Source organism: Lemur catta, chromosome X (genome assembly GCF_020740605.2).
Source record: "Lemur catta isolate mLemCat1 chromosome X, mLemCat1.pri, whole genome shotgun sequence".
Classification (NCBI taxonomy): domain Eukaryota; kingdom Metazoa; phylum Chordata; class Mammalia; order Primates; family Lemuridae; genus Lemur; species Lemur catta.
The window spans coordinates 54,722,418-54,775,274 of NC_059155.1; the positions used below are offsets into that span (position 1 = coordinate 54,722,418).

General features: G+C 42.2%; 1 protein-coding gene and 2 non-coding genes across 3 annotated transcripts; 1 reads left to right on the forward strand and 2 right to left on the reverse strand.

Moving 5' to 3' along the window:
• Positions 1 to 13,814: 13,814 nt before the first annotated feature.
• LOC123628019 (40S ribosomal protein S27-like) lies at positions 13,815 to 14,072 on the reverse strand. Its single transcript, XM_045537604.1, has one exon. The coding sequence runs from the start codon at positions 14,064 to 14,066 to the stop codon at positions 13,815 to 13,817; it is 252 nt and encodes an 83-aa protein (XP_045393560.1). The 5' UTR covers positions 14,067 to 14,072.
• Positions 14,073 to 22,819: 8,747 nt separating this feature from the next.
• On the forward strand, positions 22,820 to 22,983 carry LOC123629012. The gene has a single exon (XR_006731882.1). It is a non-coding gene; the product is annotated as a U1 spliceosomal RNA (small nuclear RNA).
• A 22,302-nt stretch (positions 22,984 to 45,285) lies between these two features.
• LOC123628959 lies at positions 45,286 to 45,390 on the reverse strand. The gene has a single exon (XR_006731838.1). It is a non-coding gene; the product is annotated as a U6 spliceosomal RNA (small nuclear RNA).
• Positions 45,391 to 52,857: the final 7,467 nt, after the last annotated feature.

The following is a 52,857-nucleotide window of genomic DNA, read 5'->3' on the forward strand; positions in this document are numbered from 1 at the left end:
CAGTTAGCTACTCTGTAAACATTTGCTGACTGCTTGAATGGATGACCTACTAACTGTTGGTTCAGGCTCCTCACATTCTACAATCCAGGGCCTGTGAGCCTCAGCCTCGTGGGTCCAGAAGCCTGACTTTGAAGTACATACAAAGCTGATCCAGCACAGAGATGAGTGACACAAGCAACCTGTACACTCAATCACTCCACAAAATATATGTCATGTAGTTAATTTATGGAGTGGCTGCCTGGTTGAGTAGAGAACCAGAGCCAAGAGAGATGGAGTCTTGAGTGATATTTGCCTGATGAAACAAAATGAAACATAGAGCACTTCTCAGTGATTGGAAAATTCCTGTCTTTGACCCTGCATCTCTATTAAGGTTGTTGGTTGTAAAGAACAGAAATAAACCCTAGCTAGGGTACTATTAGATGACTGTTAAGTGCTTGTAGAACCCGTGTATGGCAGGAAAGAAGAGAGCTGCAGGAATGAAGAGTGAACAACTTAACGCTCTTCCCTCCATCCTTGTATTCTTTGCTTATGATTCAAAGACAGCATCTGGTTGTCGAACCTTAGGTTATAAGCCCACTCCTCTCAACATACAAGGGAGAGAAGAAGTAAGATGGAACCTATTCAGATTGTCATAGTGGGTTTTTACTGCCCACTGAGACTGCATACAATAAGTATATCAATCAATTAATTGATTAGTTAAGCTGCAAGTAACTTCAAACACTACTCAACTGGCTTAAATAACAAGGAAATGCATTATCTCACACAACAAGAAGTCCCAAGGTAGGAGGACTTCAGGGTTGGTTAATTCAGTACCTTAAGGACCTAGTCCTTTCCACGTCACCATTCTGTGAAACTCAGTGCAGTAACTTTGTTCTTAGAGGCTACCTTGTCTTGCTGGCTGCTGAGTCCCAAGCATCATTTTCAGACAGGGTGCTATAGTTTGGATATTTGACCCTCTAAACCCCATGTTGAAATTTGATCCCCAATGTGGGAAGTGGAGCTTAATGGGAGATATTTGTATCATGAGGGCGGATCCTTCATGAATGGTTTGGTGCCATCCTAGCGGAAGTGAGTGAGTCCTCACTCTATTTAATTTCCCTTGAGAGTTTACCTGAGAGCTGGTTCGTTTAAAATTAGAGTCTGGATACTCTGGTTTCTCTTCAGATGGTATAAAATTAGAGTCTGGCACTTCCGCCTTTTCTCTCTCTCTCTCTCTCTCTCCCCTCCCTCCTCCTTTTCCTCTCTTATCACGTGATCTGTACATGCTGGCTCCCCTTCTTTTTCCTCCAAGAGTGGAAGCTTCCTGAGGCCCTTATCAGAAGCCAAGCAGATGTCTGTGCCATGCTTATACAACCTGCAGAACCATGAGCCAAACAAAATCTCTTTTCGGGCACGGTGGTGCGCCTATACTTTCAGCTGTTCAGGAGGTTGAGGTGGGAGGATCGCTTGAACCCAGGAGTTCAAGGCTACAGTGAGCTATGACAGTGCCACTGCGTTCTAGCCTGGGCAACAGAGCAAGACTCTATTTCTGAAAATAATAACAAAAATTTTTTAAAAACTCTTTTCTTTATAAATTACCCAGCCTCAAGTATTCCTTTATAGCAATGCAAATGAGCTAAGACACAGGACAATATCAACAGACAAACAAAGGCTGCTTGACATTCTATGCTTAAAAAGAGAGAGAGAAAGAGAGAAACCAAGGAATGGTTGCTTCCTTGTGCTTCTTTTTAAGTTCAAGGAAACATTTCCCAGAACACCACGACCTTTTCTGTCTCATGAGTCAGGACAGTGTCACATTCCCCCATAGGAATGAGATCCCTATGATTGGCTTAAACCAACAGTTCTCAAACTTCTTGACCTCAGAACATCTTTACACTCTTAAAAATTACTGAGGACATCAAAGAGCTTTTGTTTATGTGAGAAATAGCTGCCAGTTTTTATAATACTAGAAATTAAGAATGAGAAATTTTAAAAATATGATTGCAAAACAAAACAATAAAATGTACTAAATCCCTAGGTTTCCACGTAGATGCAAGGAAAACTTTGGGATTTAAAAGTAATGATTTATTGGATGATGATAAGTTTACAGAGATTATAGCAGATATAACTGAAGATACTAGTAACAGCACAGTAGAAGTACTAAGACCAAACTGAGTTAATCTCTGAAAATACATATGCTAAACCTTAGAAAATTTTAGAAAACACAAGAATATACAAGCACACATTGTATTAACTGTCCACGTGATGACATCATATGTCATGTAACTTCTAGAAAACTCCTCTGTACACTTGTGAAAGAATGAGAGTGAAAATTCAAGGCAAATAACATCATAAAGGAGTTTTGATTTTGCAGTCAGAAAATGTCTTGGGGATCCCCAGGGATTCTCAGGCCACACTTGGAGAATTACTGGCTTAAATCAATCAGGACTTAGTCCTGAGTCACACATGGGAAGAGTAGGCCCTGGAACCAAAGCAGGGCCCTGACAGCCTGGAAGAAGGGTGCAACTGACAAGGCCCGCTGCAGTGGGGTCAGAGAGAATTCCCCATAGGCAACCAGGCTCCCGTTAGGAAGGGGGAGAAGTGAGTCTGGGCAAACAACAATCAACAAGCAATATCATCGTCAATTCTCTGCTGGACAGGCTTAGCCACGCTCTTCTGATTCTGTGTCTCTCCTTTTCAAGGCTGGGCACACTTGTCTGTGGAACAATTTTCCTTCAGATGCGTTCATGTGCAGGCATTCAGCCCCCTCCCATTACATACTGACTTCATTAGATCAGTGTTTCCCAAATAGCAGCCACTGGAGAACCACTTTAGAATGGCTGCCAAGAGCAAGTGCCACCTTGGCTATTATTTACTTAATCCTCATCTTTAAAATCAACTTGATTTATTTCAAAAGGAACATTTTATTCACTATCTACCCCGCTGATTGAAAGCCTTTTAGGCTTCTCCAAGGAGTCTCAGGAAAAATGATCCACCAGACTATTGATTCTTCATTAGAATTACATTTGTGTGTGGGTTAAATTGGTTTTAAAAGCCTTTTCTGTTTTCATTGTCTTATCAGATGCTGTGGTCGACTGGCAAACCAAGTGTTTAAATGATGTGGTTTCTTTAGAAGAGTTTTCATTCCTAGAAAGTCAAACCAAGTTCTTAGATCATCGTTAATTGCATCTGGGCAAGACAAAAGAGGAAGTCTTAAATTCCTCCTGTGTTTCACTGTTCCCCTCCAAAATGAATGGCAAAAAAAGGAGGCTACACATGTAATGCCCCCCTTTTCCTGCTACTTCTCCCCCTTGGCCCCTCCTGAGGGTTGGCCTTCTTCTGCCTGGGGGTGAGAGGCCCCAGCATCCTCAGAACAGCTGTGGGAGCTCCAGATTCTCAGTGGTTGTTCATCCTTAAACCTGGGAGAGGGGAAGGAAGGTAGAGTGGGGGTGAGGAGGACACAGGGCCAGAGAAAGCCAGTGGAAGCATGGGGCACACAGATACAAGCAGACACAAAGACCAACCAATTGAAGGGAGAGAGAAGAGAGGGAGAGAAACAGAAAAGCAGACATCTGAATCACAGAGAAAGAGAAAGGAGACAACACAGAGGGAAGCCAGGAAGAAGAAAAGCTCAGGGAAAGACAAAGGAAAAGAGAGACAAAAATAAAGGAAGAAAAGAAAGCAAATAAAAGTAAGTGGAGCAGTCTCCTCTAATTTCCCTAGGGGAATAATCACCATGGTCTGAGTAACACTTGACTAAACTTTGTCAGGGCAATCTCATTTCTATTCTGTCTAAGTCTTTGCAGAGCTGTCACCGCCTTAGAAATCTGGTGGGCTCTGGGGAGACATGCAGGTTTTTGAGCAAGGGCAGAACATACTTAAATCTTCAGGATGTTTAAGGTTCAGGAGGTTCAGGAAGACAAGATCAGGCAGCAAGGAGACCAAAGGCAGGGTGCTAGAATGCTCTTTCAGAAGTCCTGGCAAAAGGCATGAGGACTGGACTAGTGGGACAGTTAGGAGAGAAAGAGGTACTACAATATCATGATGCCAGTAGTTACATAGCTAGCTTTCTAAGGGCTTCCTCACATACAAGATTTCATTCCATTTGCTCCAGAAACCTTTTCTTTGCAAGGAATATTACTCACATTGTACAAATGAAGAAACTGTCTCAGAAAGGGGATGTTGTTTGTCTAAGATCCCTCAGTGAGTCCGTGGAGGAACTAGGACTAGGGCTGAGGTTTTCTTTTTCTTTTTTTTTTTGGAGACAGAGTCTCACTCTTTTGCCCGGGCTAGAGTGCCGTGGCGTCAGCCTAGCTCACAGCAACCTCAAACTCCTGTGCTCAAGTGATCCTCCTGCCTCAGCCTCCTGAGTAGCTGGGACTACAGGCATGCGCCACTGTGCCCAGCTAATTTTTTCTATCTATTTTTAGTTGTCCAACTAATTTCTTTCTATTTTTTTTTAGTAGAGACGGGGTCTCGCTCTTGCGCAGGCTGGTCTTGAACTCCTGACCTGGAGCGATCCTTCCGCCTCGGCCTCCTGGAGGGCTAGGATTACAGATGTGAGCCACCGCACCCGGCCAGGCTGAGGTTTTCTGAGTGCCCACTAAGTGGCAAGCCCAGTCTAGCTGCTGGGAACATACATTTGATCCGTACAACAAATTAATATCCTCATTTCACACAATTACACAATTTGTACAGATGCACAACTGCTACTGGACTCCCTTGGGCAGACAGCCTATTGACTGTCATCCTTCCTGGAGCCAAAGCTTCCTGGGGGCTATGAATTCTCTCCATGGGGGCACAGCCCCCCCATTCCCAGAGTAACCACACCAACTTCTCCCTCGGGAAGTTGTTTAGGGCTGGAATGAATCTGAGCCCACATATTTGGTGGACAGTAGAGCTGCTCTTGGAGAAGCAATAACGCTACATTCTTCCCAGGGCTAGGGCTCGGTCTCATGGCTAAGGATTTCCTCAGCATTTCCCTTGTGCATTTGCCTCCCTCCACCCTGCTGCCACACTAATCCAATCCATCATCGTCTCTCATCTGGATTGCCACAACAGCATTTTACCAGTCTTTTTGATCGGGCTGCAGACAGTTCTGTGGTTTGTGCATTGCACAAGGACATCTGGCTAAGGGGCTCAGTAAGGGCTGAAATCTAACCTGTACTCTGGTGCTAAGCCATGAACCCTGGTGTGGGGCTGCATCTGCAGGAAGGGGCCATTTTCTATTTAAACAAAGGCCATTCTTTCCAAGCCAAGTGCCAGGGGGCTATGTCCACTCAGAGGAGGCACCTTTTTCAAAGCCGCACAATAATAAGCAAACAGCACCTAAACAGAAACTCTGTTCCTGTTTCTGCCCTTGCCCCCTATAGTCATTCTTAAGCAGGACAAAGGGGTCCTGTGTAAATCAAAGTCAATCACATCCCTCCTCTGTTAAAAATCCTCCTATGGCTCCCACCTCACTCAGAGTCAAAACTGAAGTCCTTATTTGTGGCCTACAAGGCCCTACTTGATCTGGCTTCCCAGTACCTCTCTGATCTTTACCTCTCATTAGCTCTACCCTAGCCATGGCAGCCTTCTTTCCATTTCTTAAACATAGCAAACCCATCCCATCTCCAGGTCTTTGTACTTGCTTTTTCTTCTGCCTTGAATTCTTTTCTTCCAGATATCCACATCACTGATTCCTTATCCTTCAGGTTTCAGCTCAAGTGTCATCTCTTTAATGAGGTCTTCCCCAACTACCTGACTTAATGCTGTCTTCCCCACTCCACCTCCAAGTCCCACTCTATTATATTTTCCTGTTTTATTTTCTTTGTATGACTTATTACTACATGAACATGTTTAGTATTTGTCTTGCCCACTGGAATGCAAGCTAATGAGAGCCAAGACCGTGTTTGTCTTGTACATTACATCATAGCATCTAAGGACAGTGCCTGACCCAAAGCAGGTGCTAAAAATGTTTTTGTCAAATGAATGAATCTATGACTATTCTCCGATAACCAGAAGTGCAGCTTCAGCTAGGGGGTCCCCTATAGTAGACCCATACCCCCTGGGGAGCAAAGCTGATATTTTGGGAACAGACTTAGGATATCCTAGGTTCCATGAGTCCCACATTAAACCTCAGAGCAGAAGTTCTTTTGATTCTTGATCTAGAGAAGTGAGAAAGAAAAAAGATTTGGCTGCACACAGTGGCTCACGTGAGCCTGTAATCCTAGCACTCTGGCAGGCCGATGCAGGAGGATTGCCTGAGCTCAGGAGTTCGAGACCAGCCTGAGCAAGAGCAAGACCCTATCTCTACTAAAAAATAGAAAAATTAGGCAGGTGTGGTGGCACACATGTGTAGTCTCAGCTACTAGGGAGGCTGAGACAGGAGGATCGCTTGAGCCCAGGAGTTTGAGGTTGCTGTGAGCTAGGCTGACGCCACGGCACTCTAGCCAGGGCAACAGAGTGAGACTCTGTCTCAAAAAAAAAAAAAAAAAAAAAGAAAAGAAAAGGAAAAAGGAAGGCCGGGCGTGGTGGCTCACGCCTGTAATCTTAGCTCTCTGGGAGGCCAAGGTGGGCAGATTGTTTGAGCTCAGGAGTTCAAGACCAGCCTGAGCAAGAGCGCGACTGTCTCTACTGAAAAAATAGAAAGAAATTAGCTGGGCAACTAAAATCTATATCTATATCTATATCTATATATCTATATATCTATATCTATATATTAGCCAGGCATGGTGGCTCGTGCCTGTAGTCCCAGCTACTCAGGAGGCTGAGGCAGGAGGATTGCCTGAGCCCAGGAGTTTGAGGTTGCTGTGAGCTAGGCTGATGCCATGGCACTTGAGCATGGGCAACAGAGAGAGAATCTGTCTCAAAAAAAAAAAATAGAAAAGACAAAAGGAGATTTATGATGTCATTGGAATTGCAGTAAACCATTTCATATTCAAAGTTTTTTCCATCAATGCATCACTCACTCAGGATTTGAAGTCCTCAGAGTAGGCCAAATTTGGGTCAAGTGCCCACACTATATCTACCAGGGAGCAGGTAAAGAAAAGATCTGGCCCCTTCAGCTTTTGTAATGGGAGCCAGTAGTGGGAAGCAGGTGTTGGGAATTCCCCTCTTGCCAAGACTACACACAGCGGAAAGTATGAAATTGGATAGCCCCAAAAACAACAACTGTCATGTTTTTAGGCAATGAAGTGAGAGCCTCAGTCTGAAGCAGTCACTTAACAATTTTCATGACGAAGTGGAAGGGAGGTGGTGAGGTCCTTAAAGGTTTTGGCTGGTGTGGCCATCTTTGCAGGAAATGCAAAGCAAAAGCCACATTAAGTGTCAAAACTAGTCAAGTAATAGTTATATCTTTTTGTGGGAAGCACGAAGCCCACAGAATCCACCTGCCACCAAGTTGAAGATGAATTTCTTCTAGGGAATTTTTCTTTTCTTTAAAATTGTTTAAGATCCTGAATCTCAGGGACCCAGAATTAAATTGATTTGCTCAGTCATTGTGGCAGACAGACTCTAGGATGACCTCCAAAGATTCCCACCTCCTAATGACTGTTCATTTGTGTGATCTCCTCTCCATGAGTGCAGGTAGAACCTATGACTTGCGTCTAACCAATGGAACATGGCAAAGCTGATGGTTTGTTATGGCTTTAATTAGGTTACATTATATGGCAAAGATAATGGGCTATCACTTATAACATAACATTATGTTATATATGACTCCACCTTAGAAGACTGGAGTTAAAGAGACTCTCCCCTGATGGATGAAGAAGGCAGCACCTGTGGTGCGGCTAATGAGACTCTGAAGCAAAGAACCCAGGTAAGCTGTGCCCAGACTCTTAAGCCACAAAAACTGTGAGACAATAAATACGTGTGTTGTTTTAAGCCACTAAATTTATGGTACCTTGTCACACAGCAATAGAATATTAGACAATGATTGTATAATATAATCATATTCCTTAATGGTCTCATCATCAATCTAGACATGGTACCACATGGGAATAATAACAACCTCTCCCTCATAAGGCTGTTATCAGAATACCATTAGTTTAATTTTGTAAAGGGCTTAGAACAATTTGTGGTACATATATGAGTGTTTTTAGGTTGCTTCTTGTTAAAGGGGCGTGGTCCCATCTTCATCCCCATACCACCTGCAGATCTGACAGGTTTCTGGACCATTCCTTACCCTATTTGGCATATCATGAAACATCTTGTATAGTGGTCTGGAGGACAATGATATTTAATTTAGCTGTTCCAGCAAGACCCTTTTAATTATTTTTTTCTTTTTTCATTTTTTTATTGTGGTAAAATAATACAATACAAAATTTACCATTTTAAAGTATTCAGTTCAGTGGTGTTAGGAACAATCATCACCACTATCTAGTTGTAGAACATGTTTATCACCCCATAAGGAAACCTCATGCCCACTAATCAGTCACTCTCCACTCCTCACTTCCTCTCAGCTGCTGAAACCACAAATATGCTTTCTGTCTCTATGAGTTTGCTTTTTCTGGATGGAATCATATAATATGTGGCCTTTCATGTCTGGCCTCTTTCACTTAGTGTAATGTTTTCAGGGTTCAATCATGTTGTAGCATTTATCAGTACTTCATTCTCTTTTAAGGCTGAATAATATTCCATTGTATGTATATACAACATTTTGTTTAATCCATCAGTTTGTGGACATTTGGGATGTTTCTACCCTTTGGCTTTTGTGACTAGTGCTGATATGAATATTCATGTATAAGGTTTTGCTTGAACACCTGTTTTCAATTATTTTGGGTGTGTACCTAGGAATGGAATTCCTGGGTCATATGGTAATTGTATGTTTAACTTTTTAAGGAACCCAGACTGTTTTCTACAGTGCCTGCACTATTTAACATTCCCACCAGCAACGTATGGGGGTTCCAATTTCTCCTCATCCTTGACAACAATTGTTACTTTCTGTTTTGTTTGTTTGTTTAAACTCACTCCTAGTGAGTATGAAGTAATATTTCATTGTGGTTAGGATTTGCATTTTCCTAATGATTAATGATGTTGACAATCTTTTCATTCATTCATTGACCATTTGTATATCTTCTTTGGAGAAATGTCTATTCAAATATTTTGGCCCCCTCCTTTTTGTTTTTGAGACAGCATCTTACTCTGTCACCCAGGCTGGTGTGCAGTGGCACAATCATACCTCACTGTAACCTCAAACTCCTGGGGTCAAGAAATTCTCCCACCTTGGCCTCCCAAAGCACTGGGATTACAGGCACAAGCCACCATGCTCAGTCATTGCCCATGTTTAATTGAGTTATCTTTTTGTTGTTGAGCTTCAGGAGTTTATTGTATATTTTGGATACTAGTCCCTTATCAGATAAATGATTTGAAAATATTTTCTCCCATTCTGTGGGCTGTCTTTTCACTCTCTTGATGGTGTCCTTTGATGTTCAAAAGTTTTAATTCTTTTTTTTTTTTGAGACAGAGTCTCACTCTGTTGCCCAGGCTAGAGTGAGTGCCGTGGCATCAGCCTAGCTCACAGCAACCTCACACTCCTGGGCTCAAGTGATCCTTCTGCCTCAGCCTCCCAAGCAGCTGGGACTACAGGCATGCGCCACCATGCCCGGCTAATTTTTTCTATATATTTTTAGTTGTTCAGATAATTTCTTTCTATTTTTTAGTAGAGACGGCGGTCTCACTCTTGCTCAGGCTGGTCTCGAACTCCTGATCTCGAGCGATCCACCCGCCTCGGCCTCCCTGAGTGCTAGGATTACAGGTGTGAGCCACCGCGCCTGGCCAAAAGTTTTAATTTTGATCAAATCTAATTTATCAATATTTTCTTTAGTTGCTTGTGCTTTTTGTGTTATATCTAAGAAACCATTGCCATATCCAAGGTCCTTAAGATTTACCCCTATATTTTCTTCATAGAGTTTTACAGTTTTAGTTCTTATTTTGGTTCTCATGTTGGTCTTTGATCCACCTTGAGTTAATTTTTGTATATGGTATGAGATAATGGTCTAATTTTTCTTTTTTTCCATGTAGCTATCCAGTTCTCGCAGCAACGTTAGTTGAAAAGACTGTTCTTTCCCCCATTAAATGATCTTTATGTGTTTTTTTTTTTTTGAGATAGGGTCTTGCTCTGTCGCCTGGACTAGAGTGCCATGGCATCAGCCTAGCTGACAGCAACCTCAAACTCCTGGGCTCAAGCAATCCTTCTGCCTCAGCCTCCCAAGTAGCTGGGACTACAGGCGCATGCCACCACGCCCGGCTAATTTTTTGTTTCTATTTTTAGTTGCCCAGCTATTTTTTTTTCTATTTTTGGTAGAAACAGGGTCTCGCTCTTGCTCAGGCTGGTCTTAAACTCCAGACCGCAAGCAATCCTCCTGTCTTGGCCTGCCAGGGTTCTAGGATTACAGGTGTGAGCCACTGTGCCCGGCCTTTGGCACTTTTGTTGAAAATCAATTGACCATAGACGTATGAGTTTATTTCTGAACTCTTTTTTTTTTTTTTTTTTTTGAGACAGTGTCTTGCTCTGTTGCCCGGGCTAGAGTGCCGTGGCGTAGCCCTAGCTCACAGCAACCTCAAACTCCTGGGCTCAAGCAATCCTTCTGCCTCAGCCTCCCGAGTAGCTGGGACTACAGGCATGCGCCACCATGCCTGGCTAATTTTTTCTATATATATTTTTTTAGCTGTCCATATAGTTTATTTCTATTTTTAGTAGAGATGGGGTCTCGCTCTTGCTCAGGCTGGTCTCGAACTCCTGAGTTCACACAATCCTGTTTGGCTAATTTCTTTACATTTTTAGTAGAGACGGGGTCTCGCTCTTGCTCAGGCTGGTCTTGAACTCCTGACCTCGAGCGATTCTCCCGCCTCGGCCTCCCAGAGTGCTAGGATTACAGGAGTGAGCCACTTCGCCCGGCCTGAACTCTTTATTAATCTAGATGTCTATCCTTATGCCAGTACCACACTGTTTTGATTACCATAACTTTGTAGTATATTTTGCCGTCAGGAAGTGTGACACTTCTTTTTTAAAATCATCACACTTCCTGATGGCAAAACTTACAATTTAGAAGACCCCTTTTATTTTTAACTTCCACGACCTATATCACTCTCTGTAGCCTATAGTTAGTTTGGGCTTCTAATAAGAACAGTACCACTCCCTTAGTCTTAGAGCGGATTAAGACATATAATCCCATGAAGTTTCTAGTACTGGTGAGTATTTATAAACTGGAGTTGAGAGTGACAAAATCCTGTTAATTTCTCTGAACACAAAAGTCCACAGTTACCTGAAAATACTATAGAAATGTGGTTTTTTTTGTTTTGTTTTGTTTTGTTTTTGCTTAAACTACAGAAATTTATTTTCTCACAGTTCTGGAGGCTAGAAATGCAAGGTTGTGTTCTGACCCATTCTGTTTCTGGCGAGGGCTGTCTCCTTGGCTTGCAGATGGCTGCCTTCCTGCTGTGTCCTCACATGGCCTTTCCTCCTGCCTGCACCGAGAGAGAAGAGTATAGAAATATTTTGGAAGATTGCTTCTTCCAGAGGGCCTTAAAAATTGAAATATGGGGCCAGGTGCAGTGACTCATGCCTATAATCCTAGCACTTTGGGAGGCCGGGCCAGGAGGATTGCTTGAGGCCAGGAATTTAAGACCAGCCTGGGCAACATGGCAAGACCTCGCCTCTACAAAAACTTTTTAAAAATTAGTCAGGTGTGGTAGTGCTCACCTGTAGTCCTAGCTACTCGGAAGGCTGAGGCAGGAGAATTGCTTGAGCTCAAGAATTTGAGGTTGCTGTGAGCTATCATTGCACTGCTGTGCTAGAGCCCAGGTGACAGAGTAAGACCCTATCTTGAAAGAAAGAATGGAAGGAAGGAAGGAAGGAAGGAAGGAAGGAAGGAAGGAAGGAAGGAAGGAAGGAAGGAAGGAAGGAAGGAAGGAAGGAGAAAGGAAGGAAGGAAGGAGAAAGGAAGGAAGGAAGGAAGGAAGGAAGGAGAAAGGAAGGAAGGAAGGAGAAAGGAAGGAAGGAAGGAAGGAAGGAAGTAGAAAGGAAGGAAGGAAGGAAGGAAGGAAGGAAGGAAGGAAGATAAAAGAGAAAAGAAAAAGAAAATGGGATTATAATCATTTTGTTGCTGGTGTAAACAGGATCAGTGGTTTAGAATTCATTTGCTTGAGGACATGGCATATGTCATGTGAATTCAACCCAAAGAGCGAGGAAAAGCTGCTTTGTCTTGACATAACATTCTCATCTAGCAAAGTGAGCTGTGGGAACTCTAATCTGTTTGTTACATATATAGATAGTTAGGCTTATATTTTTGTACTTGTTTCCATTTAAAAAGAGTTATAATTTATTGCCATGTCAAAGATCAGACCATAATTCATGACAAATAAGGCAGTAGTATTCTTATTAAATTTGGTTTTAAACATTTTTTAAATAAAACAATGCTTTTATATAACCATAGACCCACATGAGAAGTATGAGAAATAGGCTAGGCATGGTGGCTCACGCCTGTAATCCTAGCACTCTGGGAGGAGGGAGGATCGCTTGAGCTCAGGAGTTTGAGACCAGCCTGAGCAACAGCAAGACCCCGTCTCTACTAAAAAATAGAGAGGAATTAGCCAGACAACTAAAAGTATATATAAAAAGTTAGCCAGGCATGGTGGTGCATGCCCGTAGTCCCAGCTACTTGGGAGGCTGAGGCAGGAGGATTGCTTGAGCCCAGGAGTTTGAGGTTGCTGTGAGCTAGGCTGACGCCACGGCACTCTAGCCAGGGCAACAGAGTAAGACTCTGTCTCAAAAAAAAAAACAAAGTGAAATGTCAGAGATATCAATTGTCAAACTTAGTACTTAAGGAAATCGGACATTTCATACTTAATAACCTTTGTTAGATCAAATCTAACAGTATATAACCTTTGGAGACTGGCTTTTTTCACTCAGCTTAATTCCCTGGAGATTCAACCAAGTTGTTGCATCTTCATTGCTTTTTATTGCTAAGTAGTATTCCATGGTATCAATGTCTCACACTTAGTTTAACCATTGACCTGTTGAAAGACATCTGGACTGATTCTGGTTTTGGGTTATTATAAATATAGTTTCTATGAACATTCTTGTACAGGTTTTTGTGTGAGCATAAGTTTTCATTTTGCTGGGATAAATACCCAGAAGTACAATTCCTCAGTTGCATGGTAGTTGCATATTAAGTTTTTTAAGAAATTGACAAACTCTTTTCCAAAGTGGCTATACCATTTTCCATTCTCACCAGCAATTTATTAATATGAGTGATCCAGCTTCTCTGCATCCTCATCAGCATTTGGTGTTGTCATTATTTTTATTTTATTTATTTATTTATTTTTTTAGAGACGGGTCTCACTCTGTCACCCATGCTGGAGTGCAGTGTTATGATCATAGCTCACTGCAACCTTAAACACCCGGGCTCAAGCAATCCTCTACCTCAGCCTCCCAAGCAGCTGGGACTACAGGCACGTGCCACCACACCTGGCTAATTTTTTTTTTTTTGTAGAGATGGATCTCCCTGTGTTGCCTAGGCTGATCTTGAACATCTGGCCTTCTGGCCTTCAGTGATCCACCCACCTCAGCCTCCCAAAGTGCTAGGATTACAGGCATGAGCCACCACACCCAGCCACTGTTGTTATTTTAGATATTCTGATAGGTGTGTAGTGACACTTCATTGTGGTTTTAATTTGCATTTCCCTAGTGACTAATGATGTTGAGCACCTTTTTGTGTGCTTCTTTGTCCTCTCTATATCTATCTATCTCCAATCCTCATATATATATATATATACACACACACACACACACATACATCTCCAAAATGTGTTTATTGGGATGGTTTCCCATTCATTCAAGCAGGGTACTTTTAGTGCTGCTTCCTTCTAAAGGAACGCCCTTCTGTAAGCCTTGCTTTTCCTCCTGTAGGTTGGCAGAGGAAAATAGAACAACCAACACACAAAACTACTGTTTGTGCATGGCTAAACACCGTGGTGATTTTATAGCATCCTGGGCATTTCACATCCATAAAGTAGGAATTGGAGCTCTGCATGAGGAACTTCTTGTGTTTCCTCTTCTCCAATTCTGGAGAGGGATGAAGGAGATCCTCTGTGAGAGGCATGTGCTTGTGGGAAGGCAGTCACCGCCGGAAAGGCTATATCCTCTTAAGTGAAATGTCTGCTCATGTCTTTTGTTCATTATCTAATTTAATTGTTTGGGTTTTTTACTGTTGAGTTTTGAGAGCTATTGATTATATTCTAAATACAGTCCTCTGTTGGATATATTAATGGCAAATATTTCCTTCCAGTCTGTAGCTTTTCATCCTCTAACAAGGACTTTCGCAGAGCAAAAGTTTTTAATTTTGGTGATTCCAATTTATCAATTTTTCCTTATATGGATTGTGCTTTTGGTATCAAGTCTACAAACTCTGTCTAGCTCTAGATCCCGAAGATTTCCCCCTGCTTTTTCCTAAAAGTGCTATAGTTTCTTTCATGTTTCACATTTAAATCTATGTGATTTAATATCCGTTCTCAGTTAAATTTGCATATAAGGTGTGAAGTTTATGTCAAGGCTTATATTTTTTTCTATGGATTTCCAATTGCTCCAGCACCATTTGTTGAAAGACCATTCTTTCTTCATTAAATTGCTTTTGCTCCTTTGTCAAAAATCAGTTGGACATATTTGTGTGGGTCTTTTTCTGGGTTCTCTATTCTGTTCCATTGATCCATGTGCCCCATCTTCTGCCAATATCATCACAGTCTTGATTACTGGAGCTATATAATAAGTCTTTTTTTTTTTTTGAGACAGAGTCTCGCTCTGTTGCCTGGGCTAAAGTGCCATGGCGTTAGCTTAGCTCACACCAACCTCAAACTCCTGGGCTTAAGCAATCCTTCTGCCTCAGTCTACCGAGTAGCTGGGACTACAGGCATGTGCCACCATGCCCGGCTAATTCTTATCTGTATATATTTTTAGCTGTCCAGATAATTTCTTTCGATTTTTTTTTTAGTAGAGATGGGGTCTTGCTCTTGCTCAAGCTGGTCTCAAACTCCTGACCTTGAGTGATCCTTCCACCTTGGCCTCCCAGAGTGCTAGGATTACAGGCGTGAGCCACCGCGTCCGGCCTATATAATAAGTCTTGAAATCAAGTAGACTAATTCCTCTCACATTATTCTTCTTTTTCCAGATTCTATAGCTATTGTATAGTGTGTGCCTTTTCATATATATTTTAGAATATACTTGTCTATGTCTATGAAAACATTGCTGGGAGTTTGATAGGAACTGCATTAGTCCTGTAGATTAATTAAGGGAGAATTTGCATCTTTATGATGTTGTTTCAATCCGTGGAGATAGTAAAGATGTCCCTCCTTTTATTTAGGTCTGCTTTGATTTCTTTCATCAACATTTTATAATTTCCAGCATATAAATTCTGCACACATTTTATTAAGTTTATACCTAAGTACTTCATTTGCTTTGGAATGACTCAAAGTGGTATGTTTAATATGGTTTTTTGCGTGTTTATTGTTAGTACAAACTTGATTGGGCTTTTTTGTGTATTGGACAACAAGCTATCTAGGAAAAAACTCTGATTTGTAGCATTTGCTGATTTCCACAATGTAAATATTCCCATTATGACCAATTTCAAGCCACTAACATGATGTCAATTGGCTTGTAAAATTCCTGACAATTTTCTTTCTTGGGAGGTGGTAGGAACCAGCTCCAGAAAAGCGCTGGCAAACCTGAATCTTTGTAACATGCAAATTTGACCAGGTCACTCCCCTGATTAAAACTTTCAATGGCCAGGTGAGGTGGCTCACGCCTGTAATCCTAGCACTCTGGGAGGCCAAGGCAGGAGGATTGCTCGAGGTCAGGAGTTCAAGTCCAGCCTGAGCAAAAGCGAGCCCCATCTCTACTAAAAAATAGAAGGAAATTATATGGACAACTAAAAATATATAGAAAAAATTAGCCGGGCATGGTGGCACATGCCTGTAGTCCCAGCTACTCAGGAGGCTGAGGCAGAAGGATCGCTTAAGGCCAGGAGTTTGAGATTGCTGTGAGCTCGGCTGACGCCACGGCACTTTAGCCAGGGCAGAAGAGCGAGACTCTGTCTCAAAAAAAAAAAATGTACAAAATATCATTTTAAATTAAAAAAAAAAACCCTTTCAATGGCTCTCCCTCCTCCTCAGGATAAAAACCTCAGTTTTCATATTTCTTTGCCATTTAGCCACTACAGATTTCACCAGCCTCATCTCTCAAACCAGCCAAACTACCACCCTGATGCCCCACCCATTTTGAATGGCTCAACATTCTTGGATTGACCAGACTGTTTCACACTTCGTATCTTTTCTCTTGCTTTTCTGTGCACCTGGTGAATACCTATTTATTTTTCCAGACTCACCTGATGCCCTCAGGTAGAACTAGACATGCTCATATTGAAATCCCTTGAGACCTCTGTGATAGAACCTGTATCTCTTTGTCACATCTGTTCCTTTATGTTTCTTTCCCCACTACCAGCCTGTGAAGCTAGCTACTTGAGAATGAACAGTCTCATTTATCTTTATCTGCCTAACACCTCAGGCCACAGCCTGGTCTATAGATACCATTTAATAAATAGTTATTAGAGGAAAGTAGATTTGGAGTAAGACTTGAAGAATTAAGAGTTGGCTATACAGACAAGAGGGAATTGCAGGTGAGAGAACAACGTGTGCAAATATACAAAGGTATAAGAACACTCTCCAGCTCCTTGAAGGACAATGTGTGTGTTTTTAAAACCTTCCTTTGAATAAGTAGATGAAAAGGCTAATAGTGAGCCTATCACAATGTGGACTTCAATTATGATTAATGGCAGCAAGCACTACAATGCTTTTCACTCCCCACTCCCTGACTCATTTGCCAAGGGTACAGGAAGTGTGCTGTTTTCTGATTAGGGAAAGTACAAATGCTCCTTCTCCTATTGCTTTTCTTCTCAGTGATCCCCAAGATTTCTTAGTGTAGATGGTGAGAAGTGGACAGATTTAGGATATATTTTGGAGATGGGGCTGAGAGGACTCATGATGGATTTGATCCAGAGTGCAAAGAGGTATCAAGGACGACTCTAAGGTTTCTAGTCTGAGCAACCAGAAGGATGAAGTTGCCATTAACCTACATGGGTAAGACTGCAGGAGGAATAGTTTTGTAGTGGTGAGAAAATCAAGATTCTATTTTAGACAACGTAAATTAGAGAAGCTGATGAGACATCCAAGTGGAAAGGTTCAGTAGGCAGTTCGATATACAAGTGTGACATTAAGTCAAGGCTAAGGGTGTCTACTTGGGAATGATCAGTATACAGATGGTAGTTAAAGGCTCAGGACTGGATGAGATTATCTGGAGAAATGTCAGAAGTCTTAGCCCTAAACACTCCAAAATTTGAAGGCTAAGTAAAGGAACTGGAGTCAGCTTAAGACCGGGTGAAGGAGCAACGAGGGAGATAAGACAAACATCATGAGCTTTAAGTGTCATGTAGACTAAGAGAAGAAAGTACTGTACAGTGTAATAATCAAGTCTGTTGAATGTTGGCAAGTTGTAGAGTAAAATGGGGATAAAGAAGCATCGAATGCAGTTGGCAACGTAGAAGTTACTGGTGACCTTGCCAAGGGCAATTTCAGTGGAAGGGTAGGGACCAACACCTATTTAGACTAGGTTAAGGAGGCTGGGCCCGTGGTGGCTCATGCCTGTAATCCTAGCACTCTGGGAAGCTGAGGCAGGAGGATCACTTGAGCTCAGGAGTTTGAAACCAGCCTGAGCAAGAGACGAGACCCTGTTTCTACAAAAAATAAAAAAAAAATTATCTGGCCAACTAAAAATATATATAGAAAAAATTAGCTGGGCATGGTGGCACATGCCTGTAGTCCCAGTTACTGGGGAGGCTGAGGCAGGAGGATCGCTTGAGCCCAGGAGTTTGAGGTTGCTGTGAGCTAGGCTGATGCCATGGCACTCTAGCCTGGGCAACAGAGCAAGACCCCGTCTCAAAAAAAAAATTATAAAAAGAGTGGGAAGAAACTTTTAGAGGTGATAGATAGGTTCATGGCATAGATTTTGGTGATGATTTCACGAGTGTATGCTTATCTCCAAACTCATCAAATCATATAGATTAAATATGTACAACTTTTTGTATGTCAATCATACCTCAATAAAGTAGTTAAAAATATAAATCAAATGATTTTTTAAAAATCTAAAACAAAAGCAAAAGATTCCTAGAAATGCAGGGACCTGGACTAAATGTCAACCTATCTGAATGGCAACTTACAGCAAATTCAGATTTCTTTATATTGACCTACATCTATCTAAAACCATTCTTATAACCCTTTCTATGGTGTTTTGTCCCCCAGTTTAGTCCCTCATTATTTAAAAGTACTACACAAACATTTATTATGGAACCAAATATCTTGGTAATTCATTCTCCTGTTGCTTTCATTTCTCATTTCTAAACACATTCTCATTGACTAAGCTCGGTAGATTCTGGTGATTATTTCTTCCAGAGATCCTCTCTGAGGTAAACTCAGAGGCATGGTAAGTTTCTATCAATAGAGGTCCTCAAAGAATCAAGAAAAACCTTTCCTGTTCTGAAAAACACCATATGAACCCCAAAAACTTTGTTTAAAAAGAAAGAGAAAAGGTAAAAGAAATGCATATCACACTGACTGGATACATCCCTAACTTATCACACTTTTTTTTTTGAGACAGAGTCTCACTCTGTCACCCTGGGTAGAGTGCAGTGGCATCATTGTAGCTCACTATGACCTCAAACTCCTGGCTCAAGAGATCCTTTTGCTTCAGACTCCCAAGTAGCTGGGATTACAGTTGTGCACCACTATGCCCAGCTTTAGTAGAGACGGGATCTTGCTCTTGCTCAGGCTGGTCTTGAACTCCTGAGCTCAAGGGATCCTCCTGCCTCGGCCCCCCAGAGTGCTAGGATTACAGGCATGAGCCACCACACCTGTCCTTACCACACTCTTAAGTGTTAGTAAAACAACCAAATCATAACAACATTTACTAAAAGCTCTCAAAACAGGGGGTTAACAATCAGAGATTTGGCAGAAATTACAGTATGACAATTGTTATACATATGAAAAAGTGAAATTTGAGCCTTACATTATATCATATACAAAAATCCAACTCCAGGCTGTTTCATTTAAAAATAAAGGCAAAACTTGGGGACAGAAACAGAAAAGAACAACCCCTGACTTTGACAAGCTTGCTTGACACTTACAGCTAGGCTATGTTATTCTCCTATTTAGACATAAACAATCTCACAGAATACCAGTCCCAAACAAGGTTATTCTGAGACCATGACAAAATGAGACAAAGCAAGGTCACTTCATAATTTTGTCCAAGTACTTTGCCATCCACAAAATACCAATGCTCCTTCTCTGGGCCAAAATGAGTGAGTGACTGCTGCTTCTTTGTCCTCACAATATTCTCCCCTCCCTATAGATAAGATTAATTGAGATATATAATTATAGAATCCCCCCATACTTTCTGAAAGCATTCAATCTAGATCAAATCATCACTTTCTTAAACCCTCATCCAAATCACCAAACCAAAGTCTAATAAAAGGTTGTTTCTAACATAATCTTACTGAGACACCCCTTGATTCCTCATGGTGTGTGTTCCCCCTTGCTGCAATAAGTAATAAACTCAACTTGTTTATATTCAATTCAGCTATGTTACTGGTGGTCTTGGCTGGGGGGCACTGACAACTTTAAAACCTTTAGAAGAACATACTGGAGAATACATAGTCCCCCTTATCCATAGGAAATAAGCTCCCTTTGGGAACATAGGGAACTAGGTACAGTAAGAGAGTAAGAACAATAAGTTATAATAAAATAGAATAATTATAATAATATACTAAAATAAAAGCTATATAGGCTGGGAGTGGTGGCTCATGCCTGTAATCCTAGCTCTCTGGAAGGCCGAGGCAGGAGGATCGTTTGAGCTCAGGAGTTTGAGACCAGCCTGAGCCAGAGTGAGACCCCGTGTCTACTAAAAGTAGAAAGAAGTTAGGTGGACAACTAAAAATATATAGAAAAAAATTATCCAGGCATGGTGGCGCATGCCTGTAGTCCCAGCTACTCGGGAGGCTGAGGCAGGAGGATTGCTTGAGCCCAGGAGTTTGAGGTTGCTGTGAGCTAGGCTGATGCCATGGCACTCTAGCTGGGGCAACAGAGACTCTGTCTCAAAAAAAAAAAAGCTATATAAATGTGGTCTCTCTCAAAATATCTTATTGTGTGTAATATTTTAGGACCATGGTTGACTGATGATAACTGAAACCATCAAAAACAAAACCGTGGATAAGGGGGGACTACTGTATGTTTTTACTTTGAGGTAGGGAAATATATCTTAAATAAGACACAAAAGCACTGACAATACAAGATAACATTGATACATTTGTGTGGTAGACAGCCTCTCAGATGGCACCAAAATTCCCTTTCTCCCAGTATTCACACACTTGTATAATCCCCTCTCCTTGGCAGTGGGCTGGATGTAGTGACTTGTTTCTAACACATACAGCAGAAGTGATGGATGTCAGCCGGGCGCGGTGGCTCACGCCTGTAATCCTAGCACTCTGGGAGGCTGAGGCAGGAGGATAGCTCAAGGTCAGGAGTTCGAGACCAGCCTGAGCAAGAGCGAGAGCAAGACCCCGTCTCTACTAAAAATAGAAATTATCTGAACAACTAAAAATATATAGAAAAAATTAGCTGGGCATAGTGGCACATGCCTGTAGTCCCAGCTACTCGGGAGGCTGAGGCAGAAGGATTGATTAAGCCCAGGAGTTTGAGGTTGCTGTGAGCTAGGCTGATGCCATGGCACTCTAGCCCGGGCGACGGAGCCAGACTCTGTCTCAAAAAAAAAAAAAGGACTCTCACAAATCAAAATGGGGTAAAAAATGATTTGATAGACAAAAGGCAAAAGACATGAACAGGCATTTCACAGAGTAGAAAAGATGAATCTCAAATAAACATATGAAAGCATGCTCAACCTCATTAGTAAGCAGGACAATGCAAAATAAGACCTCAATTAGATACTATTTTCTACTCGTTGGATTGCCGAAAGTTTAGAAGTCTGCCAATGCAAAGTGATAACAAGGGGAGTACTTATGTATTGCTGATGGAAATGTAAACTGAAACAACCACTTCAGAAACAGTTTGGCACTGCCTAATAAAGTTGAGCATACCCATATTCTAAAACCAAGCCATTCAGATCTTAGGGATGTGCCCTGGAAAAAGGTCTTTTATGTGTGTACTCTGAGACATGTTCATAACAACACTGTTGGTAATAGTAAAAACATGGAAACAGCCCAAATGTCCATCAAGAGAAAAATAAATTATGGTATACGTACACAGTGGAATATTATACATCTTTGAAAATGAATGAACTACAGATACATGTAACAAAATGGATGAATCTTAGAAACAATGTTAAATGAAAAGATCAACATGCAAAAGACAACATAGAGTGTGATATTATTTTTATAAAGTTAAAAACAAGGAAAAATTAATCAATATATTTTTTATGAATACATACATAGGCAATAGACCTTTTAAAAAACAAATGATAAACATAAAATTCAAACCAGTGGTTAGCTATGTGGGAAGAAGGGGACAGGCTAGAGAGTAACATTCAGATAAACACAAGTTATTGGTAATGTTTTAGTTTTTAAATGGGTATTTATTATTAAGCTTTATAACTTAAATATAAGATACAAATATTCTTTTGTGGGCATGAAATATAACTTCATTTTAAACATTTAAAAAATAAATTAGGAGTATTTTTAATTTTTTATTATGGAAATTAAGAGCATTTTTTTTTACATCTAAGGAAAGCAACAAAGTTCATTTTGTTTTAATGGAAAGGAAAAATACAGGAGGAAGAAAAGTTTGGTAAACTCCTAAGAGGATCAAGAAAAGGAATACAATTCAGGGAAAAAGAAAAAAAACACTTCCAGTTTAAACCATGTCATTATTTTAATCCTAGATCATTCAGGAAGCTATGCTGGCTAAAACTGGAATTTATTAAGAAGATTATACTTTCACCTACAGTTCACATCAGGTAATTTCCATCCTTGTTCTGTGTCTACATCTTTAAGTAGCTTTTTTCTCAATTCAGTCTCAAACACCAGAAACTTCCACATAAAGAAGTAGATACAGCTACTTCTTTTGGGGCCAGAGTGGGGAGTCAATCTCAGTTACATTTTTGGAGCTCCGCTAACTGGTTCTGGGTTCTTATGCAATGCCAAACCTTGGAAAGGTGTTAAGGAGAATCATTTGTCCCCACAGGTTATCACTGAGGGACGTTGTTCATTTGGCATCTTTAGATTTGTAGGCTCTCTGTGGCTTCTGTACCACAGCTGGGACACAGAAATCTCTTATAAAATATTCGTAACCCCAGGCCTTGCATTCCTGTCTCCCGGATTCATTAAGCAGCTATTCCTCTCTGGGACCTTACCAGGAGGCTGCAGGAATCAAGGCCCAGGTCTAGCTGACTTCTCCACCTTCACCCCAAAACCCAAGGGGCATCTCTTTATAATCTGACAGGAGTCCCATTCAACTTCAAACCCAATGCTCCTTAATGTGCTTGGGCTTTTAGAAAAGAAACTTAAATGTCTTACAAACTAATCTGCTTTTAGCTGAGCCACACACTTCCTAGAACGTAATGAAGCACAGAACCTGCTATCTGCTAGGAAGGGAGAAAGGGAAAGGGCAAAATACAGGGAGGAAAAAAACCTAATATTTCAAAATATTATCTGGAGGTTGGCAAAGATTTTTTAAATAGGAAACAAAAAGTACTAACCATAAGAGGGAAAAATTGATAAATTCGACTCAATTAAAATAAAGAACTATACTTACCTGGCAGGGGACACACCATGGTCACGAAGATGGTTTTCCCAGGGTGAGGCTTATCCATTGCACTCTGGATGTGCTGACTCCTGAGATTTCCTCAAATGTGGAAAACTTCACTATGTAATTTGTGGTACTGGGGGACAGCATTTGTGCTTTCTCCTAATTAAAAAAATGAAATGAAATAAAATAAAGAACTGCTGTTTATCAAAAGATACTGTTAAGAGAGTGAAAAGGCAAGACAAAGAGAGATGTTTGAAATACGTATATCCAACAAAGGATTTGCATTCAGAATACATAATGAAGCCCTATTAAATCACAAAACATGCAAATAATCCAATAAAAATGACTTAAATCTAGTACTTCATAAAAGGAGACATCCAAATGGCCAATAAACTTGTAAAAGAAAAACAAATGGTCAATAAACATACAAAAAGTTGTTCAAGCCAGCGGCGGGGTGGCTCACGCCTGTAATCCTGGAACTCTGGTAGGCCATGGCGGGAAGATAGCTTGTGGCTGGGAGTTCCAGACCAGCCTGAGCAAGAGCGAGACCCCGTCTCCACAAAAAATAGAGAAAATTAGCGGGATGTGGTGGCACACGTCTGTAGTCCCAGCCACTCCAGAGGCTGAGGCAGGAGGATCCCTTAAGCCTAGGAGTTTGAGGTTGCAGGGAACTGTGATGACGCCACTGCACTCTAGACTGGGGAAAACGAGCAAGACTGTCTAAAAATAAAAAGGAACAAAAAAGGCAATAAATACCCCCAAATCCCACCACCCAGGCATAACCAGAGTTAACAATATCCTATAGAGAGTAAAGTAAGTTCACTCTGTATAGGATATATTCCAATAGCAAGGAGGATGTATAGATAATGGATATATAGAGGAAGAATTTTATAAAAAGTTAAGCCATGACCTAAGAGAAGAAAATTGCCATAAATATAGCAGCAAAGAATTAATACTCAATATATATAAAGAGCTCCTATAAATAAAAAAATATAATTCAATTTAAAAATGGTAGTTATGAGATAACAAAAAACCAAAAAAATGATATGAACAGATAATTGACTCAGGATGAAACACAAAAGAGCCAATAAACGTGAAAAGACGGTAAATTTTACTAGTAATTAGGTAAATTAAAAGTGACACAAAATGAAGGGGATGAGACTTATTCCCACTTCAATGCAATCTGATTGGTAATATTTCACACCCATCAGATTGGCAAAATTAATAACATTTTTAAAAATTAATTAAGTGTGGTAATATCAAATATTGATAAGAAAGTGAAGAAAAAGGAACTCAGATGTTAAAGGTAGAAGTATAAATCAGTGCAACCACTCTGGAGATTAATTCAGCAATATCTAGTAAAATTAAAGATTCATATCCAAGAGAAATCAAAACATATGTCTGAAAAAGACTTTCATAAGAATGTTCATAGCTGCTATATTATTATCTATTGTTGCATAACAAATTACCCCAAAACTTAACAACTTAAAACAAAAAATGTTTATTATCACAGTTTCTGTGGATCCAGGCATGACTAAGCTGAATGCCTCTGCCTCGGAGTCTCTCACAGGGCTGCAATCAAGCCACCACTTAGGATTGTGGTCTCACCTGAAGCCTCTATTGAAGGGAACAGGAATATACAAAGTCATGCATTCAGGAGGGATCATTTGGGGCCATTTTAGAGGTTGCCTAACAAAGCAGCTTTATTCATAACAGCCCCAAACTAGAAATGGCTTAGATGTCCATCAATGGGAGAATGGATAAACAAACTATGATATATTCATACAACAGAATGCTATTCAACAGTAAAAAGTCAGAATGAAAGAAGTTTTACACCAAAGAATAGAAAATGCATTATTGAATTTACACAAAGTTCTGTAACAGACAAAACTGGTAATTTATGGTGGAAAAAATCAGAACACTGGTTGCCTGCAGTGGCAGGGAATGGGGGTGGACAATTGATTGGGAAGAGGTATGAAGGAACTTTCCGGGTTGACGGTAATGTTGTGTATCTTGATGGGGGTTTGGTCAATGCAGATACATGCATTTGTCAAAGCTCACTGAATCACCACTTAAGATTTGTGCATTTTACATATAGTAATAACATTCATCGGGTGTCGGGCAGATGGGAGGGGGAACAGGGGATGGGTATATTCACACCTAATGGGTGCGGTGCGCACCCGTCTGAGGGATGAACATGCTTGAAGCTCTGCCTCGGGTTGGGCAGGGGCAATATATGTAACCTAAACATTTGTACTCCTGTAATATGCTGAGATAAAACAAATTAAAAAACAAGATAAAACAAAAAAAAAAGATTGTGCATTTTATTACATGAAAATTTTACTTCGGGCCAGGCGCAGTGGCGCATGCCTGTAATCCTAGCACTCTGGGAGGCCGAGGCGGGTGGATCACTTGAGGTCAGGAGTTCGAGACCAGCCTGAGCAAGAGTGAGACACCCCCCCCACTCTACTAAAAATAGAAAAAAATGATCTGGACAGCTAAAAATATATAGAGAAAGAAATCAGCTGGGCATGGTGGCACATGCCTGTAGTCCTGAAGAACAGGAATTGATAGTAGGAAAATGTGTGCTCTCTTTCATTCTAACTAATGCTATTTGCTTCTGTAAATATGGCTTGCTGGCGCTTAGCTTAAGTGGAGCCATGACAGGCTTCACTAAAGTTAAGAAAAACAAAGCCCCGGGGAGATAACCGCAAGTTACTTCCTGATAAAGGGCTGGAGAGTCCCAGGGCCCTCCAACCAACTAATCAGATAAGAAGGGCAAGGCATGATCAGTGCATGAACAGCTTGTGCATGGCGTATGTTCCCAGTATTGCTTGTAACCAACCAATCAGGAGCCAGACCCACGGCTTGGAAACCAACCAATCAGAAGCCAGTCCCGCGACTTAGAAACCAACCAATCAGGAGCCAAGACGATCAGCCACTTTTGAAGGAGCAAATGAACTAAGGGAGGAAGGGGGGATGGTATGCCCAGTGCATGTAACCTGCTGAAAAGTATAAAAGCTTAGTTCTTACCCCAGGGCGGGGTCCTAGTTCATGGAGAGGCCACTGTGTTGCTGCTCTGGGACTTGGACCCTAGCTCGAGCTAGCCAATAAACTCCTTTGCCTTTTGCAGCCTCGGGGACTCTGCCTCTCTGTTCCTGGGGCCGAGGGGAACCGGCTCTAACAGTCCCAGCTACTCGGGAGGCTGAGGCAGGAGGATTGCTTGAGCCCAGGAGTTTGAGGTTGCTGTGAGTTAGGCTGATGCCACGGCACTCTAGCCCAGGCAACAGAGTGAGACTCTGTCTCAAAAAAAAAAAAAAAAAAAAAAAGAAAGAAAATTTTACTTCAAAAGAAAAAATAACTATGAACAAATAATGAACTCTAATGAATGATGTGTGGGTTGAAGTGTTTAGGGGTGAAGTGTATTGATGTCTGCAATTTGAAATGGATCCAAAAAAAGCAGGATGGCTTGATGGTTGAATAAGAGGGATGAGTAGATGGATAGTTATGTTGATAAAGCAAGTACTATAATAAAAGGTTAACTGTAGAATCTAGGTGGTGGGTACATGCAAATTCACTGTACAATTCTTTCAACTTTTCTGTATGTTTGAAAATTCTCATAGTAAAATGGTGGGGAAAAATTAAAGATGCACATTTCCTATGACCCAGCAATCCAATTCTAGGTATTTGTCCTGGAGAAGAATCTCAAACATGAGTATGAGTAGACATGTGCAAGGATGTTGACTGCATCACTGTATGTAATAGCATAAAAAGTGTAACCTACCCAATTGTGCCTCAGTAAAGGAATAGATAAATCAGCTGTGATTTATTTATACAATGGAATTTAATATACAGTGGAACTAGATCTTCATCAATCAACTTGGATAAATCTGAAAAACAATGTTGAATTTAAAAAACATGCTGCAAAATCATGCATACACTATGAGACCATTTATACAAAAACAATAGTTATTGTTTATGGCTACTGATACATGTGTGAAAGTATAAAAACATTCATCAGAATAATACACACCAACTTCAGAATGACAATTACCTTTGAGGGACAGACGGGGAAAGGGATGTGGGGTGGGGCCCTAGAAGTATCTGTAATGTTATTAGCACCACACTCTAACCAACTGAGCTAACCAGCCATCCACAAAGTATTTGTAATGCTATATTTTGTTCAAAAGTAAAAAAATCTACAGCAATTATGGAAATATATCAATATGCTTAATCTCAGTGACAGGTTCACACTCATTTAAACAGTTACTATGGGCTGGGCGTGGTGGCTCACGCCTGTAATCCTAGCACTCTGGGAGGCCGAGGCAGGTGGATTGCTTGAGTTCAGGAGTTGGAGACCAGCCCAAGCAAGAGTGAGACCCCATCTCTACTAAAAATAGAAAGAAATTAGCCAAACAACTAAAAATAGAAAAAAAATAGCCGGGCATGGTGGTGCATGCCTGTAGTTCCAGCTATCTGGGAGGCTGAGGTAGGAGGATCCCTTGAGCCCAGGAGTTTGAGGTTGCTGTGAGCTGGGCTGACGCCATGGCACTCTAGCCCGGGCAACAGAGTGAGACTCTGTCTCAAAAAAACAAAAAAAAAATAAACAGTTACTATGTGCCAGGAACCTGGCTAAATGTCTTATGTGCTTATATCTCATTTAATCCTCAAATGAGGTAGGTATAATTAGTACCTATTTTCCATATGAGGAGCCTAAGGCTTAAGGAGATTAAATAATTTAACCAACATCATAACTCCTAGTAGATCCAGAAAGTCTAACTGCGGAGCTCACATTCTTGACCACTCTGCTGTATATATTGTCTGTCTCCATCTAGCCCTGTAGGACTAATGTCTGAACGCTGTAGAAAAAGAGGTTTCAGGCAGAATATGAGGAGCTGATTTTACAAGGAACCCTATGAGACACAAGGGGAAAAAAGGTGACACAGAGTGGAGGAGAACACAGCATAATTATAGTACCTCAAAGACTGAAAGCAGCAAGAGTTATAACCTTTGACACAGATTGGTGTTTAGTGAGTATTGGCCTCTGTTGTGAGTTGAATTGTGTCACCCAAAGAGATATGATGTTGGAGTCCTAATCCCACCCCTACCCCTGTACCTGTGAATGTGAACTTATTTGGATATAGGGTCTTTGCAGATATAATCAGGTTAAGATGAAGTCATATTAGATACTCTCTCTCTAGCCCTTACATGTTGTTCAGTAATTCAGGGGACAGTCAGAACCCCAAATCCTTGGCCTACTACCTTTGCAGATTCCTGAAAGAGGTATGCTGAAAGCACAGTCCTGGCAACTGCATCTTTATTTGTTCTTTTATAACTAGGTGCCTAGTAAAGTGGAATTAAAAAAATATATCCCAGTATCTTTGATGTCTATGAGTCACAACTCACTGTGGGCAGATTTTTTTTTTTTTTTTTGAGACAGAGTCTCGCTTTGTGGCCCTGGGTAGGGTACAGAGGTGTCATCATAGCTCACTGCAATGGCAAACTCCTGGTCTCAAGCAATCCTCCTGCCTCAGCCTCCCAAGTAGCCTGGACTATAGGCCCGCACCACCACGCCCAGCTAATTTTTCTATTTTTTGTAGAAATGGGGTCTCGCTCTTGCTCAGGCTGGTCTCCAACTCCTGAGCTCAAGTATCCTCCCACCTCAGCCTCCCAGAGTGCAAGGATTACAGGCATGAGCCATCGTGCTCATCTGGCTGGCAGATTTTTTATTATAGAACAATCATTTGGTTAGTTCCCTTAGATACATAAATGAAAGGCAGGAAGGCACTCTTACCCAAGGAATAACAAGATTTTTTCTTTTTTTCTTTGTTTTAGCAATGTTGTTCAGAGTTCTGGAGCATCTTGAGGAGGGAGTAGACCAATTTTCATAAGAAGGTAAGGGGCTTTCTGAGAAGGAAGGAGCCAAGGATCCAATCCCTTCTTCCCTAGCTTTAAAGTTTTGAAAATCTGTTGGGATGGCAGGAAAGGACACCAGTGATTCCAAAGGAAAAATTGCCTTGAAGGCAGCAAGAATCTGGGCTCAACGGGGGCTCAACACCAGAGCCTAACGGCCCTTGGAGGTTGGACTGCTTCTAAGGTTTAAAGCCCCAGGTCTGAATCTGGCAGGTACAGTGGTGTGTTTTGAGAATCAACAACAGCTGAGCATGAAGAATTAATTTAATGAGCTGTAACCTTGATATTTTAGACCCTTGCACTGTGCAGGACTAGGGGAAGAAGCAGTGGTGCTAGTGGGCTGACTGGACATTCTCACTAGACTTTATAAACACTGCCTAGAGTATATAAATAATACTCATCACCTTGGAATGAATAGATCCCTAGAGTTCTTTACCAAATTAGGGGGAACAGAAGTCTCAAAAGGGAGGCCAGGCACGGTGGCTCACGCCTGTAATCCTAGCACTCTGGGAGGCCGAGGCGGGTGGATTATTTGAGCTCAGGAGTTCGAGACCAGCCTGAGCAAGAGCAAGACTCCGTCTCTACTAAAAAAAAATAGAAAGAAATTATCTGGCCAACTAAAATACATATAGAAAAACTTAGCTGGGCATGGTGGCGCATGCCTGTAGTCCCAGCTACTCTGGAGGCTGAGGCAGTAGGATTGCTCAATCCCAGGAGTTTGAGGTTGCTGTGAGCTAGGCTGATGCCACGGCACTCTAGCCTGGGCAACAGAGCAAGACTCTGTCTCAAAAAAAAAAAAAAAAGAAGTCTCAAAAGGGAAATGATGGCTTTCTATTAATAAAAGCCAATGCATGCTTAAACAATTAATAGGAAAAAGAAGACAAATAGTCACTATTTATGTCCTTAAATGGTGACACTGGTCATAACTTCATTCAGTGAATATTATTGAGTGCCTATTATGCATCAGGCACTGTACCAGATCCTAGGGCTACAGTGGTATGCAAAAGAGACATGGTTCCTGTGTTCTTTGAGCTTAAAATCTTATAGGGGAGACAGACATTAAACATACTGGATGAAGACCTGGTTTCTCTGCTAGCTGACCAGTTCATGTGGCCCAAACATGCTCCCCCAAACTCCAACTTCATATTCTTATCGGTTCTGTACCTGTAGCTAGCTAACTGGAAGGTCTGAGTCCCCTTCCAAATTATTAGGGAAGAGAAGCTGATTAACTCAGCTTAGGGTTAGGTGTCTACCCTGGTCCAATTAGCTGTAGCCTGGGAATGAAGTAACAATGGCCCATTGCCCACTCAGTGGGGCTGTGGGAAGGCTCTGTGAGAAGTAAATATGAGGGAGGGCAATTGAAAACAATAGACCTGGTATTCAGCCCAACTCTACATATTGGATTTCACAATATGTATAAAGTAACTACAATGACCTATTACAATCAATGCCCAATAAAATTTAGTAATAACAAGTCTTTTCCATGAGCAAATGGATCCTTTCTTCCCAAGGAAAAATTAAAGCCCCCAATATATCCAAGCATCTTAACTCTCTCATTTTCTCACCTGGGTGCCTGATGGGGGCCTAAATTCCTAATTCTGTTGCTGTGGTGTAGGCTATCTTCCACTACTGCTGCTTTGTTTGGCTTTGGAAAGAAGTCCTCAGGAAGGAGAAAGATCTAGCTCTTGATTAAACGGAGGGTTGCCCTGGTCTTCTCCACCCTGGGATGTGTCAGATGGCCACATCCACAAACTGGCAGATAACTCCCTAAGCACAATAGAGATCATTAGGCCCCTTTCCATGAGCTCTGCTCAGCCTCCAAACCTCCACAGGATATCGAGAAGCATTCACTACCATCCCCCAGATAGTAAGCAGAGGTATTGGCATCACGACATTATGAGTGTATATGTTTACCACCGGCCATTGAGCTACATTAGATGTTAGTTGTGTTCTGTGAGAAGAATATTGCAATGCAGTATCAGGAAGATCTCCAGATCTTACTCCAGTATGAGAAACTAGAGCATATATGAGCCACAAGGAGTATAAAAGGGATGAAACTTCCCAGCTTAAGGTCTAAACTAGAGCCCTCGGTCCTGCCCTCTGGGCTCTGTTCTTCTTGATGTTACTACCCAGACTATGATAGGAGGCATAGAAAACCAAAATAAAAGAAGAGAGCTCCTTTACATAAGGCTTAGAGTAGTGGTTCTCAACCAGGAGGGATTTTTGTGCCCTCCCCCCCCATACCCAGAGGACTTGTGGCAATTCTCGGAGGCATTTTCAGTTGTCACAACTCTGTGTGTGTGGGGGGGTGCAATTGGCATTTACTTGGTAGAGGCTAGAGATACTTCTAAACACCCTAGGATGCATAGGGCAGCCCCCACAACAAAAATGTCAATAGTATTGAGGTTGAGAGACTCTGGCTTAGAAGGCTTAGAGCAGAACATGCCTCATTCTCACCCCTCAATTCCAGGCCTCCAACCTTTTGGACTCCATTTAAGTTCCCACTTAGCCTGTTCAGTGAAGAATGATGATCTAGGGATGGACATTTCTACCTTACCACCTGCACAGGAGAAAAGGCACAATCCAACTGGTTAACTGGAGAAAGATGTACACATGAGGGAAAGGCCAAGATTACCAATAGAAATATGCCAAAATGGAGATCCTCATAGCAACAGCTTTTAACCTCTTACTTCTTACCTAATAAAGTTCCACCCCCAAGAGAATGATTCAATTGTGTGTTTTTAAACCCTATCACGGCTGCTCTCTGTGCCACCTTTGGGCAGTGCAGAGAGTAGTCGCTGGCAAAAAAAAAAAAAAAAAAAAATTAAAATAAAAAAAATAAACCCTATCACAAGATCTCCATTTTGAGACTAGGTGGGAATAAGGAAAACTTGAGAGCTCTTCTAACCAACCCAAGTAAGTTCAAACTTCCAGTATCTAGACCTTTGCCTCCACCTAGAATGTCCCTTCCCACCCTCTTGGCCTGTCTAAAGCTTACCAATCTTTCAAGGCCCAATCAGTGTTGCTTCTACTTGATCCCACCTACCTCTCCTTGCTCTTCTAAATTGGATTTTTTTTTCATAGCACACATTCTTTCTTACTTTTTATTAGGGTTATTTGATTTCTTTTTTGTTGTTGTTGTTTTTGAGACTACTCATTCTGTTGTCCTGAGTAGAGTGCTGTGGCATCAGCCTAGCTCACAGCAACCTCAAACACCTGTGCTCAAGTGATCCTCCTGCCTCAGCCTCCTGAGTAGCTGGGACTACAGGTGTGCACCACCACACCCGGCTAATTTTTCTATTTTTAGTAGAGATGGGGTCTCACTCTTGGTCAGGCTGGTCTCGAACTCCTGACCTCAAGTGATCCTCCCACCTCGGCCTCCCAGAGTGCTAGAATTACAGGCATGAGCCACTGCACCTGGCCAAGTTATTTGATTTCATAGGAAGTTTTCAGCTTTTATATATTTGACTTTTATAAAATCTGTGCAGTCATACATTATACATTAAACCAAAAACATCTTCCCTGTGCTGAATTTGTACCTAAATACATCAGGTGACAAACATTTCAAGCTATTGCCTGTCAGCCAACCTTCTAGTTTCTACAGTGAAGCCATATCGGTACAGCATATTTTACACAGCAATTCAAATATTTATTACATTTTCTCTTATTATTTTATAACAGTACAAATGGAATGCCAAAAAAAATGAAACGACTAATACTACAATTTAGCCAAAGACAAATACTATTAAACATGCCAGGCTGGGCGTGGTGGCTCACGCCTGTAATCCTAGCACTCTTGGAGGCCGAGGCAGGAAGATTGCTCGAGGTGAGGAGTTCCAGACCAGCCTGAGCAAGAGCGAGACCTCGTCTCTACTAAAAAAATAGAAAGAAATGATCTGGACAGCTAAAAATACATAGAGAAAAAAATTAGCCAGGCATGGTGGCGCATGCCTGTAGTCCCAGCTACTCTGAAGGCTGAGGCAGAAGGATCGCTTAAGCCCAGGAGTTTGAGGTTGCTGTAAGCTTGACACCATGGCACTCTAGCCAGGGCAACAGAGTGACACTCTGTCTCTAAATAAATAAATAAATAAATAAATAAATAAACATGCCAAAAGCAATGATTCTTGAGATAAGCACATTAGAGCAACTGGTCAACTGGAGATTTGATTGTGAAGGAAAAGAACAAGGTAAATAGGCCGGGCGCGGTGGCTCACGCCTGTAATCCTAGCTCTGGGAGGCCGAGGTGGGTGGATCGCTCGAGGTCAGGAGTTCGAGACCAGCCTGAGCAAGAGTGAGACCCCGTCTCTACTAAAAATAGAAAGAAATTATCTGGCCAACTAAAAAATATATATACAAAAAAATTAGCCGGGCATGGTGGCTCATGCCTGTAGTCCCAGCTACTAGGGAGGCTGAGGCAGTAGGATCGCTTAAGCCCAGGAGTTTGAGGTTGCTGTGAGCTAGGCTGATGCCACGGCACTCACTCTAGCCCAGGCAACAAAGTGACACTCTGTCTCAAAAAAAAAAAAAAAAAAAAGAACAAGGTAAATAAATATATACGAACAACTTAAAATATATCATTGAAAATTGAGTCAAAAAGGCCAATGTAATGACAAAGCAAATGGAGAAATTGTTTAAATTTTGGACTGAGAATCAATAGATTACTGATATATACAGGCTTCCAAAATCAAAGAAGAGTCCACAGCTCCATAGAGCTATTGATTGGAGCACAACTTATTATATATAATGCTATCAAGCAAAAAAGAATCCTCGTTAGTATAGTGGTTAAAAAAAAAAGACAACCACCTGAGATTGAGCAATAACAGGTCTGTGATGCCCTTTAAAAAATAGAAAGAAAAGAAAGTAAAAAAAAAGAAAAGAAAAAGAAGGCTGGTGTTCAATTTCATTTAGACAAATTTATCAAGAGAGCTGAAAAGACCTCAAAGTCAGCATGAGAGGCTGGGTGCCATGGTCCAGGCAGGTAAGCCTAGCACTTTGAGAGGCTGAGGCAGGAGCATCAATTGAGGCTAGCAGTTAGAGACCAGCCTGAGCAACATAGTGAGACTTCTTCTGCACAACAAATTAAAAAATTACCCAGGCATGGTTGCACACAGCTGTAGTCCCAGCTACTCAGGAGATTTGAGGATCGCTTGAGCCCAGGAGTTCAAGGCTGCAGTGAGCTATGATCTCACCACTGTACTCCAGCCTGGGCGACAAAGGGAGACACTATCTCAAAAAAACTCAAAAAAGTCAGCTTGAAAATCCCCTTCTCAATCCCTTGAAAATCATTATCAACAAGTCCTTCTCAACATTGAAATAAAAAAATGCTTGAAGAACTAATGGCCAAAAATTTTCAAAATCTGTTGAAGATTATAAAACCACATACCTTTTTCTGGGCTTCTGACTAAACTACGAGCTTAAGTGCTAGAACTTGGGCTAACCCCCTGTCCCAGGTTCCCATATCAAGTTGACAAATCAGCAAATTTTTAAAGAAGTTTTTTATTTTTAATTATTATGGGTACATAAAGAGTTGTATATATTTATAGGGTACATGTGATGTTTTGATACAGGCATACAAGGTGTATTAATCAAATCAGGGTAACTGGAGTATCCATCAACTCAAGCATTTATCATTTTTTGTGAACAAATTAATAAATTTAATGAATAAATGTACCTCATTATTTTCCAAGTAACCAACAAATACTTGCTAAGGTCCATAGAAGAGATGACACAGTTCTTGAAAGTATAATGCATTCAAGCGTGAGACTTACTTGTGAAGGGAGCTTCTGTTCCAAATAGGTTACATTATTGTTTTCAACAGGAAGTCTGCTACTATCTTTATCATTGTTCTTCTGTACGTAGTGTGTTATTTTCACAAAATGCTTTTAAGATTTTCTCCTTATCATTGGTTTTAAGCAATTTGATTGTGACATGCCTTAGTATAGTTTTCTGCGTATTTCTTCTGCTTGGGGCTTTTTTGAGCTTGGATCTGTGGTTTTCTAATTTTCAACAAATTTGGAAAAGTTGTAGCCACTAGGTCTTCAAATACTGTTTATGACTCCTCCATACTCTAATTACATGTATATGAGGCCGTTTGACTTCGTCTCACAGCTTACTATATGGTCTGTTTATTTTTTCATTCTTTTTTCACTGTGTGTTTCACTTTGGTTTCTATTGATAGGTTTTCTTTTTTTTATTTCAGGAAATTATGGGGGTACAAACATTTTGGTTACATGTTATGACTTTGCCATATCCCAACCATGGTTTGAGACGTGCCCTCTCCCCCCCTACAATGCTCACCACATCAATTAATTGTGAGTTTACCCACCCCCAACCCCCCTACCCTCAAATAATATTATTACTGTGTGAGCACCTTAGTGTTGATCAGTCAGTGCCAGTTTGATGGCGAGTACATGTGATGTCTCTTCTTCCATTCTTGTGATACCTCACTTCAGAGGATGGGCTCAAGCTCTATCTAGGAAAATATAAGAGGTGCTAGATCACTGTCGTTTCTTATAATTGAATAGTATTCCACTGCATACATATACCATATTTTATTAATCCACTTCATGGATTGATGGGCACTTGGGTTGTTGCCACATCCTTGCTATAGTGAATTGTGCTGCCATAAATATTTGAGTGCAGATGTCTTTATTATAGAATGTCTTTTGCTCTTTTGGGTAGATGCCTAATAGTGCTATTGCTGGATCAAATGGTAGTTCTACTTGTAGCTCTTTGAGGTATCTCCAAATTCTTTTTCACAGAGGTTGCACTAATTTGCAGTCCCACCAGCAGTGTAAGAGTGTTCCTATCTCTCCACATCCTCGCCAGCATTTGTTGCTTTGGGATTTTTTTTTTTTTGAGACAGAATCTCACCCTGTTGCCCAGGCTAGAGTGCCGTGGCATCAGCCTAGCTCACAGCAACCTCAAACTCCTGGGCTCAAGCAATCCTTCTGCCTTAGCCTCCTGAGTAACTGTGCCACCATGCCCAGCTAACTTTTTCTATATATATTTTTAGTTGTCCAGATAATTTCTTTCTATTTTTAGTAGAGAAGGGAGTCTTGCTCTTGCTCAGGCTGGTCTCGAACTTCTGAGCTCAAACAATCCTCCCACCTCAGCTTCCCAGAGTGCTGGGATTACAGGCATGAGCCACCTTGCCCAGCCGCCTGATAAGTTTTGATTGAACACCAGACATTGTGAATTTTATCATGTTGGTTTCTGGATTTTATTTATTTATTTTTTGTTTCTTTAAATTATTTTGAACTTTGTTTTAGTTCAGTCAACTAAAATTGAAAACAATTTTATCTTTTTTGAGGCTTGCTTTTATGCATTGTATGTGGGACCAGAGTAGTCTTTAGGTCTAATTTTGCCTTACTACTGAGGCAATACCCCTCTGAGTACTTTTCCTGATGCCCCATGTATTACAAGGTTTCTCCACTCTGACTTTTGGAAATGAGAATTATCCCATCTCTGCATGACTCCCAGGAATTTTTACTCCTGCTTTTTCAGGCTTCTTTCCTTTGCCTTGGATAATATTCTCATACATATGTGCTTATCAGTAGTCAGCTGGAGATCCTCTGCACGTCTTTGGAGCTCTTCCTCTGTGCAGCTCTCTCCTTTCCGTGCTGCTCTTCCTTCTCTGGTATTCTGCTTTATGAATTCTAGCCATCATGGCTTCCTGAAATCTTTAGCTCCGTCTCCTCAACTTAGGGAGCTCCATTAGGATTCACCCTCCCTACACAGTGGCCTGGAAACTCTCTTCAGGGGTAAGCTAAGTTAGGACAATCATAAAATTACCTCATTTGTTTTCCATCTCTCGGGGCTCACTCCTCTGTACTGGCTGATGTCCAATGTCTGAAAATCTTTCTTTCATATATTTTGTCTGTTTTTTTATTGTTTAAGCAGAGGGTAAATCTGGTCCCTATTATTCTATCACGGCTGAAAGTCCATTGAAGGGTTTTAAGCAGGTAAGTGACTTGGGTGAATCTGTGGGTTAGACAGATGGCACTCTCCGTTCTTCAGGGAAGGCAATTTTTTCCAGACATCCTTCAACAAACTTACCCATATATCTCCTTTGCCATAACCAGATCATATATAGACCAGAGAGTGGGACCACCTTTCTTGTGATCAAGGTCCTCTGCCTAATACCTGAACAAAATTAGCATTTTTTGCTAATGACAGATGGCTGATATGAGAGATGGACTGGTGGTACTGGCAGAGAGATTGGCAAGGTGGCAGGTATAGTTTAGATCCATGTAAGCAGCATCATGGAAATCTGCCAGCAACAAGCACAAACTCATTCAGTGGGAGGATGGACTTCAGGATTGGTCTCTGGGAAGGAAGGAGAGGGACAAGTGAGAGAAAGGCTGAGGCCCATGCCTAGTGCACAGGACAGATATGTAGATGATTAAAAATAGAAAACAGGAGATCCATCACCAAAACTGGGAAACCAGAAGAGAAATAAGCTTCAGACACCAATTTTGAGAAAAGGGGGTTGTAGAGAAAGCTACCCAGGCAGGGTCTAATATCTTAGTTTGTGTACTAAATATCTATGAATGAACGAATGAATGAATGAATGAATGCCTGAGTGCCTATAGCTCTTATTATAAGCAACATGCATGTGACAATTAGTTGTTCTGTATCCTGTGATAATTCCTGAATTATTATTTTCCTTTTCACTTGTTTATGCCTTATCTTTTCATCTGTATTCTAAGTCCACCAGAGGTGTGAACTATAATTGTGTGCTTCTCTTTTTTCCAAGTAGCAGCATTAGTATAATTATTTTGCTCAGGTTTCCTGACTCTCAGTCCAATACTCTTTTTTTTTTTTGAGACAGAGTCTCGCTCTGTTGCCCAGGCTAGAGTGCCATGGCATCAGCCTAGCTCACAGCAACTTCAAACTCCTGGGCTTAAGCAATCCTTCTGCCTCAGCCTCCTGAGTAGCTGGGACTACAGACATGTGCCACCATGCCCAGCTAATTTTTTTCTATATATATTTTTTTCGCTGTCCAGATCATGTATTTCTATTTTTAGTAGAGAAGGGGTCTCGCTCTTGCTCAGGCTGGTCTCAAACTCCTGACCTCGAGCGATCCTCCTGCCTCGGCCTCCCAGAGTGCTAGGATTACAGGCGTGAGCCACCGTGCCCGGCCTCCAATACTCTTTTTTAACTACACCACTTAACCAGTATTCTTGACAGAAATAGTTTACCAAGGTAATTTACACATATTCCTGGCGTATACAAGTATGTATTCTAGAAAAGGCATGCATGGCTTAAAACTGTGCAGATCAAAAGCAATTTTCAGGCCGGGCGCGGTGGCTCACGCCTGTAATCCTAGCTCTGGGAGGCCGAGGCGGGTGGATTGCTCGAGGTCAGGAGTTCGAGACCAGCCTGAGCAAGAATGAGACCCCGTCTCTACCAAAAAAAATAGAAAGAAATTATCTGGCCAACTAAAAATATATATACAAAAAAATTGGCCGGGCATGGTGGCTCATGCCTGTAGTCCCAGCTACTCGGGAGGCTGAGACAGTAGGATCGCTTAAGCCCAGGAGTCTGAGGTTGCTGTGAGCTAGGCTGATGCCACGGCACTCACTCTAGCCCGGGCAACAAAGTGAGACTCTGTCTCAAAAAAAAAAAAAAAAAAAGCAATTTTCACTCAAGAAATTATGGTAAAAGACTTCATTCATTATGCCATTTCCATTTTGGCTAGGTAAAATTTTTGCTGTAGAAGTAACATGTACTAACCATCCCTAAATTCACACACTTCCAAATGAGGTAATCATTTTTTTTTTGATCTTTCAGAAAGCATGCTTATATTTGCCTTTTGTTGCTGCATTTCTTTATTTTTATTTTTTATTTTTAGACAGGGTCATGCTCTGTCTCCTTGGCTACAGTGCAGTAGTGTCATCATAGCTCACTGCAACCTTGAAGTCCTGGTCTCAAGCAGTCTTCTTGCCTTGGCCTCCCAAAGTGCTAGAATTACAGGTGTGAGCCACAGCTCCAGGACTATTTCTTTTTAATTTCAATATATTTAGCAGGTATAAGTGCAGTTTTGTTATATGGTTATACTGTATATTGGAGAGAGAGGTCTGGGCTGTTAGTATTCCCATCACCCAAATAGTGTACATTATACACAATAGGTAATTTTTCATCCCTCACCTCCCTCCCACTGTACTACCTTTGGAATTTTTACTGTCTATTAATCCACTCTGTATGATTCTGCATACCCATAGGTTAGCTCCCAGTTATAAGTGATAACATGCAGTATTTGATTTTCCATTCCTGAGTTACTTTACTTAGGACAATGGCCTCAAGTTCCACCCAAGTTGTTGCAAAAGACATTATTTCATTCTTTTTTATGGCTGAGTAGTATTCCATGGTGTGTATATATAGATATATATACCACATTTTCTTTATCCACTCATCAGTTAATGAGCAGTTAGGTTGATTGCATATCTTTGCAATCACAAATTGTGCTGCAATAAACATATGAGTGCAGGTGTCCTCTTGAGATAATGACTTCCTTTCCTTTGGGTAGATACTCAGTAATCCAGCAGTGGGATTGCTGGATCTAATGGCAGGTCTACTTTTAGTTCTTTGAAAAATCTTGATACTGTTGTCCATAGAGGTTGTACTGATTTACAGTCCCACCAGCAATGTATGTGTTCCTTTTTACTGCATCTGCACCAACATCTATTGTTTTTGTATTTTTATGGTTTTTTTTTTTTTGAGACAGAGTCTCACTCTGTCACCCAGGCTAGAGTGCCATGACGTCAGCCTAGCTCACAGCAACCTCAAACTCCTAGGCTCCAGCGATCCTCCTGCCTCAGCTTCCTGAGTAGCTGGGACTACAGGCGCACACCACTACACTGGGCTGATTTCTACTATTTTTAGTAGAGACGGGGTCTCACTCGTGCTCAGGCTGGTCTGGAACTCCTGAGCTCAAGTGATCCTCCGGCCTCGGCCTCCCAGAGTGCTAGAATTACAGGCGTGAGCCACCACACCCAGCCTTTGTCTTTTTATTAATAGCCATTCTGACTGGGATAAGGTGGTATTTCATTGTGGTTTTAATTTGCATTTCTCTGATGATTAATGATGTTGAGCATTTTTTTCATGTTTGTTGGCCATTTGTTTATCTTCTTTTGAAAACTGTCTTTTTATGTTGTTTGTCCACTTTTGAATGTGGGTTACTTGTTTTTAAAATTATGCTGTGGACTCTCTCACAATTTTCATAAGGTCAACAGATATAAATATAACTATTTTTAATAGCTGAATTATATGCTTTAATGTTGATATACCACAATTTATCCAGCCATTCCCCTATTGATGGGCATGCAGGTTTTTTGGTGCTTTTATTTCCATAGGATAGATTCCGAACAGCTTGGTCAAACAGTAAGTATATGTAGCAGACACTATGTTTGCCTAATTGGCATGCTCCACCTTCTTTCCTACTAACAGAATGCTGATTTGGTTCAGGTATTACACAGAGAACCCTGATCACAAGGAAGGTGGTCCCACTCCCTGGTCTATATGTGATCCAGTTAAAGCAAAGGAGATATATGGGTAAGTTTGTTGAGGATATCTGGAAAAAAATTGCCTTCCCTGAGTAAAGGAGAGTGGCATCTGTCTTGCTTCTCTGGCTACTGCCATTCCTTCATCCTCTTTTCTGTACAAGTTTGAATATAGTTGTGATTCAGCAGCCCATCTTGCAAGCATGAAGTAAAAAGCTTAGGGACACCCGGAACGGTGGCTCATGCCTCTAATCTTAGAAGTTTGGGAGGCCAAGGTGGAAGGATCAGTTGAGGCCAGGAGTTCGAGACTAGCCTGGGCAACATAGCAAGACCCCAACATAGCAAGACAAAAAACAAAAAAAAATTAGCCATGCATGATGGCACACGTCTGTAATTCCCAACTACTTGAGAAGCTAAAGTGAGAGGATAGCTTGAACCCAGGAATTTGAGGCTGCAGTGAGCTATGATTGTGCCACTGCACTCCAGTGTGGGCAACAGAGTGAGACCCCATATCTTACCAAAAAAAAAACAAAACCTAGTGACAAAAAGCCAACATGTCAACGAACTAGGCTCTGGGAGCTTCCAGATAGTTGAACACTTGGAGGTTCCTGGAGAGTGGCACACCTGGAGAGGATATGGAAGCTCTGTGCCCCTTCCCATTCTTCACTCTTTTATCTCATTATCTGTATCCCTTGTAAATCTTTTGATCAGGATGGTTTTTTGTTTTTTTTTTTTGGTTATGTTTTGTTTTGTTTGAGACAGAGTCTCACTCTTGCCCACACAGCAACCTCAAACTCCTGGGCTCAAGCAATCCTCCTGCCTCAGCCTCCTGAGTAGCTGGGACTACAGGCATGCGCCACCATGCCCAGCTAATTTTTTCTGTATATATTTTTAGTTGTCCATATAATTTGTTTCTATTTTTAGTAGAGACGGGGTCTCGCTCTTGCTCAGGCTGGTCTCGAACTTCTGAGCTTAAACGATCCGCCCGCCTCGGCCTCCCAGAGTGCTAGGATTACAGGCATGAGACACCGCGCCCAGCCAAGATGGGCTGAATCTTGACATTCTTTTTGCACCCTCTCAGGCACATAATGCCAATAAGAACTGTTTTGTATGCCAGCCAAAGAGAGACTGCCAATGGCTATGTGGCAGCTTCCCTGGTGGGAAGGCCCTGAACACAGCTGGCAGCGAAGCTGATGCTCGTAGCCCTGGGAAGTGTAGACACTGATTCTGAACTGGGTTTTGCTTACCTGGTAGAAGATGAAAATGCCCAGAGTACTACAGAAGAAGCAGAACAGAGGATATTACATGGATTAGGATGGCCATTCATCATTCCTTCGAACCAAGGAATACACTGTACAGCCCGTAATGTCCAAAAATGGGCAGAGAGATATATCTTCCTTAGAATAATAGTTTGAGAAAGAAGTAGAACCAGTAAGTAAAATTTGGTTATCTAAAATGGGGAGAAAGAAAGGCATGAAGGGCTGGCTTACTTCATGAGTGTGTGTTCACATTCAGCATGAATAGCACTAAAGGAATATCACCACTAGATGTTCCTGTTTTTCTGGTAGGTCTGGGGAAGAGGAGATGGGAAAGGATGCTGGTATGACTATGCAATCCTTGCCAAGGGAGGAGAACACTGGTATAATGACTATAATTTTTTTTTCTTCCTCACATCACCTCAACATTTTTTTTCTTTTCCCTTACCTGATGCAGTGGTTGCAGGACTGCAACTACAAGTGCTGGAAGCAGGATGATTGTGAAAAAAAAAAAAAAAAAACTTATGTCAGAATTCCTAAGGGCCTGGTGGGAGTGAGTTGTGCTTCACCCCATTTGGCAAAATTGGAGTTTACATTGAATGCAGCTGTATTGCCTGCTGGCAAAAATAGCCCACTAGTTGTATGCCTGTGTAACCTTACCCCATCTGAATGGAAATAGACTGAGGGGGAGACACTTGCTAGACTAGCATTGCTGCCTGCAGTCTAGATGAGCACAGTGGGTGAACTTGATGTCCCGTACAAAGGTGGAAAAGTCTGTGTATAAATGAAGAGAAAGAAGAATAGTAGCTGAGGGTAAAGGAATGAATAAATGGGTCACGTAATGAGGAAAATCCAATATTACGTTAGTGCCCCCAAACAGGCTCAAAGCAAGAGATGACATCTCCTAGCTCAATTATCCCAGATGCCTAAAAGGGTGAAGCTATATATTTGTCAAGACCACTTCTGGTTTTGGAACCCTACAAGATTGAGTGGAAGCCTGCAAACTTGAGACATATTTGTACAATATGATGAACTGCACTAATTATTAATGATTGAATGAGATTCTACAAATGTGGCAGTATCTTTTGACTTGTATATCTGTTACAGAAAGTTTTGTACTTGTCCTTGAGGCCGAATCAGTGAGAACAAAGAAGGACAAGTAGTTTGAGGAAAAGGAAAGAGAAATTTATTAATTTGCTAGCAAATAAGGAGGGCAGTGAACTAGCATCTCACAGACTGCCATCTTGACTTTTAGCAGAAAAACAGGGCTTTTTTTTTTTTTTTAGACAGAGTTGTGTTTTGTGGCCCAGGCTAAAGTGCTGTGGCATCAGCCTAGCTCACAGCAACTTCAGACTCTTGGGCTCAAGCAACCTTCCTGCCTCAGCCTCCCAAGTAGGTGGGACTACAGGTGCACACCACCACACCTGGCTAATTTTTTCTATTTTTAGTAGAGATGGGAGTCTTGCTCTTGCTCAGGATGGTCTCAAACTCCTCATCTGAAAGGATCCTCCCGCCAGCCTCCCGGAGTGCTAGGATTATAGGCGCCCAGCCAAACAGGACTGTTTGAAAGTGGGGTTTTCAGCGGTTGGGCTAAGGTCTGTGAGACTCAAGTCACATGTCCTCGCTTCAGGCTATTGTTGTTTAACTATAACTGGTGGTTTTGGTCCACTTTATCTCCAGTGATAATGATCTCGCGACCCTTGTGACCTTTGTCCTGACAATTCTGTGGCAGCCTCTCCTGTGGTTTAAGATACTAGAAAATAAACAGCAAAAAACACTTTTCTGCCCCTTTGATTACTGGCCTCTGGCAGGAATGCAGGTTTTAATTCTCAAAAAGTGTGGGGGATTTTAAGGAGAAAACTCTTAAAACATTTTGTTGCCCTTTTCCAGACCTTAACCTCTGCTACATATCCTTTTGATGTAAGGGATATGTGTTCTAAGATGGGGTGGGGAGGATGGACTGTGATATTGTAAAACATGTATTGGGTGTTTGTCCCCATTTCCCAGCACACAACTCCTAAAATCCTTAGAATCTTTTTTTTCTTATTTTTATTCTTGTCATTCCCTTCTTTTTTTCATGTACCATACCACAAGATTCCTTAGAATCTTCAAAGAGGTAAGTGTCTCTTTTTGTATACTAATGTTGACTGATGGCTGACAGCCCCAGGGTGGCTATAGGCTGGGGCATGGTCACCAGACAGACAAAGGCAGGATTGGAGGGTTAGGATTTTCAGTCCTACCCTCTCCAACCTCCTGGTAGGCAAGAGAGATTGAAGGTTAAGTTGATCACCAATGGCCAGTGATTTAATCAACCATGCCTAAGTAATGAAACTTCCATGAAAACCCACAAGGACAGGGCTCAAAAAGCTTCCACAGGCCGGGCCCGGTGGCTCACGCCTGTAATCCTAGCACTCTGGGAGGCCGAGGTGGGTGGATCGCTCGAGGTCAGGAGTTCGAGACCAGCCTGAGCGAGACCCCGTCTTTACTAAAAATAGAAATAAAAAAAATTATCTGGACAACTAAAAATATATATAGAAAAAAAATTAGCCGGGCATGGTGGTGCATGCCTGTAGTCCCAGCTACTCGGGAGGCTGAGGTAGTAGGATCGCTTGAGCCCAGGATTGTTTGAGGTTGCTGTGAGCTAGGCTGACGCCACACCACGGCACTCACTCTAGCCCAGGCAACAAAGTGAGACTCTGTCTCAAAAAAAAAAAAAAAAAAGAAAAAAAAAAAGAAAGAAAGAAAAAGAAAGATATCTAGCACTTGGAGGTTCCTGGAGGGCAGCATGGAGCCAACTGAATGGACCCCTAGTTGGCTAAGGGGACTCAAGAAATACCCGAAAGCTGAGTTGCTGGCCAGGAGGTCAGACCTGCCTCATCATGCCCTCTTCCCTTCTCAGAGATAGCCTTTGTAACTCATTAACAGGTCTAAGGCTATGCAAGACAAAGCTTGAACCACACCTGCAGGCCATCAATTTTCCCAAAAGATCTCATGGTGACTTATCTCTGGTTAGCAGACTTTCTTATGTTAACTTAAAACATTCCAAGCCTTTAGACAAAGTTTCGTTTCTTTATTTATAGATCAAAGAATCTTTAAACCTGTAAGCTCCCACTTTGAGATGTCCTGCCTTTTTGGGCCAAACCAATGTTTGTTTGGCTTTCCATGTATTGATTTAATTACTGTCTCCCTGAAATGTGTAAAACCAAAGTGTAACCCAACCCTGGCGAGACCACTTGCTCAAGGCTTCTTGGGCGTGGCTCTGGGCCATGGTCACTCAAACTTGGCTCAGAATAAACGTCTTTAAATTGTTTTACAGATTTTGGGTTCTTTTCCATTGACATTATTTTATAATAAACCTATAAACATTTTTAAAAAGCCAACATGTCAAAGATAGTGGAATGGGAGAAAAAAGCCTAGGCTATTTTTTTTACAAAAAATTATTTCTTTTAATTGACAGATACAAATTATATATATTTATTGTGTACAACATGATGTTTTGAAATATGTATAAATTGTGGAATGACTAAATCAAGCTATTTAACACATGCGTCACCTCACATACTTCTTTTTTGGTGGTGAGAACACATAAAATCTACTCTTTTAGCAATCTTCAAGAATACAGGCCGGAGCCAGGCGCCGTGGCTCACGCCTGTAATCCTAGCACTCTGGGAGGCCAAGGAGGGTGGATTGTTTGAGCTCAGCAGTTCGAGACCAGCCTGAGCAAGAGCGGGCCTCCAACACTTGTTATCTTTCATCTTTTTGATAATAGTTATTCTTACAGGTATGAGGTGAAGCCTAAGTTCTTTTTTTTTATTTCACTTATTACTTGCCCAGGGGCCATGCTAATCTTCTCTGTATCATTCTAATTTTAGTATATGTGCTGCCAAAGCGAGCACAAGCCTAGGTTCAAGTATAGGTTCTTTTTTTTTAATTTTATTTTAATTTAAAAAAGGTAGATTTGGGGTCTCAGTCTTGCTCAGCCTGGTCTTGAACTCCTGACCTCAAGTGATCCTACCACTTGGGCCTCCCAGAGTGCTAGGATTACAGGCATGAACCACCATGCCCGGCCAAGCCTAGGTTCTTGATGACCTTGTTGAGCAGCCCATCCAATGTTAGAGTTTGTGTCCCTCCAGATTTCTTGTTATGTGAGAAAGAAAAATAAACCTCCATCTGTTTAAGCTACTGTTAGTCAGATTTTCTGTCACTTGCAGCCCAAACCATTTTGGACCAATACTGTAGATTTTAAATTTTATTAGATTCTTCCAGATTGCTTTGTAAAAACAAAAAAAAAAAGATACTAATGATTCATACTCCTATCAGCAATGGATGCATGAAGGAAAATGGACATTGATCTGGAATTTATTTTGTAATGGCATAGGGTAGGGATCTAGCTTTGCTTTCTTCTTGCTGGATAACCAATTTTGAAAGCACCATTTATTAAATAAACTATTGTTTTTCCACAGAATTGAAACTGAGATAAATTTATATTTTCTGTAGTTACTGCTTTTAATTTCTCTATTTTCTTCTCCCTTCCTCCCACCCCCCCATGTCCTCACCCCCACCCCCCATTTTATTGTCTCAGGGGAAGGGATGTGGCAAGCCAATCTCTTTGTTTTTGTGTTTCAAAAGCCCAAGTCCTTGTGGGAAGAGGATTAGCATGTAGACAGTGTCTTGGCCAGGAAATATACAAGAAGGATTTTATCTGGCCTAAGGAGAGATTCTGGCCCTTCTTGCCTTTTAGGGCTGGGGTTAATGTAACGCTATCAGGAAGAGCCTTGGGTCCCTATTAGAGGGAACCCATGTCCTACTTCCTAGCACATCCTTGGGTAGACTTCAAAACCTGAGAGAACAAGGGCTGTTCTAGGCAACCTTAACAAAAATTCCCAAGCCACTGGGAGGGCCCCAGTGTAACAAGGGCCTACCAAATGGGAAAGGAACACTGTGGGAAGAGGCAGTGGACGTCTGACTGCCTTCCTGTGTGGCCTGAAAACCAAGGATTTAATGAACCTCTTCTCCTAGGCCTCACCACCATGTAATAGCCCAGAACTGTGGCTTGAGCCTGGGATGGAGGAACTTCAAGAAGAACTGAGGTTATTTTCCAACCCAAAGGAATGGGGGATCTTGGAGTCCAAAGTTAAATGAAATCATAGACAATAAAGAAAGATACAACAAAATGTTTAAAAGCATGGACTCTGAACTAACCTAACTGGGTTCAAACTCTAGCTCTGAAAGTTACTTACTGTATTACCCTAGGCAAGTTATTTAACCTCTTTGTGCCTTGGTTTACTAATTTGAAAAATGGTGTTAATAGCAGCACTTACCTCAGAGGATTCAATAGGTTTGTATAAAGCACATAGTAAATGTTATTTAATTATTAGCTGCCATTATTATAATTATTATTATTCACCTTAGTGGGTAAACTATGATTCCTATCTGCTACATGAGGGATTTTGTGACAAGACTGTTTCTATATTTTTTTTCTTTACCTCCTGAGATTTCCACATCCTAGTGACAAGACTGTTTTGAAAGACTATTACAGAATGTTGGAACAGATAGAGAGAGGTCAGTGGAAGGAAGGGAGGGAAGGAGACAAGGAAAGGCAAGCAAGCAAATGAAGCCTGGTTAGTTAGCCCAGCAGACTGAATTTTCTTTTCTTTTTAAAATAATATCTCATGTAACTTGTTGAATATGGTACTGAATGTGAAAAAGAGATTGGTTATATGGGTACTCAAAGTACAGTTTCTACCGAATATGTATTGCTTTCCCCCCATCGGGAGACTAAATTTTCTCATTCCCAAAAGAATATACAGTGTCAGACTGTACATTTCTAAAAGAACTGATCTTATTCTGGAGAGGGAATGGCTTTTCCAGCAACCCCAACTCAGGCTCTGTAGTCTGGCTATCACATGAGGACTTTGCAGAGGAGTTAAGATTCTGAACATTTTGCAAGCTTTAGAAAAGTGATGTGGGCTTACTCTTTTTTAAGCTTTCCAGGAGTCAGTTGCCAATGCAAAGGTATTTACCTTAAATTTGCCCCCTGATATATGCCCTGGGCACATGTGGAAAGACTGTGTCTTGGAAGAAGTGACCAGACTTCATAGGAAGGCTAGAGAAATTTCATTGTCCAGCCTGAAATGTGGAGTGTTTCTAAGTCAGTCACTAAGCCAAAGATAGCTGCTCGTTTCTTTTTTTCCCCCGTTTTTACTAACCTGAGTATAGTTGCTCATTTCTGATATAGACAATGCTTGCCCTTACTCAGGGGATACTCAACTTGTGTTGGGAGGAAAGAGAGCCTCCTGGGAAGACGTTAATAACCCTTAGATGATCCAGGTGAGAAATTCCCCAAGTACCAAGGATTGCCTGGAGAAGAGATCACCCAGGCATCCAAGCCCTGGGAGTTACTGTCTTGAGCAGGGAGCACCTGGATGAGAAGTACATTTTCTTGGCTGGGATGCTAAGATTTAACAGAGGGAGAATGTGTCTCAGTACTATCTGGAGAGTATAAATGGATTTTTTTTCTTTCCTGTACCTTTTTCTGTAGCCTTTCCCCCCAAAAAGAAAAAAACCCAAAAACATAGTCAGCTTTGCAGTGTATCTCAGGGGAGGGAGGTGGCATGGCAGGAAAACAAATACTTTTCCAGTCCTTCTGGTTTTTGTGTTCCAAAAGCATAAGTCCTTAGGGAAGGGGGATTAGGGTGCAGGGGCAGAGACCAAGTATCTGGACCAGAAAACTTAGAAGGAAGAAAGATTTTGCACAGGCCTAAAAAAAGATTTTTCTCTTCTTCACTCCCCTCCCCTTGGGAGGAAGAGGCAACAAGAGCAGAGAGATCTCCGTGGGAGTTCAAGCAACATTGATGAGGCTCAGATTCCCAGAAGCAATACCTAGTTGGTGGGAAGACTCAAAAGAGTAAGGGCTGTGTAGAATGTCTAGATATATGGACCAGTAGGTGACATTGGCAAAGAATTCTGTGCCCCATGCATCGTAGAGATGTTGGAGAGGACCATGGCATTTGAAAGGACCCATGTGGGCAGAGGGCTCAGCAGTAACTGCCAGGATCTAAGGAACTAGAAGCAGATATCCTTATCTCACTTTCTATACCTATGCCTGGGCACTCCCTAAGGTCCCCCAAATTATGGTATCACCTGGGTTAAGGGAAATGAACATCATGAATGATTGATACTGTTTTCCCAATAATCTGGTAAAAAGAGGGTGCTGAGTCAGAAATTGAGTTCCAGAAACAGTCACAACTCTACCCATGGCTGCAGCAGTCAGCTACCTGTAAACTTTGAGGTTCATCTCAGCTCCATCTTATTGACTGAAGGAGTTACCATCCTGTGTGGTAGGAAGGAGATCAACGATTAGTAGGGCCCCTACCCCAAACCCTGTTGGGTGCTTGGGTCTAAAAATGATTCCAGTGAAATCTTTTGTAATTTCTTGGCACCAGAGCCTCCAGTAAAAAATGAATTAGATTATTGGAAGGATGTTTTCCTGGAATAATGTAAAGCCAAATTATAAGTGGTTAATATAAGTCAAAATTTTTGTTTGTCAAATAGAAACATCACCAATGCTCCTTGAGAGACAGTAGAAACCAGTGGATAGGAAAGGAATGTTCCCTGCCATACATTAGTGACTAGCTGTAATTGCCCACTCCCCTTTCTGCCTACAGTGGCATCTGTGCTGAATTATGGACTAGATTGTCCCAAACAAGAGTATATATGTCAATAAAAGGTCTAAATTGAGAAGGGCCTGTACTTGGATGGGGAGCTGACTTGATTTTCAGATTTCTAAAGGTCATAAAAGTCGAGCTATTTAATAGCTATTTAACAAGTGTTTGACTGTCAAAGAGGGACTGCCCAGAATAGTTCACATTTTCAAGTATTGTTCTCTATTGATCACATTATCAGGCTCAAAGATGAAGAGGACCAGGCCATAACTGAGCTGAGTGCCTTGCTTTTCATAAAGGTGGACATGTGCAGTGGTGGGGGGACTAGGGCAACATTGAGAAATAAAAATGGTAGCCACAAGTTTCTACTTACCATCTCATGGGAGTCAGGACATACAAAGACTTGGAATAACTTGGTAACCTTTGAAACTTTGAAATTGCCCTTTGGTGGTCGTTTGGCTATGCTTACTCTGTTTTTCCCACAGTAGTCAATGAATCAACAGTGAAAAGGGACTATCTTCAGGGGCAGTGAGGAAAGAAGTGTGAGAGACTCCATCCATTCTTTAGCTAATTGGGACCCTTAAGGTAGAGTGGTGGCACTATTTGGAGACATCACACCTTGATCTTCCACGTTGGCCAGGAAGGAAGATCTCCACAGGTGAAGTGGCTGGACCTCACGGCCCTGACTATTGTTCCCTTAGCGTTACCCTCTGTTGTGAAAATTGAAATATGGGGGTTTGAATTTATCAGGCACATGGTCTGCTTTCCTTACACGTTCTGGCAATACTGGGATTAATAAGTGATATTCAAGAAGGAAGGGGCAGAGACAAGGCTTCCCATTATTACACTCCCTTTAGACTTTGGAAACCTCAGAACCCTAAATTTATTGATGCTGCTAATGAAAAAGATTGAGGTTCTGAGGCCTACAGCAGGAAAAGAAAAAAAGGTGGTTGGAGAGGTGAATAACTCAGTGACAGGGCCTTGAGGCCCAGCAGTTGAAAATATTAGCCTAGTATTTCCCTCACAGCCTCCTACAACCCTCAAGACATCCTGCTAAGGAAGGCCTGAGAGGCATTCAAAAGAAATCCCGCCCTTTAGGAGCTTTCATTCCCCAGCTACACCAGATGTATGTAACCTGGGGGACTGAAAAATGCCTAGGCTCTGGAGTGAGCATACCTGGGTTCAAGTTCTAACTCCTCCACACATAGTTGTGTGAACTGGAACAAGTCGTGTCTATTTTCCCCTCTAGAGCCTGAGTTTCATCCTCTGTTCAGTGAAGATTGTTGATGTGAAAATGACAGAAACAATTCTATACTGCACCTGATACAGCACAGGAAGCAGTTCTTAAGCCACTGCGTGGAGGTTGATGTAAGGTTTTTGGATGGTCGGCGCCAGAGAAAGAAAGAGAAGCAGAGTTGAAAGGGGTAAGCAACCAGGCTTTATTTGATTGCTCCTGGGAGAGGGTAACAGGTCCCAGGAGAGGGGCCCGAGAAGTCACTCCCCCCCAGAGGTTTTGTGTGGGCTTATATATGTTTTAGAGCTGGGGGATGGGGGGTTTTCGGTTCTCTTATGGGTTTAGGGTGGGTATTGAGAACTAGGGGGGGCTGGTGGTATGTATGGATTCCAGGAACTGAGACCCTTACCAGGGTAACCATCCAGGTGTGGCTATTCTTTAACTTAGCCGGGCCCTGCGGGCATTGTTTTCGGCAGGTCTCGTAGGCTTCTTCTTTTTCCCATTAGGGAGGGGAGGGGTGCCCACCACCAGCCTTACAGTTGACATGTAGTGAAAGCTCGGAGGAGGCAGCATTTACTACCAGCTAGAGGATTGGGGAATTTCTCAGGGACGTGGACGGTGGAAGACAGAGAGAGCGGGCCTCAGTGGGAGGTAGCCTTTCCGCATGCGCATAGTCTTAAGAGCCCAGCGGAGCAGCAGGGGGCGGGGCCAGGCTTCAGAAGAGGTTGCTATGGCACCGAGGGGCCAGGGGAGGTTAACTGAACCCTTAAAAGTATTGCTCCCTCCCCCCACCCGCCAACGCCAGGGCCTAGGGCCATTGTTCCTGGCAAAATGGCGTCGGTAATCCCCTTCCTGGTCAGAGACCTAAATAAGGCTGAAGGTGGGATTGGGACTGGAGGTGGGAACAAAAACTACAATTCCCAGGGTACCTCGCACCCGCCTGCGAGGCGCAGGGCACGTGCCCAGGCCTAGCGGTTACATGCCGTCAAAAATCTGCTTCATAGCTTCCCTTTCCCATCCCTGCTTTGGTGGTTGCCCAACCCCCGCGCGCGCGCACTGCAGTCCTGGGGGGTGGGAGGGACATGCCATGGCAGTTGCCCTCGCAACAGAACTGGGAGACTGGTATTTGTAAATCTGTGCTTCGACTTCTAATCCCAAAGCCGGCAGGTATGGGTCTCGCGAGAAAAGCCGGGAGTTGGAAAAAGGGAGTTAGGGGTGGCAGGCGAAAAGGTGCCGGCGGGTACCACATCTCGGCAGACCTACAGCATTTAGAGGCGTGCTGAGAACTGAGAGTGGGTGGAGGGTGGCTAGCATGTAGTATGTGCTTGGACTTTGTTTTTCTCTTTTTAGAGGAGCGGATGAGGCAGCTGTGGAGAGCGCGAGAGCTTCAGAACACAGGAGGTGTCGCGCGTGGCTCCTCACAGAGATTTTCTTTTCGGAAGGGGGAGAAGCCTTTCTCCTCGACGCGCATCCCTCTCTCCCGCTGCGTTGAAGAGGGCGGGGGAGACGTGCGCTCGCTCTAGTTGGCTAGCCACTCTGCACCTCGCTGCGATAGGGGCCGTTCAGAGTTGGGGCAGATCCGTTGGCTTTCTCCGCCCCTCCCCCCTCTCCTTTCTTCCCCTCCCTTCCCCGCCCCCCTCCGCCCCTCTCTCCTAACCATCTGAATTCCCTGGCTGGAGTACGCGTGCGCCTGCTCAGCTCCAGGGCGAGCGCGAGCTTGGGCTCGTACCCCCACTCCCCTAACCCCCGCCCGCTCTTTACCTACCGGTCGTGGCTTGCCCGGTGGGCTCGCGGGGAGACGCTCGCGCGCGCAAGCGCACACGACGCGGAGCAGAGCTCGAGACATCGAGGAGGGGAGTAAGAAGCATCTGAGGAGGCGATAGATGAGGAGGTGGTGTGTATGTATGTGCTCTATTCTACGGTGTGGCTTTTCGGGGGGCGAGAGGAGGCTTGAGAGAGTGTGAGGGAGAAGCAGAAAGAATCAGAGTCTCTCTCTGTGAGAGCCTGTAATCTGGTGAGGGTCCCGGGCCGGCCCGGGCGCTGGAAGAGAGGGAGGAGGCCGGGGGGCGTGTCTGGGATCGGGCTGAGAGATGAATGGGCCGGGGATGAATGGAGGGAGGCAGCGGCGGCCAAGAGTCTGTTCCGAGTAAAAGCCCTAGTGGGGGGCGGCTTGACCGAGGCAGGGTGAGTGCCTTCACCAATAGGTACCGGACGAGGCCGGGCTCCGGTCTTCGGGGTTGTCGGAGCTGCTGTCGAAGTGACCGAATGGGCGAAGAGGAAAATTAAGAGGGGGAAAGTGGGGAACGGCAGGTTTGAGGTTGAGGTACGGTTTTTGTTTTCTTTTTTGTTTTTTTGTTGAGGGGTGGCAACTTTGGGAGCTGAAAGAAGGCCCGGCAACCGGGAAGGTGAGGAGGATTCAGGAGGGGGACCCGGAGAGGGTTGACAAAGGACTGAATGATCATTTA

Coding starts and splice junctions, on each gene's coding strand:
- LOC123628019 (XM_045537604.1), bottom strand. CDS start 14,066: ATGCCTCTCACAGAGGATCTCCTTCATCCCTCTCCAGAATTGGAGAAG.